This window comes from Acipenser ruthenus, chromosome 8 (genome assembly GCF_902713425.1).
Source record: "Acipenser ruthenus chromosome 8, fAciRut3.2 maternal haplotype, whole genome shotgun sequence".
Lineage (NCBI taxonomy): Eukaryota > Metazoa > Chordata > Actinopteri > Acipenseriformes > Acipenseridae > Acipenser > Acipenser ruthenus.
Genome location: NC_081196.1, coordinates 22517132 through 22580349, shown reverse-complemented (window position 1 = coordinate 22580349; position 63218 = coordinate 22517132). Strand labels below are relative to the sequence as shown.

At 36.9% G+C, this 63218-nt stretch overlaps 1 protein-coding gene across 1 annotated transcript; it reads left to right on the top strand.

The window, feature by feature from the left end:
• The first annotated feature begins 3595 nt into the window (after positions 1 to 3595).
• LOC117406457 (SR-related and CTD-associated factor 4-like) lies at positions 3596 to 45643 on the top strand. The gene is made up of 20 exons (XM_034010502.3): positions 3596 to 3838; positions 17503 to 17586; positions 20674 to 20718; positions 20812 to 20973; positions 21150 to 21291; positions 22408 to 22547; positions 23279 to 23428; positions 23529 to 23623; positions 24239 to 24356; positions 27037 to 27222; positions 28979 to 29067; positions 29519 to 29709; positions 29888 to 29988; positions 31228 to 31341; positions 32530 to 32686; positions 34482 to 34588; positions 35815 to 35968; positions 36923 to 37003; positions 41470 to 41682; positions 43321 to 45643. The coding sequence occupies exons 1-20, from the start codon at positions 3671 to 3673 to the stop codon at positions 44220 to 44222; spliced, it is 3399 nt and encodes a 1132-aa protein (XP_033866393.2). The 5' UTR covers positions 3596 to 3670; the 3' UTR covers positions 44223 to 45643.
• The last annotated feature ends 17575 nt before the right edge of the window (positions 45644 to 63218 follow it).

Sequence of the window (63218 nt, the reverse complement as noted above, 5' to 3'; positions counted from 1 at the left end):
ATGTTTCTGTAATTGATGCATTGTTAGGGTGTTTTACACACTCACACACATTATATATATATATATATATATATATATATATATATATATATATATATATATACACACACACATACACACACATAGTTGTCACAACTATCTTTTCAAACACACTTCTTAAAGTCTGAGCCTTGTTTACTTCTGATCATTTATAGTAGGGAAGTCAAGAGACAATATAGATTTTTAGATATATTATTTAATAGAAGTTTTATTTCCAGATATGTTAAAATTCGATGAAAACTCTTTGTAAGAGTCAGGTTTTTTTTGTTTCATTTCAATCTATATTTTCTCATGACTTCTGTACAGTCAACATAGATATACACATAAAATTATAATATAATGTTACCTCAATGATAAAAGGCCACTGTCCGCTGTAAGTCCAGGGGGGGATTATATATATATATATATATATATATATATATATATATATATATATATATATATATATATATATATATAAATAAAATTAACCACAGGTGACAAATGAATACACATTTAATATATGAAGTGTATATATCTTTATGCAAAATTGTACAACTTAAGCGAGGTAACCAAATGAATAATAATTATAAAAATGAAAGTTAAATCATTGGTGTAACTTCGGATGTACCGCATGCTAACCTGAATCTTTATGTTACTTTTAAGTGGAATACAATATATCAATTCTTCCATTGTTTTCGGTAAATTAGCATTTTTGATTGCCCAATGTACCTAAGTCTATGGCGATAGTTAGGATTACAAAGATAAAAGTAGCAAAGATAGTTGAAAAAGTGTGTAGGCCTAATTGTCATTTTTACCGTTATGTAACAGAGATCTTTGTTATAACTAGCTGTAGTCGTAAGTAACCAGTGTTTACACCCTGTAGCAATGTCATCGTTAAGTAATAAACATTAATTATAACTTTTATAAGTATTTGAAAATAAATAAATAAATAAAATTTAAAAAAGTGATATGCGATTTAAGTAATTTCAGCGGACACTAACAAATGTTTCTAATGTATATAAATATAAGTTAAAGTTACACACACACACATAAATATAGCTCAATCCAGACGGCTGTCATGCTGATGCGCTGGGGAGCCAGCATCGCAGCCTTTGTGTGTACTGATGCGCTAGGAAGGCAATGAGCTGACCCCTGGAGCCAGCATTACACTTCAGCCATCAACACCTGACAGAAGGATATCTACATCATCATATGGATGGAGACTAGTTGGTGCTTATCTTGGCGAGAGCCAAGTTCAAATCAGCATGAAGTTTTAACATCTACTCTCATGTAATGGAAATCATTATCTCTCTCTCTCTCTCTCTCTCTCTCTCTCTCTCTCTCTCTCTCTCTCTCTCTATATATATATATAAACTCATGGATAATTAAATGCAAAGGCGAATTTAACAAGTTAAACATACCTTGTGTTTCCTTTTCTGTCAAAATTTAAATGCAACTGTGCTTGCAACAACCGTGCATGTGTTTCTCCTTCTCCAACTGTAGAGGTGGAGTTAGAGGCGGAGATATAAGGGTACCAGACTTGGGGTGTGAGGCGTGTTGTCGTCCGTCTCTGTGGTTTCTCAGGCTGCTGTTGCAAAGAAAGTTGGCGTATCAACATCGCAGGTGCCTCGCCTTGTGATAAGATGTGATTTCATTGTTTTTCATTTTATGTAGAAATGAAGAAAACAGCGATAATTGTGTTTAGGAATAAAAAAAACACCGACTCGTATTTTAAATTATGTATTTTACGTTTAATCATAATGTAATAGCATTTTTTTCATTTAGAAACAAAAAAAGGTGCACTAAAGACGGTCGTCTCAAACGCCTTTCATTTAATTGGGACGGCCACTTATTTGGGATATTTGTACTTCTCCCGAGGCGTCCCGATATAGCGGCGTTGACTCTAAAGTAAAGTATATATTTTTGTTCATTATACGCCCACCTGCTGGACATAATACAGAATCACATAGGTTTGTACTCCAAACCCACAAGCTTGATACTATATGCAGTCCAAAATCACCATCTACTGGACATGGAACCCATTGCATCACTCCACTTCAATCCACAGTGAAATCACTTTACTCCCATCATTAAGCCTTGTACATGTGAATTCAGGGCATATGAACGCGTTCGCCGTGTGGGTGGGGTGGGGGGTAGTGTGATCGAGTCGTGGTCCCTGTGTGCTTTTGAATGTTGTCCAATGTGTCTTGTTATGTCTAAATGTTACATGTTTTCATGGGGTTTTGGGGGTATAAAGCCGCAGCTTGCATGCTGCTGTGGCCTGTGTTGTGGTGTGCTGACCTCAATAAAACCTTAATGAGATCTTGCTGCGGTCGTCTGCCTCCTTTTGTTTACCCCAGAACGCTATTGGTGATCAGAAGTGGACGGAACGAAGAGAGGGAGCCAGGGGGAGACCTACCGGAACCGGCATGCAACCACAGAGAGTAGTAGACTCCGATGGACGCTGAAAGTGTCCGGGAGTCTGGAGCTGTGAGCGGAGAGAGCAGCGATTCCAGCGGGCTCTGAAAATTGTCCAGGGGTCGAGAGCATGCCGGCAAAGGAACAGTGCGTCTCCAGAGAGTGGTAGCGGGATCGGTCGGCTCATTAGATGGATAACGGGAGCGGAACCGGAAGCAGTACAACACGACCGCGCAGAACGGGACTGTTGGCATGTATGCAGTACCATCTGGCTTTATAAACTGTGTAGCAGGCACACACAATAACAAAACCAAACCAAAAAAATAAAAATAAATAAAATAAAACGTTGCTACAATTAGATTGGACTTCAGCTGTCCGTCCACATAAAGACACAAAGTCCCAACGAATACGGTATAGCGGCTATAAAATAAGACATTTGTGTGCAGTGTTAGAACATGATATTGCCCGACATGCCGTGGGCATGTACAAATCTCAATGAGGTATGTAAAAAAAATGCTTACATGCCCGAGTCGGCCACCTACAATTTTTCAATGCCCCAAAACAAGCAAGCGATTACTTTATTAAAGATTTAAACTTCCGTATTTGCTCCCCCATTACTTTTTCATTTATACTTACGTCACTTCCAGCCAGCATCTCGTGTTCTAGTATTGCGTCCTTGTGTTTTGAGCTGCTATTGGTTAAGCTATTCTGCGGTTGGGGTGATAACAGATTGTATTTGCAATGGATTACCGAAACTGGGTGGAAATAACAAAAAAGCGTTTAATCAGAGATTCTTTAAAGTTTATTTTAAAATAATGTTATTTTGTGTCATTGAGTACACCATTGTTAAGCTATTTTGGCTGTTTTTTGGGCATATAAAATTTAAATCTACATGTTAAGTTTTGGGGAATTTTCTACCCCTGGTGTGTACTATAAAATGTTGGCAAATGTTGCATGCATCTTTATTTATGAGTGGTTAAGATATACTTTGCAGTAAATTCAAGGATCCAGTACAATGATGAGAAAATTGCTGTAAAAAAGTTCTATAATGATAAACAATTTCACAATTAATGGGGCCTAAAGTTATTGCTCCTACGACAACCGCCACTGAAATCCTGTCTGTGATGATCATTATGTTACAACTCTTTTATGAACCCTGTCTCATTTTTCTGAGGTTGGTCAGTTGATAGCAGAAGCTCGCCGCTGGAGGGTGGCAGCATTGTGCTATCCCATGGTGCTCCGCGCTCTCTGCCATACCGCGGAGCGTCTACAGCTGAGAGCTGTTGGGAGCGGACATGTTAGACCTGCCTGGCCGGGCATAAACATTGCACATACGGTGGTGAAAGGGAAAAGCACCGATACCGGAACCATGGATGCTGTTAACGCTTTCAATCAGGAGGTGAGCTGACATTTTGGACCGACTTTTCATCTAAAACAGGCACGATATTGAGGCACTAGTTACCATCACGTGAGCGCGCGAGTGTCTCTTCCTGCAGTGAGCATGGAGGCCGCAGGATGGACTCTTTCCCAGGCCGCAGTAACAAAACACACAATGGTTTTAGGGGGTTGAGTTCTAGGGGTGTAGACTGGGAAATCGGGGTAAACAGTTTGTTTGAGTTCGTCTAGTTCACCAGCTTTAGTGTTGTCTATGAATATAATACAGGTCAAACGGGATGCGTAAATGAATGGGGCTGCTGTAGAGTAGGTGGTGGAGTACTATGAGCAGCACGATGTGGTGGTCCTGCCATAACTGTCAAATATGGTGTTGTTTATCGTATTCTACATTGTGTTTTATTTTAAACGATCACTGGCATCTTGTTAATGGGACTTTATTTGTGTGATGAACGCAGCATCATGGAGTGAGTTGGTGGCTACCAGCAGAAGGACGTTTTGATAGTTCTATCACAGAGTCTATGTCAGTTGTTTATTTAAATATCATGTAGTCCGAATGCTATACTAAAAGTGGACAGTATGAAGGTTTTTCGATTAAACTAGCCGCTGGTCTGTAATTTAAGATTGGCAGAGGATTGGTATCCACAGGAGCACCTAGTGTGTTTGTTGTTGTTATATTGCTGGATACAGGCCCGACCTTTCTTTGAAGGAATTCCCACGCAAGCCTATGGAATAATCCCCCTTCATCAAAACTAGAGGAAATCCAGTTGTAGATATCTTAACATAAGGGCTGGTTTCACAGATCAAGGTCAGCGTTACCAAATGTTAATTTAGGTAAGGAAGTCCAAGATTAGTGCTAACCAGGGTCTGTGAAACCAGCCGTTAAGGGTCTACAAATCAAGCCATGTTTGCATGTTTATTGAATTTGTTAATTATTACTTGATTTAATCTTATTATTTTTGTTTTGTTTTGTATTTGACAGCAGTTAGAAACAAACAAAACATTTCTTTAAAACAAATTGTCATACTACCTAGCTAAGATTGTGTAAGATCCCTGTATCATCAGTACCCCATTTACTGTAGAAATCGATAACTGTTACTTTGGTTTTAAAGTACAAATTAGGTTGGGGAAAGTTGATCAATTTTCTTTACCCAGTACTCAACAAAGCCTACATCTCAAAACATTACAGTATTTGTGGTAAAACATTTTAAAGTAAATACTTTATATGTATACTTGTTGAACCTATATTAGAAAGACAAAAGCATTCATCACAGAAATGGCAGCAGGTGTGGAACTGTCAGTCATTCCTATTTTCTGTCATCCTTTACAGTGGGCACTGGTCTCCACAGAGTGGGTAGCAGCTGTTGCTTGTGGAGGGAAACATGACTGAGCTGTACAGCTTAACTGGCTGATTTGAGCCTTTGCTGGCACTTCTGTATCTTCTGCCTACCTTTTATTACATTTTTAGGGCGTAGTCTTGTTGTACATAGACTACAAACGTTTTCAGTCATGAAACTTTGAAATAGAGATAACTCTCACTTTGCTTTTGAAACATAAAAATTATGCAAATGTTTGTTTTGGCAAGTGCTGTGGTTTCTGATGATGTCTGAGTGAAATGGCAATGAGAATTATTAGTGCTGGGACAAATATCTGAATATTCAAACAAATATTTTTTGACATGTATTCGGATACAAAAATCAGATGTTCGTATTAGCTACAAGTGTCAAAAAATGTGAGATATATATCTCGCATCACAGAGCTCATATATAATAAATCTCACATCACAGAGCTCTTTTTCATTTGCTATTACTCCATCATATATAAATAGGTACAACACAGCAGCTCTTGAGCCTCTATTTAAATGTTTTAGACAGCAAAAAGTAAACTGACCAGATTATGCGCATGCATGCATTGTGATCTCTATGAAAAGCCATCTGGGACAAAAACGTGTTGTGCTGCTTTAGAACGAGTCAGAATCTAATGGGAGAGAAAAAAGGCAAGCAAATCATTCTGATTTCAGCTTTCATTTGCATGTTAAGCCACAAAAAGGCACAAGTAAACCTCATGTTGTTACTTTATGAAAACATGTCTATGGCCACTGTTTACTGTGAAGAAACAGCAATGGCAAAGAATAAAAAAAAAAAAAAAAATGAAATGCAGTGTCAATGTTATGTACTATTTATTTCGGAAACAGCGTTTAACTTGAACTTCTATTTGGCACCCTTTGTTTTGTAAGTAATTCACTGGGGTAAAGTAAGTCTTACACAACTTATTCTTTACTCCTGGGATATTTTTCTATTTTAACGTACATATTGTAAGGTCTTGCTGTAAAATAAGGGCAGGCACACACACACACACACACACACACGGGTCACACCCCCTGCCCCTGCTGCTAAGCTGTCTCTGCCTACGTTCAGAGCAATATAATGGCTTTTATTACTTTTTGAAAAAGAATGAATATCCAAACGAATATTTAAATTGAGCAAATATCCGAACATGAAAAACCCGTGTTTATCCCAGCGCTAATTGTTATGCACGTTGTTTCCTTGATCACAAAAAGTTGTTTTTAGCTATGCAGAAGTGATAGCGAAATGATCAGGAAACAGCCATTTGAACATACTAAAGCGCATAAATCTCAGGTTGCACTGTTAAGTTTCTTGCAAACTAATTTAGCTTTGCTGTGATCAATGTGATCAATGTAGGAAATTAGGCTGCAGGGTAGCAGAATGTTCAAACTCTTCAGCGAACAGACTCCAAACCTTCTGGAAAGTAAAGGGGGTGAGGCTTAATATTTCTATTTCACTTTGAATCTGATAAGCGAATCAATTGGGTGTGCAAAAAAATATCTACCTGAAAAATTCTGTAGTTTAATTAATATATTTTAAACTTCTTTACAATTATAAAAAATAATTTTGACTTGGCACTTACTATACTATTGTATATTTAGTTTTAATATATAGGCTACACATTACTCTGAATGCTAACAACCTTTATCTCTTGTATAAAAAACAGTATCATGAAATCTGAATGGGATGTCAAACAAAATGCTTCTAACATTTATAAGGGGAGGGGTACAAATGGGAGTCTAAATATTCATTCTCATTATGCAGAAAATAAACTCTTAACATTGTGGGAATTATATATTTAAAATATTGTATTTATCATTGAACACTTAAACATTATTGATGGAGCAGCTTTACTGAATACAGTAAAGTGTAGCACATTTAAGTAAATATATACACCCTCCATACTGATATTTGTTTTATTAATTTGTCCCAAAAGTCCCTTAATGCGCCGAAACAAATGTTTCATAAACAGAAAAGTTTGGGGCCTATCCTGTCCTGATTTATTTTTTGGAGTAAAAATAAATAAATAATAATAACAAAAAACAGTTAAAACAGATATTTTCCCAACTTGCAAAACTATTCAGCAATTAAGTTCACACAGTTTGTCTGAGGCTGCATTCACACTGGGTCTGTTTGAAACAGACTCCTTGTGGTTCTTTTAGTTTGAAACAATGTATCAGTTTGCTTGTTCACACATCTGCAAGCAAAGGGGCGAGTTTGGATGCAAGCTAAAGTTTATTTATTTTTTGGTCCTTTCCAATTATTCTCAGGACCAAGTTAGTTTGCAAATTGCAAGTGCACTCGGTTCGTTGATATGGTCTGTGAACCAGATGTTTACAATATCCTGCAAGGTGTCTTGAAAGATGGCAGCTATTGAAGTGTTGCTTCAGTTTTTAGATTCTTACATATTGCTGTGGAAGAAAGCATGGGAACGAGGGAAGCACTTCATTTAATTAATACATTTCTGAATGCCTACAGTAGGAGAATAGTGCAGTATTCGTTTACACAATTCTGCACTGTTCTCCTACTGTAGGAATTAAACAAAGTAACCTGAGGAAAAAATTACAATTTTACTATTTCTGTGAGTTTGTTGTTCAGTTTGGCTTGAGTTTTGGTGTCTGACCACATTTCTATGAGAGCTTCAGTTCCTCACGCTGTCCATGTAATTTAGGATTACCAGATTTCCACAGTGAAATACTGGGATTGTTTTTTTTTTTTTTTTCTTCAATTCACTGATGCCGTAGCAGTATATAATAGTTTAAAAATTAAACATCAGGTGTATTATTGCAGATCATAACTCATTATTTTCTTATATCGTCATCTAGTCAAAACATATTAAATGTACAAAAATAGATCAGCTATTACCATTTAAACACATAATCCTTAAGATTGTTTGTTTATTTTATTTTTGAATGGTGTTAACACTACCTAATAAATTACACTGCTATTAACTTGCTGAGCACTCTGATACAGTTTTGTAGTTTACAAAAAAAAAAAAGCAAAACCGTGACGATTTTCCCAGGTAACCCTAATGTAGTTCCCCCAAGTCATTTTGTTCCTCAGAATATGAACTAAACTACGTGCAAAATGTTTACTTCCGAGTCAGGTTACCTTGTATAGTTTGTTTGCTGTGTGTAAAGGACCGAGTCCAGCAGTTGTTCACGTTGAGGTTTAGTAAGCAAACCTAAAGAGATGGACTCGGTAGGGTTCGTTTCCCAAGCGGACTGTGTTGTTCACACTTCACACCAAATGTACCGAACCGTACCGAGTGCGGATCAAACCCTTTAAACGGGCCCAGTGTGAACGCAGCCTAAGTATATGGCAAATGTTTAAAAAAAAAAACACACACACACTCACTGTTGCACAACTCCAAAAACACCCCCAAAACTCATCTTTCTGGCTATGGAGATAAACAGCGCTCAACTTGTATCAACAAGCAAAAGTCCCTGTACCTTGTGTTGTCTTATTTATTGAAATACACCCCTAAACTAATTTTAGATTATTTCCCTTGACCCCGTCTTAAATTAGGGCTGTCAGTTAAGCCTCCAAATAGCAATCGATTAATTGGGCACACAGAATCGAATTGTTTGAATAAATATCGATGATTGTACCACCCGCATACATTTTCGCTGCATTCTTCTCCCCTGACGTGATTATTTTAATATCATTGCAGTTATGTAAAAGCTTCTGCATAACAATTGAATGCGAGGGGTAATTATGCATTGGTAGCATCAGGAGAAGAAAGAAAAAAAAATTGCAACAAGCCTAAAGCAAGTTTAACATACTACAGGGGTGTTACTAAAATATTTATTCCAAACAGATTACAGTACTGTGGAATGTAATCTATATCAACTAGACAAGAGGCAATGAAAACTGTCTTTTTAAAAAAAAAATTTATTCAGTGAAAGCTGCAGCATCACGCATTGCATCTTGTTAATACTGTACCACCTATCCTTCACTATCTGTGAAACACACAATGCGGCAATCCCTGCCTAAAACCATCATCATCATAATAATAATTATTATAATAATAATAGTACAAATAAGTGGATTTACTTACAATAACATGCTTACATCACTGATCATTTTATTTTTAACGTTATTGAATATTTAACGGTTCATTTTGAAACAAAGAAGCGTAAACTATATACAGTCAGTTTTCTTGTACACAGTTTATTTGCAGGCTGTTTGCCAGTAATACAAGCCTGTCATCCTGCTCTGGATTCAAGGCGGCGAGTTTTGTTGTTTGTATACATCGAATACACAGAGGGGTGTACTTACAAAGCATTTTCAAAACTTATTTACTGGTAGGTCCATTTTCATTTCTAAACTTAAATAATGTTATTAACTATGCGCGTTACAAAAATGTAATTATTGAATCGATTATCCAGCATTTTATGTCGATGTATATAATGAGGAAAGGAATTGATTGAAAAATCGATTTTCAATTTAATTGTAGCAGCCCTGTCTTACATCAAGGTAAAGCTAAGGAAACTGTTTCTTAATGTTCTGTGGAGCAGCGGTGTATAAGAAGTTACGTGTACAGCTGTGGCCTAAAATCTTGCATCACCTAGAATTTTAAGATTGAGACATAATTTAAAAAATATATATATAAACATAGTTTTTTTTAACATCCTGTAATCAAGCAAACTACAAAATGATATCGCAAAAGTCTACCTGTAGCCATAATAGTAGTTGATATAGGAGCAAAGTGTTTATGGCTTCAGGCAGAAAACATTTTGTTTGAATGGAGTACTTTGAATGACATTAATACATACTGTAACTTCTTCTACATATCAGTGCAATGGTACACTTGCAAAATATGTGTGTGGTTATGGTTCTGATTAACAAATCAAAATGAATATATTCTTGTACAGCTGGAAGTTTAACCCTTTAACCCTTAGTGGTCCATTTATTCATCAGGCGCATCAGGTCCAATTTATTTTAACACACGCTGTTTATTTTACACACGCTGTTTTAAAAGTGTTTTTTTCACCTTAAAACAGGTTTAAAAGGCACTGCGTATCAACAGGACAATCCATACTGCACCTCCAGCCCCGCCCCACCCCTTGTTCGCTGTATTTTTCACGTACTTCATAGTTTTTACTCTTCATAGTAGTGCATACTGATAAATCATCACCTGATCACCCATTTTATCACCAAACTCCTCAATAATGCGATCCAAGTCATTATTTTATTACTATAACATCTCAAAAAGCTTGGCAAATGTCTGTGATATTCATTGAGCGCTGGATGCGGAAGCAGCTATCTTGTTTGTTTATGTCCGTGTTAGGTCTGTGGTGCAGGGACCATGACAGGGTCTGACATCAGACCGGAAAGGGAAAATTGTAATGTCGGACCTGGTCTGACATGGGAGCACTAAGGGTTAAGGACCGGGATTGTGTTAACACAATCATACTGAAGTGGGCTTACAGAACTGCGATCATGTAAACACGATAAAAAAAGCACTTTGTTTTTTAGACTTACAGGGCCACCATACTTTCCAGTACAGGCTAAAAACACAAATCAATGGATAGGGGAGGGACTGACGTTCACTTCCTGATAGTTTTTATTTTTTAGTGTGACAACACTGAGAGAGGCATTGGTGTCTAAAGAGCGGAGACTGTTTACAGCAGCCAGGAAGAGACAAAAGCAGAAATAAAACATCACAGAAACTTGTTTAGAGCTAATAAAAAAAAATGGGGAAAGACTGTAAATAATTATATTAGAACATTTATTCTGTTGTGTTTTAATATATATGTGTGTATATATATATATATATATATATATATATATATATATATATGTGTGTGTGTGTATATATATATATATATATATATATATATATATATATATATATATATATATATATATATATATATAGTACTGTGCAAAAGTTTTAGGCAGGTGTGAAAAAATGCTGTAAAGTAAGAATGCTTTCAAAAATAGACATGTTAGTAGTTTATATTTATCAATTAACAAAATGCAAAGTGAGTGAACAGAAGAAAAATCTACATCAAATCAATATTTGGTGTGACCACCCTTTGCCTTCAAAACAGCATCAATTCTTCTAGGTACACTTGTACACAGTTTTTGAAGGAACTCGGCAGGTAGGTTGGCCCATCTTGGAGAACTAACCACAGTTCTTCTGTGGATTTAGGCAGCCTCAGTTGCTTCGCTCTCTTTATGTAATCCCAGACAGACTCGATTATGTTGAGATCAGGGCTCTGTGGGTGCCATACCATCACTTCCAGGACTCCTTGTTCTTCTTTACGCTGAAGATAGTTCTTAATGACTTTCGCTGTATGTTTGGGGTCGTTGTCATGCTGCAGAATAAATTTGGGGCCAATCAGATGCCTCCCCGATGGTATTGCATGATGGATAAGTATCTGCCTGTACTTCTCAGCATTGAGGAGACCATTAATTCTGACCAAATCCCCAACTCCATTTGCAGAAATGCAGCCCCAAACTTGCAAGGATCCTCCACCATGCTTCGCTGTTGCCTGCAGACACTCATTTGTGTACCGCTCTCCAGCCCTTCGGCGAACAAACTGCCTTCTGCTACAGCCAAATATTTCAAATTTTGACTCATCAGTCCAGAGCACCTGCTGCCATTTTTCTGCACCCCAGTTCCTGTGTTTTCGTGCATAGTTGAGTCGCTTGGCCTTGTTTCCATGTTGGAGGTATGGCTTTTTGGCCGCAAGTCTTCCATGAAGGCCACTTCTGACCAGACTTCTCCGGACAGTAGATGGGTGTACCAGGGTCCCACTGTTTTCTGCCAATTCTGAGCTGATGGCACTGCTGGACATCTTCCAATTGCGAAGGGAAGTAAGCATGATGTGTCTTTCATCTGCTGCAGTAAGTTTCCTTGGCCGACCACTGCGTCTACGGTCCTCAACGTTGCCCGTTTCTTTGTGCTTCTTCAAAAGAGCTTGGACAGCACATCTGGAAACCCCTGTCTGCCTTGAAATTTCTGCCTGGGAGAGACCTTGCTGATGCAGTATAACTTCCTTGTGTCTTGTTGCTGTGCTCAGTCTTGCCATGGTGTATGACTTTTGACAGTAAACTGTCTTCAGCAACCTCACCTTGTTAGCTGAGTTTGGCTGTTCCTCACCCAGTTTTATTCCTCCTACACAGCTGTTTCTGTTTCAGTTAATGATTTTGTTTCAACCTACATATTGAATTGATGATCATTAGCACCTGTTTGGTATAATTGTTTAATCATACACCTGACTATATGCCTACAAAATCCCTGACTTTGTGCAAGTGTACCTAGAAGAATTGATGCTGTTTTGAAGGCAAAGGGTGGTCACACCAAATATGGTTTTTATTTAGATTTTTCTTCTGTTCACTCACTTTGCATTTAGTTAATTGATAAATATAATCTATTAACATGTCTATTTTTGAAAGCATTCTTACTTTACAGCATTTTTTCAACTTTTGCACAGTACTGTGTGTGTGTGTGTATGTATATATATATATATATATATATATATATATATATATATATATATATATATGTATATATGTATATGTTTTTACAACATTTATAAATATAAAAATAGTGGATATAAGCAATATTTTGATGTATTTTGACATTGTACTTATTGTCTTGAACAAATTATGAAATTTAGAAAAACGGAATGGAGTTTCTATTAGCAGTTTAACTAAAAAAGAAAAACACTAAAATTACTAGTGTATTAATGTTGCAAACAATTTATTTTTCTTTATTTATCTGTGTTGAATTGGTGTAGGAAGAGAAAGTGTTTAAATGTAAGTTTCAATAAGGGGGGGGAGCGACTTTTATGCCAGTTGTGACCTAGGGCTCCTGATTTTCCGTTCTTGTGAATGGCAAATTCCGTTTTTTAAAATGACCAATTCCGTTTTTACATGTTTATTAAGAGTTAACAATGTAATTTGAACATCAATAGATTTTTAATGTAAAAATGTTATTTAATTCATGTGTTTCTTTTAGTTTTTTTTTTTTTTTTTTTTTTTTTTTTTTTAGATAGTGTAGTTTTCAGGAAAAAATATTTCTTAAAGCAGACCACTAGTAACAATGTACTGTAGGTCAGTCAACTAATAAAGCATATTGCTGGCATTACAATATACAGAAAAGTCAAACGAGAGGCTTTATTACAAAAACATACAATTTTCATAAAATTACAAATTAACTACAATGTTCAGGACACTTCTCTCCCATCTGTAGTTTCATCTGCAACAACGCAGACTGGTTTATGCTGTACTTGCTGTAAAACTGCTTGCATGTGTTTCACCTATACCCTGGACAGATAGAGTTGCCTTAGGTAGAGCAGGGCTCTTCAACTAGTTTTTTTAATTTAAGGGGGCCAGATTGGAAAAAAGTTAGGAGTAGGTGGGCCAGAATATTTTACTCTGCACATTTTTAAGCAATAATAAATATTACATAACTTCATGTTCATATATTGAACAAGACTTACACATTTTACCATATCGGGGGTAAACAAATAGGGAGTCCGGGCACCTGGGACTACCAAAAATTGGGTCCGGGACTACCGAACTGTAATGTTCCAAAGCCTGCGGGACTACCGGCGGCTTTGAAATACGCATTACTTGTTTCCAAGATCAGTGACATGACAGATAAACCAATCAGAGCGGGGAATTTGCTTTATACTTTACTAGAATGGCGCCAGCGGTATATAGTGATTGCAAGTATACAGTAGGCTACTATATTTTACTGGAGTTACGGCTGAGGTAATACACATATATATAAAACAAATTTAATAAACAGGAGAGAACACCGTACCCTCAGTGGCTATCACAGTGTTACCGAGGTGCAGGGACACTGCAGCTCGAACACAGTAGAAAATTAATAAAGGTGCGTTATTTTATTTTATTTCCAACTGAACAATTAGCTAACGGCATTGTGAGGGAGCCCCCTCGCATGGTAATGTCTTTATAAAGTGTGCAATGCATTTGTACTATTTTAAATGTATACCCTGACGTTATTGTTGTTTTTATTAAGTCAGCAGAAAGCCGTGCTCATGTTTATATTCTGTGTACACGTTTAAGCCACCAAGTTTATTTGTACGGTACTACTGTATATTGATTGTATAATAATAATACGTCTTGAAAACAAATGCAACACTTGCAGAGTTTAGTTACTGATAATGTGCAATGGATAGTGTGAGTGCACAGGGTAAAGAAAAAAATAACTAATCCTTTTTATATTTATGTGTTTTATAGATATTATTATGAATATTTAAAAATATAAAAGTAAACGGTACGAAATTGTCTAGCTAATGAAGACTGGTAAAAGGTGGGGCTAGGTTCTATAAATGGCACAGGTGAGGAAAAAATAAAAACACTACTACTACAAGTGCATAATAATTCCCACAGTCCATTTAGGACCCAGAAGGTGATTGTTTTAATTTGTTACACAGTGAATGTTTTAATACTAATGATGAGATATTGGTTGGATCAAAAACCCAGACTGAGTCTCCAGGACTGATAGTCTGGGAAAATAATATTATTATTATTATTATTATTATTATTATTATTATTATTATTATTATTATTGTTATTATTATTATTATTTAGCAGAATAAAATAATGCAAATGATGCTGTCAAACATAATTCCCTACATTTTATATAAAGGAAATTATTATTAGCTTGTCATTGTTTGGTAGAAATATTAACAGATCCTTTTTTTAATGATATTTTTTGTTTAATTATTCCACAAGTAATTCCAAGTATTCTGTCTGTTCTAGTAATATTGAATTGGTACGTCTTGTAGTGTTTGAGCAGCCGCCACTTCCGCCCTTGCGATGACCCAGTGGTTGTGAGGCTTTTGCGAGATTTCATTGAGAAAAGGCGCAGAGTGAAAGCAGCAGTGAGGACTCTTTCAAAACAGCTCAAACACACAGACAGTATCCATTTTTGTATTCTTTTTCCCCAGGAATTCTGTACAGCCGGGCAGCAGAACATTATAGCCGGGAACACTTTTAACAGGAAAATAAACTTGCCTTACCTTAAATATATAATACGACAAATAATTTGAATAATGTGTTGTCTTTCATTGACTATCTGGCTGCGCTTTTTTATGTTCTACATTCTTTTTCATTACTGTTTTTTTTTTTTTTATTTTATTTTACGGTAAACTACCGTGCTTATTTAGGAACTATGATTTGACTGGGAAAAGATAACGTAAGTTTATTGGAGTTCACACAAAAAAAACGGTAACCTTTTCATTTCCTTTTTAGCTTAATTATTTAGCTTATTGTTTCATTTAAGTAGTTTTCTTTGTTTAGTTTTCAGGGCATTTTGTTAATGCACGTCTGTTTTTGTTTTTCACGGTTCATTTTTTGAATGCAACTGTTCATTTTAACAATTTTTTTTTTTTTTACACAATAGCCTTTAACACCTCTACACTTAAGCATTTGTATGTCAGCTGACAAGTGTTCAGCTGATATCCCATCATGCCTTTCTTCTTAAAGGCGTACAGCCTCTATACATGAACCCCCAATATCTCTCACAAGCACCTGGGTACTTATTTTTTATGATTACGCAACAAAAGGAAAATGTTTTTTTTGGTGCATATGTATAGCTGTTATGTACTATATATCCCCTTACAATACAATAATACGACAAATTGACTGAATAATACCTGAAAATAATCTTAATATTTTTTTTAATAAAGTAGCCGGCGCAAATAAAGTATTAGGTGGTGGATTGCGTCGATCGACGGCTTATTTTGACCCTCTGCATTCATTGTCACTATATTTGCTTTGAAAATAATCGGTTATTTTTTTAGCAGTCATTTTAACGTTTTAGCCCCTTCAAAACTCTGATCTGCAAGCCGTTCTCCGTCTAATCTCATCCTGCGAGAAAATTATGCCTTATCATAATGTATTATTGTTGCTATACTTTTTACTATACACCTCCCAGCACTAAGCCACGAGAAAGACGTACTATATCATTGGTTAATGAAGGGCAAACAGAGGAAGGGATGCTGTTAGACTGAGCTCACTATGACCACGTTTCAAGGAATTTTCAATCAGACATGCTCACTGGCAGTGTCACTGTGATTTTTCCGTCTGAGCACCATGCCAACTCAGAAACGTTTAAAAAGAAGGAAGAAGAGCTGTCTAAAGCGGGAGCGAAGTGTTCTAGGATTGACCTAATGTTCAGGTAAGCAATGATTGCACAACAATTTGCCCCTGATAATAAAAACATTAATGTGAATTTGTAATTTGTAACAGCAATGCTAAAAATTAACACACAGTAGGTAGATAATTATTAGTTTGGCTCCAATTCTTACACAAACAAAACTGAGCAAGTATCTATGACATGGTTCAAGTAGCAGCAAAAATGAGCTAATACACAAACACCTAACTTTTGGCATCACATGCGATAGACCTATTTAGTTTTGCCTTATCTCGTGAGGAGAAACAAGTTAAAAAAATGGAAAAACAAATCTAAAATAAAAACGTATATGTGAAACGAACTTTTTTTTTTTTTTTTTTTAAATGTGATACAGTATTTACTCTTGTCTATAATCATAAAAGTTAGACCTGCCCAGCAAGCACGCACACACAGACATGACACGGCAGAAGAGAAAAAATAAAAACACTGCAGATGCACTCGACACAAAAAAACTAATATAAAGTTGAAAAAAAAAAAATACGGCTAATTAGCCCAAATACTTTTAGATATGTAAACAAATAAAAAATAAAGTTTGGTGGTTGGACGGCGAAATGACAAAAGTTACGAAATTACAGCGACTCTGCAGCAAAGGGTTAAGCGATTTGTGCAATTATCCAATATGCAAGTAAGTGGAGAAGGGGGGGTCAAGTACCACAGACAAGAGGAAGGGTGGCGCGGTCCAAAAAGTTTGAGAACCACTGATTTTTAGATCATTTTGATTATTGTGACCCAATTTTTACCCATTAATCAATCCCTGAAAATGTCGCAATTGCCCAAACCTAAACCATGGCTGACTTTAAAAAAAAACAAAAAAATGTATAGACTTTCCCCTATGAATAAAGAATAACAATCCTGTTTTTAGCATGTTGATTTGTATGTATTATAGGAAAATAATTATTGGAGAAAAATAACACTTACAAGGGTTGTGTTTGGTAGTGTGGCAATGGGTCTGACCTAATGATGAGAAATGTGATCATCCAAAATTCTTGGACTTGCCAGTAGTTTGTTGATGACTTCTCATGGAACCATAGTTACATTAGAATGGAATGTCCAAGTATGAGAGATCAGAAAGGTCGCCTTCCAAATCAGAGGTTCAGTAAATATATTCAAAGTTGTCTTTTTTTTTTTTTTCTTTTATAGCTTTTCTGCTTGATGGACATGAAGCCCCCGATTTCAAGGGCAAAGATGATTGCAATTACAAAATCAGCAATCAAGGCTATTAAGGTAAGATGAGGGAAAACTTATTCTGATGTTGCATCCTCATTAACCAGAAAAATAGTATATACTGAGAAGTCACCCTGTGAGGGAAATGGTGGTAAAGTAGATATGCTCCCCAGTTTAGTATGTAGGAGGGGTATTTGTAAATGTATCAATTGCTACAGTGAGAGCTGGGAGAAACTGGAGTGTATTGGATAGCTCTGGTTACCCAAGCATCCTCAACAATCTTCCTTTAGATGTTGCGTACATTTGTAGCACAGTTATTGTGTGTATAAACAAAGCTCAGTGTTTCAGGGCTTGAAATTAACTTTTCCATGCACTAGTCACCATGGCTTGTGGATGGAAAAATCCACTGGCCACACAGGCATTTTACTGGCCAACATTGTTCCGGGGGGCAACAATGCCGAAAGAAAATGCAAAAACAAGCAACATTTATGAGCAGTTTTAACAGGGTCTGAAACAATCTGCCTCATGAGTAAAGATATAACTTCTGAGATGTGTTGGGCATCTGCCCTCTCCACAGACTGCATGCCCACAAACTGCAGTCACCAGCCCTTTCTGGCAGAATCATACATATACTAGCTCCTCTTCTGTGACAGTGCTATTGGTTGAACTGTCTGTCATCACTGACAGGAACTTTGCACCTTTTATTTTCTCTTGCAGCTGCTTTCTTTCTACCTCAGCAATGTAGTGCATAAATAATAATAATTAAAAAAATGCTGTTTTCTATTGTCACACTTTCTGACTGAGGATCTGCTAAGCATTAACTTACTATGTTTTTTCAAGTTTTAAAACAAGTCAGTTCAAGATACAATTGTTTCCAGTAAATAGTAAATTCACCTAAATTAATCTTAAATACCAAATAAGAGTTTACTTTATTTACCGTGGTTACATTGTAGTTTACTAGCAATCATTTTAATCCCTTTTTCAGAGTTTGTAGCATGCAAATTATTATTATTATTATTATTATTATTATTATTATTATTATTATTATTATTATTATTATTTATAGAAAATATTGGACATGCTATGCTATTTAAAAAATATATATCTTGTAGCACGATAATAATAATAATAATAATAATAATAATAATAATAATAATAATAATAATAATAATAATAATAATAATAATAATATGTTGGACCTGGGGCACTTCATAATATACAAAGTGTTTAAAACAGCAGTTTCTGTATTAAAATTAAAACTTCACTAGCTACACTTCGTGAGGTTAAAATACTCACAAGTTGATTGCATTTGTTTAGCAATTGATACCCATGTGTTCTCCTTTTTCACCTGATCTTATAATCAGCTCTATCGACTGCATATACGTAGGGATAAACACTGAGCAGCTTCTCGACAAACAACCGGTCATCCATTTTAGTGTTGTAATAACCATAGCAACGAGGTCAGATTTCAGTTGATTTGAACCGTCACTGACTGTAGTTTGAGCAGGGCGATTGTCGGTAGAAAGTATTAACTGCAAGGCGACATGACAGCGATGATCACAGGTCTCCTTGCTCTTCAACGACAGTGGAGCAATGGAATATAAACCGGTCTTAACAATTTGAATGCCACATTGTTTTCCCATACAATGTTGTCTTTCACCAACGTTCTGCATGATTTTAGTAAGTGGTTTTATATATCCTTGAAAAAATAAAAAGATACAACAAAAGGATATGTTCCCTACTTTGCAGGGTGTGAAATGGTTGGTTGTAAAAGTATGCATTTTATTACTTGATTGGAAAACTGGGTAAAAATCTGAACAATATAGGTAAATATGAAATAATTTCAGAATAAATTTTTATACGGTTCTTTATACACCGTATGTCTTCAGGAGAGGATAGTGTTTGAAAACTATGTAATATACTGCACACTATCTTATTTTTTAAAAATTAGTACTAATAAATGAATACAGTTATTAGTTTATCTAAGAATGACACATTTGAGTCATTAATTTTTAGTTTTCAACACAACAAGTTCCACACGCTGAAAAATTGGGACGTTAGTCTGGAAAGTACGAGCTTGTCAGTAGTTTAATATTCATTCAAAAGTCTGATAATGAATTATTTTCTGCAGTTTATTTAGCAGACGCCTTTATCCAATGCAACTTTCAGAGACTAGGGTGTGTGAACTATGCATCAGCTGCAGAGTCACTTACAACTACATCTCACCCAAAAGACGGAGCACAAGGAGGTTAAGTGACTTGCTCAGGGTCGCACAATGAGTCAGTGGCTGAGGTGGGATTTGAACCGGGGACCTCTTGGTTACAAGCCTGTTTCTTTAACCACTGGACCACACAGCCTCCTACCCAAAAAACCCTAGTTTGTTTGTCTTCATTTGGTAGATCTGTAGAACAAATATGATTACACGCGGTTAATATTTTTTTTTTTGTTTGTTTCTTTTTTTTCTCCTCTCTCCTACCTCGTCTCTTTCTGTCTCGCTAGCTAAACTGTCCTGAGGATCACAACTTTCAGGCTCACTATCTTAGTCGGCAAAGAGAAGACCAGCAGCCTGCAGTGCAGTGCATTTTTTAACTTGAATGACAGCATATATTAAATAATAGACTAATCAAAAGCAGAAGTTGTGGTGCTTATTTTGGTGAACATTTTTTCAAGTTTTTTCTTGTTTTAGCTAACAGCTTCTGTTTAAAGGTACAGCGGTCTGACGCAAATTCGCACCACTGGAACAGAGCCGCTGGCATTCAAAGTGTTAAGTGTACAAAAACGTTCCCGCCACTGTGGAGTATGTGAAATGTACCTGCCACAGACCAAATTAAACCGCATTTGGCGGGTGTTAATTTCGATCCCTGGTGTTTTTAGTTGTCAGTAGACCAAGACAAGTACTACCCAAAATAAGACATGCAACAGATAAATTGGCCATGACTTTGGAATTTTTCAGCTCCACTTTGTTTTAGCAGGCGATGAAAAGTAAGTGTGCAGTTGTCTGAAAATTTTGATGGCATTTGTAACATTGCTATTCTTGATGGTCATAATAACATCTATCATGTGTGTTTTATACCCTTAGCGGATGTACTGACATATTTTGATTCCATTTAATTTATACCTCTTCCCCACTTCCCCTTTTCTCTCTAGCTTTACAAGCATGTTGTCCAAATAGTAGAGAAGTTCATCAAAAAGGTAAGACAACCCCAACTCTGTTTTTAGTTGTGTTTTATTACTACATTTAAATAACTTTTTTCCTGACTTGTATCCTCCTTTATTTGCTTGCAGTGTAAACCAGAATATAAAGTTCCAGGATTGTATGTTGTTGATTCCATTGTCCGCCAATCACGTCACCAGTTTGGACAAGATAAAGATGTGTTTGGGCCCAGGTTTATTAAAAACCTCACTGGAACATTCCAAAACTTGTACTTGTGTCCTACGGAAGACAAGGTAATTTAGCTATCGCCTGAGATTTTATAAAATTTCTGTATGATTTCCTAAAGATGCTAATGTTTTTACTGTATATGTATTTATGACTTACGGAAATATCATTGTCTTCTAAAGAAATGTAATAGGCAGCTTAGATGCACTAAATTAATAATACAATTCAAATAATTTATTTCCAGAGTAAGATAGTGCGTGTATTGAACCTTTGGCAAAAGAATGGAGTTTTCAAGATTGAAGTTATTCAGCCTCTACTGGATATGGCAGCTGGAACTAGCACTAGTGCTGCGGTGCCTGAATTGGATAATTATACCAGTATACCAGGTGAGTTCTTTAAGTCATGAAAAATGCAGCTTGTTTCTATCTAGTTATCGTTTTTTTTGCATGTTTTCAAAACTTGTGTGGCATAGTGTAACCAGACTTGCCCAGCATGATCGAAAAGCAGTGGTACTAAAATTGTGTATTATATAAAAAATACATAAACAATTTAAATAAATGTCAATGTCATTTGTTGTATAGTATAATGAAATAATTATCTTATACCATAGGTAAAATGCAGTTTTGAGGGAAAAAAAAAAACCTGCATGTTCTACAATAGCAAACATTTTATGTTATTCTGAACCAAAAAATTTAACTGAAGCCATCTTTAAATGAAAAATAAATAGTTGCAGTATGGAGGTTTCACTTAACCCTTATTAAGTGCGCGTCAGGTCCAATTTATTTTCACATGCGCAGTTAATTTTAGACGCGCTGTTTAAATGTTTTTTTTTTTCGCAGTCAAACGGGTTTAAAATGCCCTGCATATCAACAAAGCACTCACTAGGCATCTTCAGCCCTGCCCCACCCTTTCGTTCGCTATCACTTTCACATATGCTATTAAATAAATAAATAAATAAATAAATAATAATAATAGTCATACATACCGATCGATCATCTCCTGATCACTCGTTTTATCACCAACTCAATAATGCAATCTAAGTCATTATTTTATTACTATAACATCTTTAAAAAGCTCAGCAAATGTCCCTGATAGTCTTTGTGCGCTGATACAGTACCATTCAGCTTGTTTCCTTATGACCGCCCCTATGTAATGCCAGGGGCATGTATGACTATTCATGAGATACGCCTTTTTTTTTTTTTTTTTATCGGCTTGTCTCGGCTCCTGTCGCTCCCACTCGGCCATTGAATGGCTTTCTCGACTTTTTCCGGAGAAAAAACGACTAGAAACCCGTTTTTTGCGTTTTTTTTGATGATGTCGGACAGGGTCAGACAATGGACCGGATAGGAATAATTGCAATATCGGACCAGGTCCGACAATGGACCGCAAAGGGTAAAATATATAAATAATAATAATACCTTAATTTCAAACAAAGGGCAAGGCAATATTTGTTATTGGTATTAATGGTTTATGTTCCTAATTGGCCTGTTTTACCTTAATAGGATCACCTCCCTCGCCTGTGAAAGTCCCAACAGAACCTCCTCTGGTCACCACTAACTCGGTTCCCATCGTGCCACAGCTGCCCAACTCTGATGCCTTTGCTGCTGTTGCTCAGTTGTTCCAGTCAACACAAGGACAACAGGTAGGAGAACTGTGGGAAAGAAAATGGGCATCTTAACTCTTGCCACGCTGCAGACCTGCAGTCTTAAAAAGACAAGTCCATGGAAGACAAGAGACCAGGTAACTGGTGGCCCAATTAAAAAATTGTTTGATGCACAGTTCTGTATAATACACTGAATATTGAATTAGTTATCAAAGGTAATAGTTTCAGGTACAGTAACTAATACTTTTAAAACATTTTCTTATGTCCTTATTGCCACAACACTCACAAGTCCCCTTTTCTTACCACTACTTTTGTTTTTAGTAGTTCTAGTTCTGTTTTGCAATATATAATGTTTTTTTGTCAGATGTTTAATGTACCATTTAAAATGTTAGCATTATATTTTCTCACAGCAGTTGTGAATATGAATAGAAAGCGTATGTAGGTGCAGATAAAATACTTTATTTAAGCAGAGTTCATACAACCTCTGCCTTCAGCATTAGATTTTACAGCACACCGTTATGGTTCTGTATTCTTGTTATTGCCAACTTGTTCCACCTACTGCTGTAGGATAATATTGCAAGTACCTACAGCTGTACAATAATAAACAGTTCATATCAAATCCTCAGCTGGCAGCATGAGGCAAAGTTTCAATTTGCTGCCACCTGCTGCCCTATACTGAAATACAATCTTTACTGAAATAATTGGCAAGATTAAAAAAAAATACAAATTTCTGGTAATTGCACCTCATCTTCATATTTGGTCTTTTTCAGCTACAACAAATTCTGCAGACATTTCAGCAGCCCCCTAAGCCACAGTCGCCTGCTCCTGACAACAAGGTGTTGACGCAGGTCCAGGCTATCACTGCTCAGTTGAAAGCCCCTGTTTCTCAAACTTCAGAACAGAAAGCAGCTTTTGATAAGGTAGCTATTTTGTTTTCTCAAGTCAAATCAATAAATAACCTTAACCAAGCATGAAGTGACATTTTGTACATTTAAAATAATTTGTTTTACTGATCTACAGAAACTACTTGATCGTTTTGACTATGATGATGAACCAGAAGGAGGAGAGGATGCAAAGAAGGATGATTCTGCACCATTTCCTGCTTCACAGTCTTTGTAAGTATTATTGAAACTTGACCATTTCAAAATATTTGAGTTGACTAGTCAAAAAAAGAGGGTTTAGTAAAAGCACCAGACCGTAATGAACAAAAAAAGCAGGAAGATACATCAGTACTTACTTGAGAAGCAGTCTTCATAGTTTAGTTACCAAACTGAAAAAGGTAATGTAAAGTTTTAATAATTCGAGATGTGACAGCAGGTGTAGTTGGTTTTAAATCTGACTCCAAGTTATGACTCGCTCCAGACTTCTAAACTCAAACCGATACGCAAGACCTTCTCAAGATGGCAGCCACAAACAGCGCTCCAGACCACATAACCTTCTCGACATGATGGCCTGCATAGCAGCTAGATGAATGAATAATAGTAGTGTAACACTTTGTATTGTGTGTCTGTTAAGAAATCAGTGACCAGGTGCAATGTTTACAGAGCTGTTAAATGCTGTATTTTAGGAAACTATTGCCTGGTTTAGATTATACTAGGTATTTATTATGAGTTGCTGTTTTACTTGTTTTTACTTGGATGTAGATCCCAGTCACTTTTTCATGGTACTGTTATCTCTGCAAATGGGTTTATATCCCTTTTCATTTTTATTTTAATTGTTTACTTTTTAAGTGGGTTCCCTGAAGGTATGCAGCAGCCTGTGTATCAGCAGCTTACTGGTCAGATGTCAAACATGGAACATTTTCAGCAGCATATGTTAGGAATGCCACAGGAACCGCCCCATCATCAGGTAATTAAACACTACTTCATGTTCAATCTGGATGTAAACCTTTATATATAGGGTGATAACCAGACTTCTTCACACTACAATCTACAATGTCTGTATATGATTAAAGTGGTTAATTGCAGCCATGCTTTCAGTTAGTGTTGCATTTGCTTGGTCATTTCATCTGGAGGGTGAAGTTGTCTCCACCCCTTCAATGGCTTCCTTTCCTGTCCCAGTAGACCCTGTAGAGGTGAATTGATCCAGAAAGTGCAAAGGCATAGAAATAGAAAGCTTTGTTTAACCTAGTGGTACCAGACATGCTGTTTTAAAATTTAAATACATGTGCTGTAACATTGGATGCCCATCTAATCCACTCCTCCTCATTCAAAAGCATTCCCTAACAGGGATCTTGGTTCCTTTGCTTGCTATTATGTATTATAGAGACACGGTAGGGGCTCTATAGTTAAGTTGTGTTGAAGCTCCCATTATAAAAACAGAATTTGATATTGAATAACTGGTTTAAAAGCCGTTAGAAGTACGAAATTCGGTAAACATGGAGTCACCCAGATCTGAAACATTGAGTTAAAGGGGGTGGCTACAAATATGTTAAATTCCTATGTTTCAGAACATTTTTTTTTGTAATCTCCCTTAGCTCAAACTGCGAGGTGTATAAATATGCTGTTCAGCACAGAAACACTCCTAAAACAGGAATCTAGCCTGTTCGCAATCGGAACTGAATTATTTTTTAACTAAGAGATATTTTGTTTTAAAAATGTAATCTGGGCATGCGTGGTTCATTCAAATCAACAGCACCCTAATTAGAACCCTGGTGTTATGAAAATTCCAAAACCCAATCATCAGTCTCAGAACTTTGGTATGCCTGTCACTACATTTTACATACTACAGTATGTAAAGTATATAAAATAGTAAAATAATGTAACACTAAGGAATACTCACTGATAATGTAGGACTGAAGTCTGTTGAACCGTATGTGTAAGATACTAATAACTATATTGGTATGTACTGATTGAGTCAGATAGGCACACATGAGTTTCCTGCACCAACAGGAACCTAAGAGGAAAATATAATACTAACCGAAAATTCAAGCGAATAACGTTGGTTTATAATGGTGTGAAGCGGAACCAATCATACGTCGATTTAGATAGGAATTAACACAGACACATAGTTGTGGTCAAAAGTTTACATACCCCAATGGAAATGTATAATTTTTAGACATTTCTCGAAAACAAATAATTATAGGAAAAATCTTTTGCAGCAAACATTTTGCTTTTGTGGATGAGAAAAAAGTTACAAGAAATAGATGTCTACAATTATTTATTTCAGCAATTATTTTTGTAAAACTCCAAAATTGCTCATTCAAAAGTATTCATACTCTGACAAGGAAAATGAAATTAGTAGCTAGTTGAGGCACCTTTAGCAATAATAACCACTTTTAAACGATTAGGATGTATGAGCTTTTGGCATGATTCTTTAGTGGTTTTTGACCATTCTTCAACCAAAAAGTGTTCCATTTCATTCAAATTCCAAGGACTTCTCTTGTGCACAGCCTTCTTCAACTCATACCAAAGATTCTCAATCGGATTTAGATCGGGACTTTGACTAGGCTATTCCAGAACCTTGATTTTATTCTTCTTTAACCATTCTGAAGTAGATTTTGATGTGTGCTTTGGATCGTTGTTGTGTTGGACGTCCAGTTGCGCTTTAAACCAAGTTTTGTAGAGGAGGGTTTCAGATGATTGGCCAATATATTTTTGTATGCTGTGGAATCCATTTTACCATGTATTGGAACTAAGTTTCCTGTGCCATTAGAGGAAAATCAGCCCCATAAAAGGATTTTACCACCTCCGTGCTTGGCAGTAGGTATAGTGTTCTTTTCTTTGTATGCCTCACCAGACTTTCTCCAAACGTAACTATCAGCATGACCAAATAGCTCTTTTTTTTGTTTGTTTCATCACTCCACAAAACTTGACCAGAACTCGTATCCATCATTTAAAAGCCGTTTTGCAAACTTTAAGCGATTGACCTTGTGACATTTTCCTAAGAGTGGCTTTTTCCTTGGCCTGCGACCATTGAGACCTTCACCATGAAATACATGACCTATAGTTGAAATGGAAACCCCAGTCCTACGTCCCACTTGCAGCCAATTCACTTTGAATATATTTGGCAGTCTATCTCGGATTGTTATTAACCTTCCTCACAATTCTTCTACTTGTTCTTGGTGAAAGAGCCTTCTTTCTTCCAGACCGAGGGAGTGTTGTGGCAGTACAATGAGTCTTGTACTTCTTGATAATAGAAACAATAGTTAAAATTGGGATACTGAGGTGCTTGGAAATCTTATTGTATCCTTCTCCAGCTTTGACAATAAATAAAGGTCTTCAGACAGCTCTTTACTTTCCCATATTGACTTATTGGTAATGACAGCAATCATCCTATGCCTAACCCTTTTATACTCTCTTATGTTCACCTACAATCCAACATTTTCTAGACTTTTCTAGAATTAGGTTCTGCATTATCATATTAAAATTTCTAGCACCTTGTAGACAATACTGTGCTGCAATGCCTAGATAGAACACTTTGTTAACATTATCTTAACAGTTTTTTGCAATGCATATTTGTATTGATTGCCTCTTAGATTACAATTGCACATGCCCAGGAATGTGATTGAAATGTACTGTCTTTTTAGGGCCCTCTTCCGCCCAATGGACAGCTTCAAGGATATAGCCTTATGCCTGCTGCATCTTATCCGCCAGTGGTTCAGCAAATGACACAGTCTATTTTGCCACCACCAACTTCTCAAGTACCACATGGCTATCCGCCAGGTTACCCCACACAGAACGAACCTTATCCACAACAGATGGCCCAACAACAAGTAAGTGAAATGATTCACTTTTTACAGCTTCTCCAAGAATCCTTAATGTATCTAAGAGAAAATATACATACCGTAAAACTTCAAATAATCGCCGGTCTCCAATACTCGCCAGGTCTCTAATAAGCGCTGGGGCTGCTGGGAAATATGGTAAATAGACGCTGGGTCTCTTTAAACGCTGGGTTATAAATAATAATATAATGCGCGTCATACTGAATGTTCCAGCCAATACACACACGGCTGTACAGGAGGTTACCAATTTGTTTTTCAACAGAGATGAAAAGACCCAGAGGCTCAGGATGAATAAGAAAACTGAATTTAATTTATTTTAAAAGGTACACATTAGGTTTTTTTATGACGTTATTTATTTTAAAACCAGTTGTGATGCTTTTTTGAGCTTGCTGAAAGTAAGTAAAATACAAAGTTGTTTTCTGATATTAACAAGGTTGCCCTTTAGTGTATTTGTATGTGTTTTTATTTTTGTTGTTGTTTTTTTTTTGTATTAACACTATTTAGTGCATTTGAGTCTTGCAATGAATATTCGTATTTTGCTCCTTTTCCAGCGTTCTTATTTATCAATGTACACGTTATAAAAACAAATTAGTCACTTTTGCTTTGATTTTGTGATAATACTTGTATTGATTTTATTGTTAATCTTTAAACAGTTTGAACCATTTTTGAGTGTGTTGTGGGCAAACAGTATGAACTTATTTTTCGTATTAACACAGTATTTCATGCGGTTGTTTTGCAATGAAGATTCGTTGCTGGTTAATTTTTCAAAGCTCATCCATGCTTACCAATGTACACGTTTTGAGGGTGAACAATAAATAAATATGTGTTAATAAAGCATGATACTTACTGCTTTTATTAATTTTAAAAACATGTGTGTGTTCCCATATTTACAGGACTGTCTTTACTGGATTTTACTGTTTTTATTATTATTATTACAATACAAACTGTTATTACCCACTGACACAACCTTGAATGACGTTGCTGGGATGTTGTAATTGACTTATGTCGTTTCTATAAGGTTGTGTGCAGGCAGCTTTTTCATGCTTTTTCACTACTCCACACTGGGGGCAGCAGTGTGGAGTAGTGGTTAGGGCTCTAGACTCTTGACCGGAGGGTCGTGGGTTCAGTCTCCGGTGGGGACACTGCTGCTGTACCCTTGAGCAAGGTACTTTACCTAGATTGCTCCAGTTAAAACCCAACTGTATAAATGGGTAATTGTATGTAAAAAATAATGTGATATCTTGTAACAATTGTAAGTCTCCCTGGATAAGGCCGTCAGCTAAGAAATAAAATGTATTTTATTTATGACTGCATCGGAAGTATTTGCAGATGTTAGTGATCTTACATAATAAACGCTGAGTCTCAAATAGGCACCGGGGCTACTGGCAAATATTGTAAATAAAGGCAGGGGCGTTTAATTAAAGTTTTGCGGTTATTTATGCCTACAAAAAATTCTGACTTCTTTAAGGTTTTTTCTCTGGTCATGTATTCGTAAACCAGAATGTACTTGATATTTTACTTATTTGCTGTATCTGCTTTATTTAAAAACAGATCTTATGTGGAGAGACAATGGCATTAGTTTTGAAATGTACTAGTTTAAAAAATATTACAGTGCTATAGCCTTCTATTGCAATTTTGTAGGTGTTTTCGTTTAATTTTGGATTGCAAAACAATTTATAGGCCAATAAGTCTAATTTCTAAAACCCACTATTCACAGAAGAAAAACTTTTTTTTGTTTTCCTTCCAGGATGTATCTATGGAAATTGACCCACCTTTAATGAAAGAAGTAAAACATCGTACAGAAAACAGAATGTCAAGATCCAAGTCTGCCTCCAGGTTAGCTATAATATTGCCCACTTATTTCAGTGTGCATTTTAACTTTTATGAATGCCAAGATGAATGAATGCATAACTCGCCAAGTAAAAGCACTACGTGTGAGTGTTGTTTGAATCCTGCTTGCATTTGCATTCCTGCATGGTTAGGGAGGAAATTCAGTTAGGGCTAGATCACCTCATCACCCTCCAGTGGCAACTAGGCAGAGAGGAGCTTTGTTGCCTTGGTTTGGCAAGTGAAAAGATGCAATTGGCCTCTTGATCTTCGGTCCTAATCAGTACGTGGGTTGCAGCGTTGAGGAGACATATGAATTAGTCATTTCAAATGGGATCAAATAAAACAGATTTGAAACAAATGAATACAAAATAGTGTTTGAATTTAAAACTCACAATGTTAATTCTTTTTGAGGAATATGTTATTCCCGTTACTGATTGGTTTGTCCTTTTTTAAATAGATCCCCAAAAAGGAGACGTTCTCGATCAAACTCCAGGTCACGGAGGTCGCGGCACCGGCGTTCTCGGTCCCGGTCCCGCGATCGACGCAGGCACTCCCCACGCTCTCGTTCACAGGAGAGACGAGAGAGGGAGAAAGACAGGGAACGCAGGCAAAAGGGACTGCCTCAGATGAAGGCAGATACGCTCAGTGGTGAGCGTCTTTTGTTTAAAAATGTAGTAGTTGATTTTCATGATAACATACTCTGTTTTTCAAAGTCTGGTGGCTCCATTACTTGTGTACCCACAGTAAACCATGTGTGCTTTGGTATATAAAGCAAACCAATACTAGTTATTTGTCCATGTTCCAAATATGTTGTTTTTGTCTCTAGTTTGTAGCACTACGTTGTGGGTAGGCCAGCTGGATAAGAGGACGCAGCAGCAGGATGTGGCTAACCTTTTGGAGGAGTTTGGACAGATAGAGTCGATCAATGTAAGTAGATTATACTTTGAAATGCTTACTTTTTTGTTAGTTAATAGTTTGTTTACCTTCTTTCTGGTCTTTTTGAGGGGGACATTGGGGGTGGGAGTACAGTTTTTCACTGCCCGTTTTCTCAGAGTTCAAATCTTCAAAGTTACTCTTCGAGTATTGTCTATTCAAATTTGACATATGTTTACAGACATATACACTAGAGACATGCCCAGTTAAATGTTTTTTACGACCTTGGTACCCACAGAGAATATTATAATCAATTGAATAGACCCCCAAGAAATTAAAAGACCTTGATGAAGCAGCAAAATGTCTGCTTTGATTTGTGTACGGATCAATGTTGACATTTTGTAATATTGGGAAGGCTCTTTGTTTTTTTTTTTTTTTTTTTTGGTCCCTTTTTAAAGTTATATTGAGCCGACTCCGTTTCTTAATTAAACTCTTGGAAAAGCGTTGATTGTGAAACAAGATCGCTTTTGTTTTTTCTCCCATAACTCGAATGAGAATCTTGATTCTGTTTAATTGATGATGTAAAAAATAATAATAAAAAAAGGCACTGCCTGATTTTTAATTCAAACCAAACACAAAAAGCAAGTTCAGTTAAACTGAACTTCGAGGCTGTGTGGTCCAGTGGTTAAAGAAAAGGGCTTGTAACCACGAGGTCCCCGGTTCAAATCCCACCTCAGCCACTGACTCATTGTGTGACCCTGAGCAAGTCACTTAATCTCCTTGTGCTCCGTCTTTCGGGTGAGACGTAGTTGTAAGTGACTGCAGCTGATGCATAGTTCACACACCCTAGTCTCTGTAAGTCACCTTGGATAAAGGCATCTGCTAAATAAACTAATAATAATTGCTTAAATTCCCAGATTAAAAATCGAATGGCTCGTTATAAAAATGTTATAACCTGTTTTGCAAATAATAGTTTCACCTTAATTACAATTTAATTAAATTAAATCAATTTAACTTCACTCGCTGGTTGCGTTCGGTTTGAATTAAAAATAAGGAGCCTTTTACGTTATCGTTGAAACAGAATCGTAGTTCAATCAAGTTACGGGAGAAAAAACAAAGAGAACTTGTTTCACATTCCACACTTTTCCAAGAGTTTAATTGAACAGTCATCTTAAAAAAAACAAAAAAAAAAATGAAGAGCCCTAAATATTGGGTAGTATAGATCAGATTATAATCTGGCCGTATTAATATTATTGAACCCAGTTTATATTGCTGTTTTTTTATTTACTGCAGATGATTCCTCCTCGAGGGTGTGCATACATAGTGATGGTTCATAGGGAAGATGCCTACAGAGCTTTACATAAGTTAAGCAGAGGATCTTTCAAAGTAAACCAAAAAGCTATTAAGGTAAGGTAGTGTTTGTTTTTGCTTTTTTTAATTGTAAATGCCTGTTCGCATTTTATCTTTTCACTTGGGAAATTCAATGTTTTTGTCTCCTAATTACGTGGACAATTAGTGTTACTCTGCAATATCTCTGTCACAGCAGTATGTTTTATAAACACATCATAAATCACCTGGGGAAATATTTCTCAACTTCAAGTGTTTATAAGAGAAAAAAGGATTTCTCTTATAAACACAACAGTGTATCCAAATCATGCTCCCTCCTGCAATGCTGAGGATGGCTTTCTGTTTTCACAATTCACCATTCCTGTCAATCAAAGCACCAGCGTTGCAGGAAGGAGCATGGACTGGATAGTGTAATGCTCATAAGAGAAACTCTTATGAGCATTACACTATCCAGTCAAACTCTCCCAATTGAAAGTTGAAAATATTTTCCCAGCTGATTTATGTGTACAAAAATATAAAAAATAGTGGGGAACTGAATTGTTTTCACTAGTGAATATGAAATGAAGTAACTCCAGGTTAACTGCTGTTGCAGTGGAGTAGATGAAGGCAGCAGTCTGGACTTTGCTGTGCCTCCTAAACCATGCCTGCAGTTCAGGTATAGCCAGTCAAACATTGTATTGCTTTTATTTTTTAGGGGAGACATTTTAAATACTGTCACGTAAAAAGGAAAACTGTAGCTTAAATTTCAGTTTCTGTTGAAAACAACATACCATATGTCCTAATTAAATAACTACTTTTAATTGTGTACACTTGCTTTTGTTTTTAGATATGTAGTAACACTAAAATGATACTAAGACTGCCGATAACGTTTAGTTTTTATCAGTATTACTACAGTTGTTTTTCCTGCCTTGGACATAATACTGCAATATTTACTATAAATAACAACCCATTTTCAATACAAAAAATACGTATTGTGAAGACCAAAGAATATGCATTTCTGCATGTCTGTGCAGCTTAGAATGAACTATTGGGACATCATTTAAATGCGTTTCTATTTTAAATTTACACATGGTTTTAAATATATTATACAAACATATTGCTTGCAAAATCTTAACTATTTAAACATTGATATTTATTTTGCGCATTACATTCTATGTAAAAACCCTTTTGTTACTTGCAGATAAATAGTATTTAAGGTTTTGTGTTAATTGTCACGCTATACAATTTTATATTTCTTCCTTTTTGTAGATTGCTTGGGCATTGAACAAAGGAATAAAACCTGAATACAAGCAGTACTGGGATGTGGATCTAGGTGTGACATATATTCCTTGGGCCAAAGTGAAAACAGAAGATCTGGCTAGCTTTTGTGAAGGAGGCATTTTAGACAATGAAACACTATGTCCAGGTAATGCGTCTAATTTGTTAGACATGAGCACAGTAGTTAACATTAACCCTTTGCGGTCCATTTATTAATCGCGCGTCAGGCAAGCCAGGTCTAATTAATTTTAACACGCGCAGTTAATTTTAGACGCGCTGTTTAAAAGTATTTTTTTTCACAGTCAAACGGGTTTAAATGGCCCTGCATATCAACAAAGCACTCACTAGGCATCTCCAGCCCCGCCCCACCCTTTCGTTTGCTATAGCGTTCACCTATGTAAGAAATAAATAATAATAATAATAAGTCGTACATACCGATCGATCATCTCCGGATCACTCGTTTTATCACCAAACTCCTCAATAATGCGATCCAAGTCATTATTTTATTACTATAACATCTCAAAAAAGCTCTGCAAATGTCAGTGTTTTCTGTGCACTGATTCAGTCATCCAACTTGTTTACTTACGTCCGCCCCCGTTATCTGATACCTGATACCATGTATGACTATTCATGAGATATGCCTTTTTTTTTTTTTTTTTTCGACTTGTCTCGGCTCCTGTCGCTCCCACTCGGCAATTGAATGGTTTTCTCTGCTTTTTCCGGAGAAAAAACGACTAGACGCCCGTTTATTGCGTTGCTATAATGATGTCGGACCCAGTCCGACAAAGGACCTGTGAGGAATAATTGCAATGTCGGACCCAGTCTGACAATGGACCGCAAAGGGTTAACTGTTAATAACTAGATTACTAAGAATGTTCTCAAATGTCTAGTAAGTTACTTCATTAATTAGCTAGTTCTATTAATAAACTAAAAAAGTGACCATTGAAATAAAGCTTGACCAGAAGTCCTTGACTAACTGTTGAAAGCTCATTTGTTCGAGGAGTTATTTATTTAATTTTTTTCAATGAGATGATGGTTTTTTATCGTCCTTTTGTCAGCTGCCAAATGAGAGAGGCTTCAGTGCCTATAAAAAGGGAATTATTTGTATTTGTTGTCAAACTGTGTGTGCATATTTGTAGATCTATTTGGGCAGATGATCCTGAAAGAGTGGTCTGTATCTTTTGAGAAGAAAGTCCCCTCACCAGTGGTGAAAAGAAATTGGTCCTTCAAATTATAAGCAGCGTTACAGTGCAAATTGGATGATCATTTATATTTTTTGGCTCAGATTCTCTACTGTGGGTGTATTACATGGCTATTACACATTACTTGAATTCTGTGTTATTTTCAAGTTACATTAGTTAAAGGCCATTTAGTGTGGCTAAAAGAGAAGACAAGAAAGCTATGCGGCTATAGCTTAATTCACTTTAAGTACTTTCAACATATGAATAGTTTAGACAGAAGTTGATCAGACAACATGAGTGAATGAATCTACGTTGTGATTTTTGCTCTGGATTTTACATCACTAACTGGGGAATTACCGATAACAATTTCAGGCATATTGTTTTCTAAAAGGTAGTGAATAGGGCTGATTCTTACCCATGCAGCTGCTGGGCTAGTGTAGCGGAGCGGACTGTAAGATAGAATGTGGCTGTTGCATTATTATTTGGTCACACTGATGCTCAGAATTTGTACTTCGCAGGAATTTCAGTTTAGAGGTCCTTTATTGCTCTGCAGGGTTTATGCTCCATTGCAGGCAATTGATTAAAGCCCCCCTCTATATAATGCATGTGAGCAGGTGGGTTTTCTCAAACGTAAAAGTAGGTGCTTTGTTAGGTGTAACTCGTACTCCTGATTCCTGTGAGGTTGTAGCTTTTTTTTCTATAAATTGGCAGCTCTGAAGCGGGGATATTCTTTTTAACTCTGTATTTGATCTCTTTGTTCAGAGTGGAAAAATCATTCAAATGATTCTGAGAAAACTGATGAGGTATCTCAAAATGGGGGTTCAGAAGCTACACAAGTTGGAGATGCTCCGATAGCTGCCCCAATACAGGTAAAATCTGTCAAATGTAATATTAGATGTACTAAAAACCATAATGGGTTATGTTTGCTTATGTTATACAAACAGTGGCAGATCTAAACAGTGCTGATATTTTTTTTTGTCTCAGGGGTGGCTAATTTCCCCATGATCAGCATCACTGATTTACAATATTACAGATCAACAGTATCTTTTTATATGTAACCTTACAAGGAAGCAACAGAAAGTAATGAGTTTATTGCATACACCAGGGTTCTCCCCAGGCTTTTTCAGTCGGATGGGCCGCCCAGCTAAGTGGCTGTCACCGCCCAGCTGAAAAACCCAGAACTGCCCGACTTGCAGTTGCTACTGTGCCTTTAACGATAAGGATGGATTGTGCTGCTAGCAGACTAGATCACCTGCACGCGCTGGGTGAAAAAAAAACAAATATTGGAACCACATGACAGCGGTGTTACTGTGTTATGTCTTGACACCACATTGAACAAATTGGAGTGTGGAAGGGGTGGATTTTCCGTTTGAAGCACTTCGAGGCTGAAACGTTAAAATTACTGAAAAAATAACCTATTTTCTAAGCTAAAATAGTGACAATGAATGTGGAAATTACCAAACCGAAATGAATGATGAAAAAGAGCAATCCAATACTCAGTGAAGAGCCACCTGTTAGAAAGTGAATTAGAGGAACAGCAAGAGGGGCCAGTGTGTCAAAATAAAGAAACATCGTGATAGTAGGTATGATGTTATCTGGGGGGAAAAAAATGGAAATGGCTTTTTACAGAAAGGAATTGATGTGAAAGTATGATGTGCAAGCTCTGCCAGAAACACAAAAGATTACAAAGGATCATGAGGTAAATGGAGCAGTGTAGCATGTGTACGAATTAGGATGGATTATTCTATTTCTTCTTATTATTAAAGTGATTTGTCTTATTATATATTTAAGGTAAGGCAATTTTATTTTTCTGTTAAAAGTGGTCCTGGCTATAATGCTCTGCCACCCAGCTATACAGAATTCCTGGGCAGAACCATCAGTAATGATGTGCAACAGAGTATAGGCTAATCGAGGGTAGGAGGTTGGGGATTTGGCTTTTGTTGCAAGCTGTTGTATTCAAGTTTGTCTGTACGCATGATTGATAAATCAGTGCCTTCTGTCTATGTCAAGCCTTTTCACAAAGTGTTAATCATTGACGTGTAATAATTATTTCCCTTTTATCACTTAAACACCATGTTCTTATTTTGAAATTCAGGTTCCTGGAGTTCAGCCAATGCAGGCTGTTGGTGCGCTACAGCCTCCGAGTTTCCCAAGTCACATGGGAATCCCTCCTCCGGGATTTCCTCCAGGGGTCCCTCCTCCTCCTCCCTTCATGCGGCCTGGCTTTAACCCTCTGCAGATGCCTCCAGGTGCTTTGGTTAACTCATTTGAAAACAAGTCTGAATATTTGTGGTTGCTTATTCAAGGTGCATCTGTCATGGGTTTACTGGGTGGTAAGAACAGGTCACCACTTAGTTCAGATGTCCCTTAATGCAGATTTTTCTGTATTCTGACACAAATGTTGCTGGTTTGAGAATAAGAACATTGTAACTAGCATTTTAAGTTTTAATATAGCAACATAAGTCAGTCGTCCAGATATTTCTTTTTTGTGGAATTTTGTAGTAATGATGTTCTTGTACTGAGTGAGTTGTGAAAACAACACACGCAGATACTGTCAGAGAATGTTATTGGATTAAAACTAAAGAAACAATTTAGTCTGGTAAAGATTGTGGCATGTTTAGGATACCATTAACATTCCATATCTCCATTGACATATAATCGCCGTAATACCACGGTTGATTTTTAAAACTTGTCGAGTAAGCAAAATAACTAACAGCCCTGTACCAGGTGTAGCAAAGAAACTAATCCGACTAAATTTAGTGAATAAGCACACCTTCAAATACTTCCATCTGGTATTGAGCTGTTGGAAAACCTCTTGTGGAGCAATCTGTTTCCTGACATGGAGCCTGGAGAGAACCCTCTATAATGGGAAACCCATCTTTCAGGAATCTCTGTCAATTCCCAAGTCAGGCATTACTGTTTGTGAAACTGTTCTTTTTAAATGGTCTGTAGCTTTGAAAGTGACTCTGCTTATTGGAGAATAACTAAACAAAATCTCAACTAGCGCTCCAGATAAGCACTCCTTTAAACCTATTTCCTATTGCCTTCCATACATGGTTGCGGTATTCAGTAGTCCTACTCTAGCCCCTTTCCAACTGGATGCATTATTTGGGCTTCAGTTTCCATAAGCAAAATTCATGGTTAATTCAAGTGAAAGAAGATCTGAGTTTTTCACTAACCAGACTTGGTTTTGCTTTCTGCAGGTTTTCTCCCTCCTGGTGCTATGCCTCCAATGGGATCTGGAGCACCTTTACTTCCTAATCCAGTCACAAACATCCAAACATGTAAGTTTCCTATTGGGTATTTGCTAAACAGATTTTGATCAAATGCATTTGTATAAGACCCACTCATACTATGCACGGTGATGAGATCAGGGTTCATACACTTTTCAACATCAAAATGCCATACTTTTTCCAGACTTCCATTTGTTTTTCCCAGACTTGTGTTTTAGTTAGTTTCTACTATTTTTTTGATAGTTATCCACATAGGCGGGCAGCCGCAGAGCATTATAGATTTTTGATCCAGAGCAGAAGTTGCTCCTGGTTTTCTAAAAGTATGTGTCAGAATCTGGAGGTGGATATCTAGCAAGAGACAATGCAGATATGCAAAAAAGAAGCAAGATACAATCTTAGAAATGTCCAATATTTGAGAACTACGTTGCATTATAGGAGGCTGTGTGGTGCAGTGGTTAAAGAAATGGGCTTGTAACCTGGAGGTCCCCAGTTCAAATCCCAGCTCAGCCACTGACTCATTGTGTGACCCTGAGCAAGTCACTTAACCTCCTTCTGCTCCGTCTTTCGGGTGAGACGTTGAAAGAGAATATAAAAATGTGTATACTGCAAGTATACTTGTGCCAAAATAGGATAGTATAATGATACCAATAGTATATTAAAACCAGACAATTTTGGCACAAGTATACTTGCACTATATTAGTTTTTTGTAAGGATTGCTATTGGATTCTGATCCAAACTTCTTTATACCCTCTGTTAAATGTTTAACACTATGGGAGGTAAAAAAAAAAATGAAACAACAAATGTGCACGCATTATATGTTAAAATGTGCAAGTGTCATGTATTAAAGTCAAATAATGAATACAGTACACCCTTGCTATAACAACCCTGTGTGGTTCAAAGCCTTTTGTTCGCTATAGTAAAACTAACAATATAAGTTGCTGGAATAAATTAAGGAAGTCACCTTGGATAAAGGCATTAGCTAAATTATTAATAATAATAGTACTGTTTTTATTCTTTGATTTTCTTTATTACAGTATTTGTCACTACGACCACTAATATTATAATAATAATAATAATAATAATAATAATAATAATAGCAATGAGATTTGTTAATAAAAGTAGAATTACAGTACAGTACCTATTTGTGGCGTGCTGCATCCAGTATTCTGGCTATATCGTATTCATTGAAGAACACAGTACTACCCCCCCCCTACCCCCTCCCCCCTGAAAAAAAAGCACATCAACAAAGTTTGTTTTGTTTCATCAATGTTGCTTTGCCGTGCCGGTTGCATAGAGCTGTACGAGCCAACATCAGTAGCAGTTTGATTATTATTATTTTTTTTTAATCAGTATTTAATCGTATAATGAAGGCCATGTAGCGAGGATGTAAATAGTATATATACACTCGGCTGACGGTTTGGACCCGTGACTGGGTTGGGAAATAACTTTAACGATTTAATAAAGGTAACAAAATGTGAATCTTGGTGAGCGGAGTACAGTAGCTTGTAATTCCAGTCTGAAACTTTGTTTAAAAAAATCATAGCCTTCAATATAAATGTATATATTTTGGCTGTCGTAGTGTCCATTTTACCTTTTGTTTCACTGGAGCAGACAGAGTCATGTGACATATACCAGTGCGCTGACTGGGTAGGATTGCTTGAGTTGTCAGGACGTTGTCAGGGGTGTTACACGGGGCAATCCTCGTGGGATTTGGTCGCAAGCAATATAGTTGCTACTAGTAAATTGCTTAGACAGTTGCCGCTAGAGCTGCTGACCTGCTTTCGAGATCAGTTATTATTAATAATGAAAAAATAATCACTGAATTATTTTCATTCCCCCGTGATACTAGTAAAAATTCCAGACTTTTTCAAGACTTTCATAAGTGAGTGTGACATGCTGAATGGTGTGGTGCAGTAGAAAATGAATGTCCAGACTGAATTTTCCCAATAACAAAAAGGTTTTAATAATTAACAAACAAAAAGATCATAAAATAAATCCACTTGGAAAAATAATTAATAATAATAATAATAATAATAATAATAATAATAATAATAATAAGCCCCAGTACCAGCGATGGTAATGGGGCAAAACTCAACAGCGTCCAGCTAAAACAAAAGTAAACAAAACACACTCCAATAACCACAGTCCTCCGTGCACGAAAATGTGCTCTTCTCTTCCAGGGTTTGTGGTGCATACACTGTGCTGTGAAGTGCTGTGCAATGAGGGGCGTGCTCTGGGGTATGTGCTGGCTCACTGACTACAGCCTCCCGTCCTCCTGCTCCTCTGTTAACACACAAAAACAAAACACGTAATCACAAAAAAAACATCGGCTCCAGCCGATCTCTTTTTAACTCAGCGCAAGGGGAGGTTTTGATGTAGCTGCTTCCCCTTTGTACCCAGCAAACTCCTCCCTGCAGTCAATGTGTCTCCATGGTTTTTCCAATAGAGGGCTGCCCCGCAGCTGACTGCAATGGAATCGTCCTGAGTACTAGCAGCTACGCGCCCCTCCTGATATGGTCACCTTCTGGTTTCCACCTACCACCGAGGTGGTAGATCTAGGAGGCAGCATACCTTCCCCCTTACACAGCGCCCTTTCTAATCAGGAGGGAGATTTACAGCATCGATCCTTTCTCTCTCTATCACAGTGAGACATGTTTTTTCTAGCATTTTCAAGCCATGGAAATCAGTGGCATTTTTCCATACTTTTTCCAGACTAGCGTACGAACACTGTGAGATTCTTAATTTTGAATTTTTTTGGCTGATTTCCGTTCTTTTCTGACAGTGTGGTAAATTTGCGGCCAGCTCTCTGAAAGTTCTAGACCAAATAAGCGGGAACAGTGTTATGCAGTAAGGTGATGCTGTTTCAACAGCCTAAATTATCTTTCAGGTACGAAACACTAAACATAAGAACTAAATAGGTTCATATTATTTTATACTGGTACTTATTCCTTGTATATATATATATATATATATATATATATATATATATATATATATATATATATATATGATGTAAAATGATTTTTCAAATGTGTTCAGTCTGTTTAGCTATAGTTAATGTAGTTTTCAGTCTTTCTGAAGTCTTGTTTTTGTACTTCACATTACCCATAGTGTACTTCGTATTTTGGTTTAAGCCTTTATTAACATTTCAGTCCTGTAGATATAAAAGCTGATGTAGTTTATCATAGTCAGTAAGAGTAACAAGCTATATATTGTAGTTTAATTTTGATTGGTAATGAAATGGTCAGCAAATATGATTGCGGGAAAGGGAAATATTAGAGGGAACTCCAGGGAGAGAGGCCTAGAGAATTAACCAGAGTTTTAAAGTACAGTAACTGTCACAGTAACGTATCACTTACATTTGAGCACCAAAAGAAACTTATCACTTACATTTGGATAAAATTCACTAGATGTGATCGAAAAATGACAAACTCTGTTTTAGAGCAGGTGCAGTGACTTTATTGTGCTGATTTAACAATTGACATCATGAAGATGCTGCAAAATGGTCTGTCAATCTTGGGCAGGTGTTTTGACTCTTGATCTCCCAGTTCGTGGCCTGTCATTGACAGTGTGTGTCTGGTTATAGTGTCTCGCCAAGTTTGAAATTGCTGGCTGTGGGCACTCAAGACGGCGAGCCACAGTACACTGCCCTAGTCCAGCCTCCAACATGCCAATTGCACGAAGGCGCTTCTTTCTTGACAGACATGGCATATTGTTTTTTTTTCTGTTATTTTCTTTATTGCTTTTATTCAAGCTTGCAATTCAACAGCTGAAATCACTCCATATCCATTGTCCAATCAACTGCCTTACTAATTAGGTGAATTGAGTGCATGTGCTTCAGTCATAGTCACTCGAGCGTGTCATGGTCAAGGATGAATGATCGAGTGATTTGAAAAGAAACCAAAAACATTTCGTCAATGTCCATCATTTTATATACCTTAATTTTTTTTCGAAAATAAATGTGTTATAATAGTGATAAGTTTCTTTTGATGCTCGGTATATGTGTATTACTGTATTTAATAAAACAGGTACTGTAAGAGAAGTACAACCTACCCAGTGATCGCTTCCAATGTTCATCACAGACTTTCCCTTCAGTTTAGGTGTTTTGTGTAATATGCCATGGAACACCAGTGTGTGCGTTGTACTTATGCAAGGTAGCTAGCTATGCAATGCAAGATGTGAGTGACAAAGCTGCAAAACTAATACTTATCTAAGTTAAAACACTGATGTATTTTAACTTAGTAACTGCAAAAAATGGGCACAAAGTGTCAAATTTTTTCAGGCAGCGAGTGGTGGGGTGGACTTTTTTGTATATATTTGTATATTTATTTATTTATTTATTGTTTGTTTTTTATTTTTTATTTTTTTGTCTCGACAACCAAAATGTATTGTACAGAATATTATGGCTGAATGTACCTTCTCATGGAGGAAAATTGCATAAAACATGATAGGAGATTATTCTCCCTGTTCTCAATATATATATCATCTTCTTCTTCTTCTTCTTCTTCTTCTTATAGCTGCTTCCCTTAGAAGTTCAACAGCAGACCCAAAAAATGATTCTTCAGGTGGGAGCGTCATCTCAACAGTTCTTACTGGCCCGAGAAATAATGCAGAGTCTGCTGAAGGTGCAAAACATTACGGTTCTTTACCAGGACAAAGTCCAGGCATGAATCCAGGACTAACTTCTCCCAGCCTTCCTGTGTCTTTACCACAGCCTATGGGTGCTCTTGGTAAGTTTAGATCAAAGAATGACAATAAGTCTTCAGGTGTGGTTTCTGATATTGTACTTTAATTCAAATCTACTGGGGTGGGGGAGGGGGGAGGGGGGGGGGGGGGTGCTATAGATAAAACAACAAACTGAAATGTACCTATTTAATATTACTGTTTGTCAAGACAAAACAGTATATATAAAAGTTTAAAGGGGTTGTAGATACCAAAATAAATCTCTGCATGTCTTATTTCCTCGGTCATTTCATATCAGTTGTCAAAGCATGTCACTAGTTATGAAAGCAGTTGTTTTTGCTTAATGAAAGGAAGGGGTTAAAGAGGTAGCTTTTTACAAAATATGTCCAACACAAGAAAGGGGAGCCAGTGATTTTGTGTGAGCTAATAACATTTATATATATATATATATATATATATATATATATATATATATATATATATATATATATATTAAATTTTTTGTTTTTTCTTCACTGTTTTTAGAGTACATTTTGGCATTTTAGCCAGGTAATTTAATTTAATTGCCTTCAGACTATAGGATGTCGCTGCACAAACTCCAGTATGGGCACATTTTGAAATGAAGCTTCTTAACCCTTTGCTGTCCATTTATTAATCGCACGTCAGGCACGTCAGGTCTAATTAATTTTCACACGCGCAGTTAATTTTAGATGCGCTGTTTAAAAGTATTTTTTTCCAGTCAAACAGGTTTAAATGGCCCTGCATATCAACAAAGCACTCACTAGGCATCTCCAGCGCCGCCCCACCCTTTCGTTCGCTATCGCTTTCACCTATGTAAGAAATAAATAATAATAATAATAATAGTCGTACATACCGATCGATCATCTCCTGATCACTCGTTTTATCACCAAACTCCTCAATAATGCGATCCAAGTCATTATTTTATTACTATAACATCTCAAAAAAGCTCTGCAAATGTCCGTGTTCTCTGTGCGCTGATTCAGTCAGCCAACTTGTTTACTTACGACCGCCCCGTTATCTGATACCAGATACCATGTATGACTATTCATGAGATACGCCTTTTTTTTTTTGTGTTTGTTTGTTTCGACTTGTCTCGGCTCCTGTCGCTCCCACTCGGCAATTGAATAGTTTTCTCGACTTTTTCCAGAGAAAAAATGACTAGAAACCCGTTTTTTGCGTTGCTATAATGATGTCGGACCCAGTCCGACAAAGGACCTGTGAGGAATAATTGCAATGTCGGACCCAGTCCGACAATGGACCGCAAAGGGTTAAGCATAGTTACACTTTTGAACTATTTTTTTCTTTTTTTTTTTTTTTTGTAAATGGACGTTCACCATTTAAACTCAGATGCACATTTGAAATTGTAAAGTAGCTTCTTTCTACTGTTACATTGATGTTTATAATGCAGTAGTATACTATAAACGAGTATATTTACAAATTATTTTTCAGATAATGAAAATACGCATTATGAGTTGTAATATGTTTAAAATAGGAGTACATTTTGTAAAAAAGATTCAATGGATTCTTGTTACACTCTCCCTAGTTTGGGTAAATGAGCTCTTTCAAATATTCAGACATGTAGGATTTGTTATCTTTGTAATAATGGTTGGTTGAAGGTCAGTCAATATTGAGTGGTCTTACTTTATGAATCGTTTTGCCCACAGGTAACCAAGCAGGAGCTCCCGGGGGGCCAGTGATGGGCCTTCATCCTCCATCCGGGGGTCTTTTAGGAGCAAGGCCTGGGATGATACCTCTTCAGAGGCCTCCTGGAGTGCCACCACCTCACCTGCAAAGGTTTTCACTCCTTCCACCTCGTCCTAATATGCCCATGCCTCCACAGCTCATGCATAGAGGTCCTCCACCTGGACCTGGAGGATTTGGCATGCTCCCCCCTCCCGGACTCCGGGGCCCCTTTTCACCACATGGTCCTTTTGTCAGACCAGGCGGCCCCGGTGGTCCTGGAGGTGCAGGGGGTCCAAGAGGTCCTGAGGGGCCAGAAGACCGGGACGGGAGGCAGTTTAGAAATGATAGACAAGGTTTCCCTCCAGGAAGAGAGCGAGACCAGGAGCGGTTTGGAAGGCGGCCCTTTGGTGGGGGCGGCCGAGGTGAGCCTGAAGGTCGGGATCGCTATAGCAACCGCCATGATGACTATGAACGCCCTGGCGGAGGACGAGACAGAAGGGATTGGGGAAGGAGCATGGAAACCGACAGAAACAGAGACTTGGAGGACAGGAACAGACGGTCTAGTGGGCATAGAGAGAGAGACAGAGACCGAGATCGGAATTCTAGGGACGGGGAGTCTCGTAGGGACAAAGATGACAACCGTGGAAGGGAGAAACCTGAAATGGCTGATTCGGAGAGCACTGACAAATTCCGTGATTCAAATAATACAGAGGAAGCCACAGACTCCATCAAAGAACTGACTATACCAGATTCTGAGTCAAAGGTTTCTGAGGTGGCTGCTGAGCCAGCGATGGAGTCGGTGAATGAATCAGCAGCTGAGCCAATGGCTGAGCCCACATCATCTACTGAACAACCAGAAAAGCCTGACGAGGCTCAGAGCTAGAAAATGAACTGTAAGGCAGATGTGGAGCACTGCCCTTGTGAGCCACAGTGTCCCCTTCTGAGCTTGAATGTTGTATAAAATACTGTATATTTGCTTATGCCACTCAACACCTCTTTGTAGTTTTTTGGGGGAACCTTGTAAGCATTTTGTTAACATCCCCCATGTGTTTCAAGAAAATAGGTTCAAAATTAACTAAGAATTAATACAAATAAAAAAAAAACACCCATTTGCAGTAACTTTTTTTTTTTTTTTTTTTTTTAAATGTTTACAAAACATAGGAAATGAGCAGTTTCTATAATTTTTAAATTAAAAAGGTAAAATCTCCAACGTTTGAGCTTTAGGGATTTGTTTTTAATAAACTATTTTCGTAACAAACTTTAGTGTGTGATATTTTTCCTTTGTAACGGCAAAAGCTTTTAAGAGTTAAGTTTTAACTGTTTTTGTTTAAGCCTAAATTAGTTTTGCCAATGCTTTTGTATATAGTTTGCTATGTTTCCTTACCAATCAAAATATCACTTTTAAATTAGTTTAATTGATAGTTGTACATGACAGTTAGATAACTGACAAGCAGAATTATGTAATAGGATAAGTGTTTTAAAACAGTTTTATTTTATTGATTTTGTGCTCAGATATTTTGTAAACTTGATGCTAACTGTACAAAAGACAAAAAATAACTGAATTCCTGAACATTCAGATCAATTTTGCTTTGAAGTGGCCTGTTGTCTTTTTACTATATAAAACATTGATTTACTACAGTTCCCCATTTGATACTTGAAGCTTGTATAATTATTAAAAAGGTAAGTGTTGCTTTTAGACACTACTGCTCAGTTTTTGCTGAACTTTTTTTTTTTTTTTTAATTTAGTCGTTGCCAATGAGTTTTTATTATTTTCTCCCCAATTTGAAATGTCCAATTATTTTTATGCTCAGCTCACCACAACCACCACTGTGCTGACTCGGGAGGGGCGAAGATGAACACACGCTGTCTTCCGAAGCGTGTGCTGTCAGCCGTCCACTTCTTTACACTCTGCAGACTCACCGTGCAGCCGCCTCAGAGCTACAGCATCGGAGGACAACACAGCTCTGGGCAGCTTAAAGGCAAGCCCACAGGTGCCCGGCCAGGCTACAGGGGTTGCTGGTGCCCGGTGAGCCGAGGACACCCTGGCCGACCTAGCCCTCCCTCCTCCCAGACGACGCTCGGCCAATTGAGCGCTGCCCCCTGGGAGCTCCCGTCTACGGTCGGCTGTGGAATAGCCCCTGACTCGAACCAGCGACATCCAGGCTATAGAGCTCATCCTGCACTCTAGCGAGTGCTTTTACTGGATGCGCCACTTGAGAGCCCCCTGAACTTTCTTTTTTTAATGCAATGACATTTGTCTCAAGAAAAGAAACCGTTTCATCTTGCTGCATCTTGTTACATCCAAATCTTATGACATCCAAACAGTTGTTCTTAAATGTAGGTCAATAAAAAATGTATCCAAAGGTATTTCCAGGAAGGTTACATTTGCTATTGCTCAGAGTTCAGGGACAGCTGCACTAATCGCACAGATTGCGTTAGGTTCCTAAAGGATGGTTATACAGTGTAATACGATACATGCCATGCCAATACAAAAGTTACTACAGAATGTTTGAACCGCCCTGATGCATCCTAATTAGGAGTGTAACGATTCATTATGTATCGATGAGTCATGATGCTTTCTTTACATGATATATTGTACCATAATAGAGGTATATATCATTTGTATCATAAGACCAAAGGCACAACACAGCTCATTGTAGCTCAAGTGGTTCTTGAATGAAGAATAAATGTCTTTCATAGTTGGTGTGATGAAAACTTTTTAACTGTCCTTAATTTTTGTCTTAACAAAATAGTCCAACATTTAAATGATCACTTGATCTTGTTCTGCATCATACAAGCAGCCCATCAGGACCAATGCATGTATCGTGATGCATATTGTATCATGACATTAGTGTATCGTTATATCCCTATGATTCTCAGCACTGTTGTGTTGCTTGACTTTTGCCTGTCTGGATTATTTTCATAGAAGGCCTCTACAGCACTACAAGCACTCTGCCTGTGACCTACATGAATATTTAAGTCCAAATGTTCATCAACACAATTATGCATTCCTGTCTGCCATGACTGTTTACTTGTTAACCTAAAATGAGGTCCAGTCATGTGAATATGTGAATTAAAGGGAATAGACCATTTGGCACTGCCCACAGTACTTGGATAAATATTTCTATGGACTATACCCGGTTACATCCCCTGTCTCGTCTAAATCCAGCCAACTTCGTTGATTCAAGAATGGTTTGTGAAGAATTAGAAATTGCATATATTGGCCCTTCTTTCTGAAGATGGTAACAGTTACTGTGCTCAACATCTCAGCGTTAACACAGGGCAGTGGAAGCATTGATATTGGTGGCATGTTTGATAACATACCAGGCTGTTGGTTTTTTGAGAGGGGGCGGTGGTGATCTCAACTCCATTTCGAGTACATAAATATGTATTGCTTGATACCTGTTACCCCTATTAACCACTATTTGATGTAAGTTGAGATAGCAGGATAAAGTACTGTGTATGGTACAGGAGATTTAACCATCAGGTGTGGGGACAAGCTGTCTGCATTTACAACATCTAGTTTTGGGTGCATGGTAATGAAGGGAACAAACGTACAGTAGTCAACTAATTTCAATCAGACAGGAAACAAAACTAAAGTGAGTATTTTGGTTTAATGATTTAACATACTCCATATTACAATTCCATAACACTATTCATTTATGTAACAGACCCACACGTTGCTTACAGCGCGCTATGATTTCAATCGATGCGGAAACACAGGTGATTGACAGCTTATTTTACCAATGGGACAAGGTTTTTTTTATTTTTTATTATGCATCGCCCTAAGACCTCCAACTACCAATCTCAAAGCTAGTTTGTAGTGATGGGGGCTTTTCAATGAGTATACACCAAATTCAACCTGATCGTGCAGAGAATGGGTGACATAATTTGATCTTTTTAGTGTGTGTAGTTGAGAGAATGGAGTATCGGAGAAAAGTTAGTTAGGAGCGATTTGTACGGAGAAGGAGGATCGACACTTTTGACAATGTCGAAGCGTTGTTTTTTTAAAACACTGGTGGGATGGATCCAGAAGAAGATGATCTTGACGAATAATTAATTATTGATTCAGCAGAGGAGTCATCTGATGAAGACGCGCCCCCTTCTATTTCCGGATGCAGCGCATCATTATCAAGGTAGGTTGCGTAAAAAACAAAACCAAAAACTAGTGTGTGTGTGTGTGTATATATATGTATATATATATATGTATATATATATATATATATATATATATGTATACACAGTATATACACAGTATATATATTGTTTTTATTATTTATTTCTTAGCAGACACCCTTATCCAGGGCAACTTACAATTGTTACAAGATATCACATTACTTTTACATACAATTACATTATTTTTACATACAATTACCCATTTATACAGTTGGGTTTTACTGGAGCAATCTTGGTAAAATACCTTGCTCAAGGATACAGCAGCAGCGTCCCCCACCTGGGATTGAACCCACGACCCTCCAGTCAAGAGTCCAGAGCCCTAACCACTATTCCACACTGCTGACCTGCCCTTTGACAAAGTATTCTAGCAATGGTGTTCAAACGTAAAATATGCATTTCCTTGCTTTGTGTAAGTGTTTTATTTTTCGATGAGTTTTCATTTAGGCTATTTTTTTATTTATTTTTTTAATAGATCATGTTTGTTTTTGTTGTGTGTTGTAATCGTAACCACCAAAATGCACAAAGCCGTTTACTAATTGTATCAGTAAAGCACTGAATTGTACGTCTTAATAGAAACTCGTTAGTTGTTTGTTTATCAAATAATATTAAAATATAAAAAATGTACACTAGCTACACTATTTAAATAAAGTATTGCATTACAGTCGTATTTATTTTTCCCCTCCAACAGATTCCCTGCTAGTTGTTCGTAGAGGATGCAGACCCCTCTGTGCCTGAGGAAATCCCATTTAGACCTTGTCGTCCAGTCGGAATAGACTTCAGCCACCTGACACATGGATCAATGAAAAAAACAATGGATTTCTTCATGTTGTTTTTCACCACTGCAGTACTCGCCAAGATCTGCGAGTACACCAGTGCATTTTGGTTTGTCACATCCTTGATGAACCATCTTACAGTGATGCACATGGAGCATGGGTCGATGTAACAGTGGAGGAGATGGTGAAATTCATTGGCCTCATTATATGTATGGGTGTAACTCCATTGCCACGTGCCTCCAGATACTGGAGCACATCACCTCTACGACAAAGTCTCTGTGCACGTGCTTACATGTGCAGAAAGCGATTCTAGGCATTACTTGCAGTGTTTCATGTAGTGCATCTGGATGAAGAGGAGTACAGTGACAGGTTACATAAGCTGCATTACCTGTTGGATCACATAAAGACCACCTGCCAAGCACTTTACCAGCCAAAGAGGAACCTGTCTATTGACGAACGTATGGTGAAGTCAAAGGGAAGATCTGGGATGAGGCAGTACATCAGGGACAAACCTACGTGTTGGGGCTTCAAGCTGTGGATGCTGGCCTGCTCTGATACTGGCTACACCTATGACTTTGCTGTGTACACTGGCAGTAAAGAGGGACGTACATATGACTTGGCAAAAAAAGTAGTGCTTCAATTGTCTCAACCACTGGTGAACCAAGGTTACTATCTTTGGTTTGACAATTACTACACGTCCCCATCTTTGCTGGCTGAACTGAGACAATGTGAGTTTTTGGCTTGTAGAACTTGTAATCCAAAAAGGAGACAGTTTCCTAGGTCTTTGAAGGACTACAAGATGTGGGACATGAAGGCAAAATGTGGAGATATGAGATGGCACTGTATCGAAGAAGGAAACATCCTGGCCATGCAGTGGAAGGATACTCGTACTGTGACAGTCCTTTTCACACTGCATAGGGCAACAGATGCTGTAACAATCCAAAGGCATGTCAAGGAGAATGAGAGCCCATTTCCCATAAGATGTTCAGCAACCACGACTACAATCAGAACATGGGAGGTGTTGGCAAATCAGATCAGCTAATCGAGAAGTACAATGTGCGTATGAAGTACTTGAAGTGGTGGAAGACCTTGTTCTTTCATTTCATTGATATTGCAGTAGTGAACAGCTACATTATATTTCAGGAGTGGCGAGCCCAAAATCCCAAGAACGAAAGTGTTCCAAGAATTGCCAGATACGCACAGCTGGAATTCAGAGAGGAACTGGCATGTCATCTGGGGAGCATTGACAAAAATACCGATGTGCCATTGTATGCCCCTCATATCAACCTGGACAGACCAGCAACTCTTCATCCTTCCAAGCTGACTATATTCCTGAACTTGCAGAACAGAGAAGAAACTGTTAATTGTGCTACAAAGTAACCAAAGGGGAAGTAAAGTCCACTTTCACTGCAGTGACCCAGGATGTGATGACAAAGCCTTCTGCTTGAACAAGCAATGTAACTGTTTCAGTGTGTGGCACACGTCAGAAGGTTACAAATATAGGGATGAACAATAGTGCTCTGGCAACACCTTCATTCCCCCATGCCCGTTTACACATTTATGTTTGTCTGTTTTTGTAAATAGTCTTTTTTTTTTTGAATATTTGTATTCCTTTTACTTGAAAGTAAAATCAGTTCTAATGTTATTTTGTTATACAGTTTAAATATGTCCCTCAAATCACACTTTTGATTGTTTTGTTTTTCTTAAATTTGGTAATTTGAACTCGTAATTTGTAATCTTCAATCTGTCTATCCTCACTTAAAAAAATGTGTCTTGTATTTAGTTGAAATGTTTAAATTTTGTATTTGTGATATTGTATTGTGCAGCTATTTGGCACACCTTGATGTGAAAAGCTCTATTTAAATTTATATTTAAAAAGCTATTTATTTGTATATTTATTTTCCTAATTTGTATGCATTTGACAAATATTGCACTTTTGTCTTTTCTTGAGGAAAACCTATAACATAGGTCAAAAATAATACCAATGTTTAATTTTGAATTGCTTGTTTAAATTATTTGATGAGGCTACAAACTACAAAAAAGGTAATTTTCAGGGAATTGTGTAACCATTTTTTTTATAATAATCTGAATGGCTTGAGGCACACAATTAAAAACATCAGGAAATGAACTATATTCTTATTCTGTGGAGTCTGTAGTTTTCAGAAATATGTAACACTAAATAGCTATAATTCATTTATACACAAAATCACAGGGAAACAACATCATGCTAATCACTGTGTAAAAAGCTTAAAATTCCGCTTGGGGCTTAGACTGTAACTCAGGCAACACAAACTTACAAGATATTTCAATTCTGATTTCTGATTTGAAATTCTTATAACATTGTTCAGTTTTTTTCCTATGTACCTGGGAAATTAGGGTAAAATGGCAATGTATATATATATATATATATATATATATATATATATATATATATATATATATATATATATACAGTGCCTTGCAAAAGTATTCAGACCCCTGACCAATTCTCTTATATTACTGAATTACAAATGGTACATTCAAATTTCGTTCTGTTTGATATTTTATTTTAAAACACTGAAACTCAAAATCAATTATTGTAAGGTGACATTGGTTTTATGTTTGGAAATATTTTTAAGAAAAATAAAAAATCTCTTGCTTGCATAAGTATTCAACCCCCACACATTAATATTTGGTAGAGCCACCTTTCGCTGCAATAACCGCTTTAAGTCTTCTGGGGTAAGTATGTACCAGCTTTACACACAGTGTCGGAGTGATTTTGGCCCATTCTTCTTGGCAGATTTGCTCCAGGTTGTTCAGGTTGGTTGGACGACGCTTGTGGACCGCAATTTTCAAATAGTGCCACAGATTCTCAATGGGATTGAGATCAGGACTTTGACTGGGCCACTGTAGGACATTCACCTTTTTGTTCTTGAGCCACTCCAATGTTATTATTATTATTATTATTATTATTATTATTATTATTTATTTCTTAGCAGACGCCCTTATCCAGGGCGACTTACAATCGCAAGCAAATACAAATACAAATACAATGTTGCTTTGGCCTTGTGCTTGGGATCATTGTCCTGCTGAAAGGTACATTTCCTCCCAAGCTTCAGTTTTTTGAAGCAGGTTCTCTTGCAGTATTTCCCTGTATTTTGCTCCATCCATTCTTCCTTCAATTTTAACAAGATGCCCAGTCCCTGCTGATGAGAAGCATCCCAACAGCATGATGCTGCCACCACCATACTTCACTGTAGGGATGGTGTGTCTTGAGGCATGGGCAGTGTTAGGTTTGCACCACACATAGCGCTTTGAGTTTTGGCCAAAAAGCTCTATCTTGGTCTCATCTGACCACAAAACCTTTTCCCACATCGCAGCTGGGTCACTCTCATACTTTCTGGCAAACTCCAGACATGCTTTCAGATGGTACTTTTTGGCTTCTCTCACAAGTCTCCTTCTTGTTTGAGCACTGAGTTTTGAGGGACGGCCTTTTCTTGGCAGTGCCTGGGTGGTTTGATGCAGCTTCCACTTCTGATTATTGATCCAACTGTGCTCACTGGGATATCCAAACACTTGGATATTATTTTGTACCCTTTCCATAATCTATGCATTTGTATTACTTTATCTCTAACTTCTGTAGAATGCTCTTTGGTCTTCATTTTCCTTCAGATTCACAGCCTGACCAATGATCCTTCAACAGTGGGGTTTTTATCCAGAAAATGTGACAGCAACTTTAATGGTTCACAGGTGGAGGCCAATGGTAAGGTAATTGTGTCCTCGTTAGGGCAATTTCTTTCATCGGTGTAAACTGGGAGCTTCCACAGCACAAGGGTTGAATACTAATGCAAGCAAGATATTTCAGTTTTTTATTTTTCTTAAAAATATTTCCCAACATTAAACCAATGTCACCTTACAGTAATTGATTTTGAGTTTCAGTGTTTTAAAATAAAATATCAAACAGAACGAAATTTCAATGTACCATTTGTAATTCAGTAATATGAGAGAATTGGTCAGGGGTCTGAATACTTTTGCAAGGCACTGTGTATATACAGTATATATTTTTTTTAAAAATGCACTTGTTTTTTTTCTGACTTTAAACACCTAATATATATATATATATATATATATATATATATATATATATATATATATATATATATATATATATATATATATACACACAGTACTGTGCAAAAGTTTTAGGCAGGTGTGAAAAAATGCTGTAAAGTAAGAATGCTTTCAAAAATAGACATGTTAATAGTTTATATTTATCAATTAACAAAATGCAAAGTGAGTGAACAGAAGAAAAATCTACATCAAATCAATATTTGGTGTGACCACCCTTTGCCTTCAAAACAGCATCAATTCTTCTAGGTACACTTGCACACAGTTTTTGAAGGAACTCGGCAGGTAGGTTGGCCCAAACATCTTGGAGAACTAACCACAGTTCTTCTGTGGATTTAGGCAGCCTCAGTTGCTTCTCTCTCTTCATGTAATCCCAGACAGACTCGATGATGTTGAGATCAGGGCTCTGTGGGGGCCATACCATCACTTCCAGGACTCCTTGTTCTTCTTTACGCTGAAGATAGTTCTTAATGACTTTCGCTGTATGTTTGGGGTCGTTGTCATGCTGCAGAATAAATTTGGGGCCAATCAAATGCCTCCCTGATGGTATTGCATGATGGATAAGTATCTGCCTGTACTTCTCAGCATTGAGGAGACCATTAATTCTGACCAAATCCCCAACTCCATTTGCAGAAATGCAGCCCCAAACTTGCAAGGATCCTCCACCATGCTTCACTGTTGCCTGCAGACACTCATTCGTGTACCGCTCTCCAGCCCTTCAGCGAACAAACTGCCTTCTGCTACAGCCAAATATTTCAAATTTTGACTCATCAGTCCAGAGCACCTGCTGCCATTTTTCTGCACCCCAGTTCCTGTGTTTTCGTGCATAGTTGAGTCGCTTGGCCTTGTTTCCACGTCGGAGGTATGGCTTTTTGGCCGCAAGTCTTCCATGAAGGCCACTTCTGACCAGACTTCTCCGGACAGTAGATGGGTGTACCAGGGTCCCACTGTTTTCTGCCAATTCTGAGCTGATGGCACTGCTGGACATCTTCCGATTGCAAAGGGAAGTAAGCATGATGTGTCTTTCATCTGCTGCAGTAAGTTTCCTTGGCCGACCACTGCGTCTACGGTCCTCAACGTTGCCCGTTTCTTTGTGCTTCTTCAAAAGAGCTTGGACAGCACATCTGGAAACCCCTGTCTGCCTTGAAATTTCTGCCTGGGAGAGACCTTACTGATGCAGTATAACTACCTTGTGTCTTGTTGCTGTGCTCAGTCTTGCCATGGTGTATGACTTTTGACAGTAAACTGTCTTCAGCAACCTCACCTTGTTAGCTGAGTTTGGCTGTTCCTCACCCAGTTTTATTCCTCCTACACAGCTGTTTCTGTTTCAGTTAATGATTGTGTTTCAACCTACATATTGAATTGATGATCATTAGCACCTGTTTGGTATAATTGTTTAATCATACACCTGACTATATGCCTACAAAATCCCTGACTTTGTGCAAGTGTACCTAGAAGAATTGATGCTGTTTTGAAGGCAAAGGGTGGTCACACCAAATATGGATTTGATTTAGATTTTTCTTCTGTTCACTCACTTTGCATTTAGTAAATTGATAAATATAATCTATTAACATGTCTATTTTTGAAAGCATTCTTACTTTACAGCATTTTTTTACACCTGCCTAAAACTTTTGCACAGTACTGTGTATATATAATATATATATATATATATATATATATATATATATATATATATATATATATATATATATACAGCTCTGGAAAAAATTAAGAGACCACTGCAAAATTATCAGTTTCTCTGGTTTTACTATTTATAGGTATGTGTTTGGGTAAAATGAACATTTTTGTTTTATTCTATAAACTACTGACAACATTTCTCCAAAATTCCAAATAAAAATATTGTCATTTAGAGCATTTGTTTGCAGAAAATGACAACTGGTCAAAATAACAAAAAAGATGCAGTGTTGTCAGACCTCGAATAATGCAAAGAAAATAAGTTCATATTCATTTTTAAACAACACAATACTAATGTTTTAACTTAGGAAGAGTTCAGAAATCAATATTTGGTGGAATAACCCTGATTTTCAAGCACAGCTTTCATGCGTCTTGGCATGCTCTCCACCAGTCTTTCACATTGATGTTGGGTGACATTATGCCACTCCTGGTGCAAAAATTCAAGCAGCTCGGCTTTGTTTGATGGCTTGTGACCATCCATCTTCCTCTTGATCACATTCCAGAGGTTTTCAATGGGGTTCAGGTCTGGAGATTGGGCTGGCCATGACAGGGTCTTGATCTGGTGGTCCTCCATCAAAACATCAACATCAATTTGCTTGAAAATCAGGGTTATTCCACCAAATATTGATTTCTGAACTCTTCCTAAGTTAAAACATTAGTATTGTGTTGTTTAAAAATGAATATGAACTTATTTTCTTTGCATTATTCGAGGTCTGACAACACTGCATCTTTTTTGTTATTTTGACCAGTTGTCATTTTCTGCAAATAAATGCTCTAAATGACAATATTTTTATTTGGAATTTGGGAGAAATGTTGTCAGTAGTTTATAGAATAAAACAAAAATGTTCATTTTACCCAAACACATACCTATAAATAGTAAAACCAGAGAAACTGATAATTTTGCAGTGGTCTCTTAATTTTTTCCAGAGCTGTATATATATATATATATATATATATATATATATATATATATATATATATAGCATATCAAAACAAATTATATTACAGAAAGTGCAATTTATGGGCTTTTTACATGTATATAATAATAGGTTAAAGGACCTACCATTACTGAGCAAGAATAAGATGAACAAGTGGTTACCATTTTAGAGGCGAAGCTTAGAATGTTACATCGTAAGTAAAGGGTTAAGTGGGGCTGGAGTCTAACAGATCTAATGGCTGTCAGAAGGCTTTCAATCTGACCAATATCTGCAAGTAATCAGACAGAACGCCAGAAGACACTGGTCCATCAGCCATGTGAATCATCCTTATTTTAAGAATAATTGTAGCTGGCATGTTAAAAAAAAAAAAAAAAAAAACTTGGTTAATAAGGTCCTGAGAAGACCTTATGAAAATGTGGGTCAAACCCCAAAGTGTCACTGATATCACAAGGACTATTGCATCTATAACAAAAACTTTGTCAATGTAAAAAAACAAGTTAGAAAAACGCAACAACCGTTTAAAGTGGTGATATCAAACACAAAAGCCCAAGTTAGGAGAAGCAATTAGGGCAACCTTGTCAAGCATCAATCAAATAGGCACAATTGGAAAGGTGCTGGGGCCCAACATTCACACAGTTGTTGCTTCTAACTTGGCTTATTTTTTTCATCTTTTTTTTCATTTTTTTCAGCTTTTGCTGTTCCTGAACATTAATGATGGCTTGGTGAATGAAATGCACACGATCTTTTACCTTATGTCCCTTGTGCGTGTTAGTCTCCTTCAGGCTTATCAACTTAGGACAATAAATCCCTCTGAGCCGATGGTACTCTTCAACTGCAGTTTGACATGTGGGGGGGGGGTCAAAGTTGATAAGGTGAATACCACTTAAGGAAGTAACTCTGGAAATCATAACTGTTTTTAGAATCATACCCTGGCATTTGTGAATGTAGACTCTATCCATGATTTCAAACTTTGAGCATAAACGTTGAAAGGTATGGGTGACTCCATTGTTAAATTTGATGGTTATGGTTTTGACCATAATTGTGTTTTCCAGATAGTAGTAAACAGCTTGAAGCTTCCCTATTGCCCCATTGAAGAGACCAGTGGTAATGTCAATACAAATGCAAATGTGATACATTTACTACCAAACTAAATACAAATGCAAATATGTGACAAATGCTAAATGGACTTCAAATACTTTCCCATACAACAAATATTAATTTTATTAACATGAATTTGGCAGAGGCCTTTATCCAAGGTGACATACAAGGAAAACAGTTTATATAATAACAACATAAACACAGTAATCGCGTAGTTCATAAAAATTAACAGGTATGTACCAATATAGGAAGCAAGTTACATAAAACAGTGTTTCCCAATCTTGGTCCTGAGGACCCAGTGCTTGTTGATTTGTGTTCCAACTGATCTTTAAATTACTGAATTGAACCCTCAATTGAATGAATAATTTGTCTAATAAGAGCATTGGAATTATTTGTAGCTCTTAAATGGCTGGCTGCACAGGGCTCAATTAGCACTAATCTAGGACTACCTAATGTTAACTCAGGTAAGGTAGTCAAGATTAGTGCTGATCAGGGTTTGTGAAAGCAGCCAAAATAGTTGGATATTTCAAGTTATTTCTAACATTGCATTAAGTCACTAATTGTTAATTCAATTGGGGGATCAATTTAATAATTGAGAACTCAGTTGGAACACAAACAACAGACACAGTGGGTCTGCAAGACCAGGTTTGTGAAAAACTGACATAAATGATATATATGTATATATTTATATAGTGTGCATTGCACAGTTTATTCTTTTTACTTGTTTTGATTGTTACAATTAATAAAGTTCTGAAGTCCTCAAAAGTGTCCTTTTAGTTTTCATCTTTCAGGTTGATCAACTTTACCAGCAATACTGAAAAGTCTCTACTTTATTATGAGCATTATTATTGAAAAGTACTTAAATGCATTTGAAATGGAAATATTTTTGAAGCTTTCCCATGATTTGAAATTCAAATGCAAATTCTTATATTTCAGAATATACAAATACCAAGTCAAATGCAAATAGTTCTGAAGATTGTATTTAAATTATTATTTATTTTTTAGCAGATGTCCTTATCCAGGGCAACTTACAATTGTCACAATTATATCACATTATGTTTACATACAATTACCCATTTATCCAGTTGTTTATACTGAATCTAGGTAAAGTACCTTGCTCAAGGTTACAACAGCAGTGTCCCTCACCTGGGATTGAACCCACAACCCTCCGGTCAAGAGTCCAGAGCCCTAACCACTACTTCACACTGCTGGCCCCAAGTTTGGATACAAAGTAATGGTTTTGGAGACATTTTGTAGGGGAAACTGATATAAAGAAAAAAAAAACTACTTAAGATCATTCAAGAAAAGAGAAAAATTGTTTAAGCACATATAGTACAGTGGCTAAGATAGGAGTGTGTAATGAGCAAAACCAGGTGTCTGACCACCATACATTTGGGTAAAATGTTGTGTTTGTGAAATAGAACAAAAAGTATAAAAGCTACATTGTAAAACACTTATTTGTCACACTTTTAAAACAAGTCACTGGGTTTATGATTTTAAATGTGTTTAGGATTTAAACACTGTGTGGTGTTTATTTTATAAACTCTTGGACGTGTTTATGATTTGTAACACTTTAAACATTCATACACAGTTATAACAGGGCTGGTGAGAAAAGTAGTGAGTAGCGAACCGGGAATCTTTTTTAAGGCGAGCAAAGCGAGGTGGGAATTATTTAAGGCGAGCGAAGCTGCTGGCATCAATAAATTAAAAGTAAATCAGCTCATTTTTGCTGTTTAATCGACTATTTGTTATTGTAAACAAGTAAAACTTCAAAGAAAAATTTAGATTACCTGGTATTGCCAGGCAGTCTCCCATCCAAGTATCAACCAAACACGCATATTATTATTATTATTTTTTTAAGCAGACACAGTTATCCTGGCCAACTTATAATTGTGACATACAGTTACCCATTTATACAATCCATTTTTTTTACTGGACCAATCTAGGTAAAGCAACAATGTGTCCCCCACCTGTGTTTGAACTCACAACCCTCCAGTCAGGAGCACAGTGCTCTAACCGCTACTCCACAGATGTTGCAAGTGACAGATCACTAGTGTCTCGTCAGTTTCTGACAAGTTTTTCTAACGTTTGAGGAACTACCGTGTCCCTCGAAAATATATATATATATATATATATATATATATACATATATATATATATATACTACTGGTCAAAAGTTTTAGAACACCCCCATTTTTAGTTTCTATTGAAATTTAAGCAGTTGATGTCCATTGAATAACCTGAAATGGTACAAAAGTAAGCAGTAAACTGCCAGAGGTTAAAAAAAAAGTTTAGGTTACCAAAAACTGAAAAATAATGTACATTTCAGAGTTATACAAAAAGGCCTTTTTCAGGGAACAAGTAATGAGTTAACAACTTACAGCTGTTCTGCAGCAATGGAAGTAAATTAAGCCTTGAAAGTTGATGCTAACAATTCCTACAGGTGTCCCAACTTTTGTTGATTACTTACAAACCCTCTGTCTGTATAAAAGCAGTGTTGGAACAGACTGTGTTACTACACCCTCTTAAGCATTATTTGGACAGTATTGTACTGCAGGAAGTAGTATATTGCTCTCATAATGGCGAGAAAAAGGCAAAGGAAGACAGACAGACCATTATAACCCTTAAAAGTGTAGGTCTTTCCTTTAGAGAAATTGCAAAGACAGCCATGGTGTCAGTGAGTACAGTTTCCTACACCATCAAAAGGAAACTCTGACAGGAAGAGGTCTGGCAGACCAAAAGCCACAACAGAATCAGAAGACAAGTTTCTGAGAGTCAACAGCTTGCGTGATAGGCGGCTCACAGGACAACAGCTTCAAGCACAGCTTAACACTGGTCGAAGTAAGCAAGTCTCAGTTTCAACTGTGAAGAGAAGACTTCGAGCTGCAGGTTTGACAGGTCGAGTGGCAGTAAGAAAGCCATTGTTAAGATGGCAAAATAAGAAAAAGAGGCTTGCCTGGGCCATGAAGCACCGCCAGTGGACTACTGAAGACTGGAAGAAGGTCTTATGGACCGATGAATCAAAATTTGAAATCTTCGGTTCATCACGCAGGGTTTTTGTACGCCGTCGAGTAGGCGAAAGGATGGTTCCTCGGTGTGTGACACTGTGGCAATGTGCCCCGCCCCTGTGTGCATATTATGTGTTGTATGTTGCGTGCGTGTGTTAATGTTGGTGTATAGATTGGTACACGGGATATAAACGGGTCTGTGTTTCACGTGTGATTTAAAAAGTGTAGATTTGTATTTAGGCACGAGGAGGGCACAAATCACTTCACGTGCTGGTTAAATGTAATATGTGAGCACGGGGTTGCACAGAATTAATTCACGTGCTGGGATTCAAGTGAATAATTAATTAGTAATTGAATCCCAGCACAACAGTATATATAGATGCACATTTCATTCAGTCGGGGTTGGGTGTTTGGTGAGTGGAGAACGGGATTGGAGACGGAGGTAATTGTGAAAAGAAAGCGTAAATAGTTAAATCTGCTCACCGTGTTTTGTTCGTCTGTCTGTGCACTGTTTAGTTCGTTTTGTTTGTCTTTTTTTCCTGTGGTTTTGTTACAAACCTTTTATTTTCTGTTCTGTTTATTAAATGCTGAGCGAAAGCATTCGCTCAGCTCCACCAAACCACAAGTCTCTGTCTGTTTATTTCCTGCTTCTGGTCTGACGCCACCCACTCCGGCCGTCTTTGTGACAGACACCAACTGTCAAACATGGAGGAGGAAGCGTGATGGTCTGGGGCTCTTTTGCTGGATCCAGAGTCGGCGACTTGCACAGAGTGAGTGGCACCTTGAACCAAAACTGCTACCACAGCATTTTGCAGCGCCATGCAAAACCCTCTGGTATACGCCTAGTTGGTCAGGGGTTCATCCTACAGCAAGATAATGACCCAAAACATACCTCCAGGCTATGTCAGAACTACCTTAGAAGAAAAGAACAAGACGGTAGGCTTCAAATCATGGAATGGCCAGCACAGTCTACAGACTTAAACCCCATCGAGCTGGCTTGGGATGAACTGGACAGAAGGGTGAAAGCAAAGCAACCTACAAGTGCAACACATTTGTGGGAACTTCTGCAACAGTGTTGGGAAGAACTTTCCCAACAATATTTGATTTCCATTGTAGAAAGAATGCCACGAGTGTGTTCGGCTGTTATATCTGTAAAAGGTGGCTACTTTGATGAGTCAAAAATTTAGATTAAATTTTGTTAAACAAAACGATTCCATGATTTCTTTTTTATCTCCAATTGTTTATTTGTTCTATGCTTTAATTTCAGAGTACATTGAGACATTAAACTGCGTAAATTTCAATAAAAACTGGAAAAATGGAGGTGTTCTAAAACTTTTGACCGGTAGTGTGTGTATATATACTGTGTGTGTATATATATATATATATATATATATATATATATATATATATATATATATAATATAATTTTACATGAAACTTGTACTTTTTATATAGGTATATAAATGTCAATTGCTGTGGATCAACGCATCCGCCAAATCAATTAATATGACATGTATTTTTCTAGCTTGCTATTTATTAATTTATTTATACATTTATAATATAAACATGTTTTCATTTCTACATTTATTTATTTAAAAATACTTATTTCTAAATGTATTTATTCCTCTATGCGTTTGTTTAAATCATTTATTTATTTATACCAAATAAATTATTCATTTATTTATTTATTTTTAATTAAACGAGGAACTACAATTTCAGAGATCAGAGATTCAGACAAGGAAGCTACATGCCACTCTTGTGTACAATTATATTCTATGGTATCTACCAAACAAACAGGAAACTGGATATTTTCAAACCGGAAAAAGAACATTTCTAGAATTGAGCAGAACCTTTAGGTTTTCAGCAAAAGCCTGTCAGGCATGGATGTAAGCTTAAAAAATTAACACATTTCAACAACAGCCCAGTGGCGCAGCGGGCTAAGGTCGTGTGCTCTTCAAGGATGGCATTTGCAAGTTCAAACAACCGATTGTTTTATTTTTTATTATTATTTTTAATATAAATGGTGTTGATATCAAACTGCTTGCGTTCCCTGGTTTGTTTTGACGTTGACCAACATGTGGAATTACATGATTGGTAGATGCCCAGTTATTTAGCTTTTCTGTTTGAATAGTCGCTACACAGAAGAAGAAGAAGAAGAAGAAGAAGAAGAAGAAGAATTGTGACAACTTTATATCTCATTGTGTATAAGAGGTACTTACATTTTTTTCACATTTGAGGTAAGAAAGTTTAAGACTTTTGATACTGGTACAGATGGTAATTCTAAGTGATTTAGTTTTGCCACTGCAACATAGTGAAAACAGCAAAACTCTTGGAGCTGACTCTCGGTAGTTTCAAACAAGTTTTTCTAACTTGTACGAGGAACTACTGTTCCTCTCAATATAGAAAGTTGAAACAAAGGACAGCGGTCTGTAAGATGGGAATTGTGCTTGAAAGTGCCAGTTGGAAGTTTAACAATTGCCGGATCTTAAATACCAATGTATATCTGCAGAAATGAACCTGTCTATTGACACATTCTTATTTGTATCATGTCTTATCAAGTCCTATGTGGCCCACTTGTGCAATTTTGATATTTTATTGTATTTTTTCCTACTTTGCTAGTTTTTAATATAAACCTCATCTTTAAGTATTTATATTTAATATGTATGACATTTCATAATGCTTATTAAATCAACTACCACACGGTAGAGCCTTCGACGGGCGCTTAAATTACATGCTAAAGGCTGCAGTTGACCACAATTGTAGGACCCTACATAGGATTCCATACACATGGAAAAAATACCCTATTCAACTTCCACAGTAAATATTTCATTTTTGACTGTTCTTGTCCCTTCTTCTAGTTTGGAAACTTGGAACAAACAGGAACAACCTTTGGTCATACATGGCTCATATTTCTAAACAAGATTTTTTGAAGATGTTAATGCAGCCATCTAAGTTAATAACTCATGACTGATTAAAAGTTTTGCATCTAATTTCAATCATGTATAAAGTAGTGTTGCATGAACCGATTTTCACATTTGTTGAATATTATATCAGTTATTGGTTCAAATAATCAAATTTACAAATTAGAAGGCTCCACAGCAAGTAAAGGTACTAAGTGTTCTCAAGTTCAAAAGTGGGGATGTAAATCTGTGGTGTCATAACCTTTACAATTTTTTTTTTTTAAATGTAAGTATGAAAGATGGGATGCTGAATGTTGTAATAAAAAAAAATCTCGGCATTAACAAATTCAAAAAATCCTATCTTTCAAATCTGATGTGCTGTCTAGTAAATATTTGTTAAAATGTCCTACTTAGCAAAAAGAGTTTTGGGTTATTACTTTAAAAAATGTCATAGTAGGATTGCTGCAAACAAGCTGTCAATGTCTGCTTATGAATGTAGTTCAGTTTTTGGGTCATAACCAGCAATCCACATAAGGTTTTTGGTCTTGAAGTATCCTCTAATTTTAACACAGAGTAAAATGTATTTTCAGGGGGTAAAATGCAACATTACCTTGAAGTCATGAGTAATCTCGATAAATACTTTAGAATTTTTAATGGTAATGGGGTAGGCATTAAAAAAGAGCCTTCCATTTTAAAGGTACTGTTACTTTGAACTACTGTACAACCACGTGTGTTTTCTACAAGATTCTTTATCGGCTCAGCGCATTTATTTCAGGCCTCACACTGACCAATTAATTACACTACTTATATTTTAACTTTAAATTCTTAAATATATAAAGCCGTACAAATAAATACATTAAGGAAATGCATTAATAAGTTATAAAACCATTTCATATTATAGGCACCTTTTTTTAGCGGTTGCCTCTGACGATGGTTCCAGTTGGATTTGTAGCAGGACAGGGGTGTAGGCTTCAACCTGTGTAGCTTCGAATTTTTCTTATTCTACTGTGATTGGCTGCAAAGACAACAGGACTAGCCAGAGACTGGATAATGTTTGCTGGGTTGTTTTTTGTCTTGTTTACAGTTTGGGTACGTTGTTAAATTCACTGCTGCATGTACTGATGTAAAGCGGATTCACCAGACCGTTGTTAAATCCACCAGGAGTTGCTCGACGAATTGTTGTT

Excerpts from the sequence above, each read along its gene's own strand:
- LOC117406457 (XM_034010502.3), top strand. The coding sequence starts at position 3,671 with ATGGTGCTCCGCGCTCTCTGCCATACCGCGGAGCGTCTACAGCTGAGA. Across the intron at positions 22,548-23,278 it reads AGTCAACACAAGGACAACAG|CTACAACAAATTCTGCAGAC; the intron begins GTAGGAGAACTG and ends GGTCTTTTTCAG. Across the intron at positions 27,223-28,978 it reads AACAGATGGCCCAACAACAA|GATGTATCTATGGAAATTGA; the intron begins GTAAGTGAAATG and ends TTTTCCTTCCAG.